Source organism: Rhinolophus sinicus, linkage group LG04 (assembly GCF_036562045.2).
Source record: "Rhinolophus sinicus isolate RSC01 linkage group LG04, ASM3656204v1, whole genome shotgun sequence".
Lineage (NCBI taxonomy): Eukaryota > Metazoa > Chordata > Mammalia > Chiroptera > Rhinolophidae > Rhinolophus > Rhinolophus sinicus.
Genome location: NC_133754.1, coordinates 59,419,647 through 59,480,594, shown reverse-complemented (window position 1 = coordinate 59,480,594; position 60,948 = coordinate 59,419,647). Strand labels below are relative to the sequence as shown.

The 60,948-nt window shown below is 36.2% G+C and overlaps 2 protein-coding genes and 3 pseudogenes across 5 annotated transcripts in view; 4 read left to right on the top strand and 1 right to left on the bottom strand.

The window, feature by feature from the left end:
* Positions 1–7,452: 7,452 nt before the first annotated feature.
* Positions 7,453–22,222, top strand: IDO1 (indoleamine 2,3-dioxygenase 1). The gene is made up of 10 exons (XM_019742016.2): positions 7,453–7,609; positions 10,894–10,989; positions 11,107–11,226; positions 14,256–14,374; positions 15,363–15,377; positions 17,873–17,972; positions 18,416–18,533; positions 19,605–19,656; positions 20,515–20,663; positions 21,600–22,222. The coding sequence occupies exons 1-10, from the start codon at positions 7,514–7,516 to the stop codon at positions 21,953–21,955; spliced, it is 1,221 nt and encodes a 406-aa protein (XP_019597575.2). The 5' UTR covers positions 7,453–7,513; the 3' UTR covers positions 21,956–22,222.
* A 1,401-nt stretch (positions 22,223–23,623) lies between these two features.
* Positions 23,624–34,317, bottom strand: LOC109452811 (structural maintenance of chromosomes flexible hinge domain-containing protein 1; annotated as a pseudogene).
* A 5,807-nt stretch (positions 34,318–40,124) lies between these two features.
* On the top strand, positions 40,125–40,887 carry LOC109452810 (serine/threonine-protein kinase PLK4; annotated as a pseudogene).
* LOC141566974 (serine/threonine-protein kinase PLK4-like) lies at positions 40,886–41,510 on the top strand (annotated as a pseudogene).
* Positions 41,511–49,805: 8,295 nt separating this feature from the next.
* Positions 49,806–60,948, top strand: part of IDO2 (indoleamine 2,3-dioxygenase 2) — a 42,500-nt gene continuing 31,357 nt past the window's right edge. For 2 of the 4 annotated variants that reach the window (XM_019742136.2, XM_019742138.2), the window contains exon 1: positions 49,809–50,281. In XM_019742136.2, the coding sequence (XP_019597695.2) occupies positions 50,183–50,281 (99 nt within the window). In that variant the 5' untranslated portion in view covers positions 49,809–50,182. Of the gene's footprint in view, positions 50,282–60,948 lie in introns of all 4 variants that reach the window. The other 2 variants (XM_074329607.1, XM_019742137.2) reach the window with 2 other exon arrangements.

Here is a 60,948-nt window from a genome sequence, read left to right as displayed (position 1 = left end):
AAACAGCCCTAAGAGGGTAATTCATAGCAATGCAATCCTACCTAAGAAACAGGAAAAATCACTAATCAACAATTTATCCTCACACATAAGGTATCTGGAAAAAGAACAGCAAAATAAGCCCAAAGGGAGTACAAGGGAGGATATAATAAAGATCAGAGCAGAAATAAATGAAATAGAGACCAGAAAAACAATACAAAAGACCAATGCATCCAAGAGTTGGTTTTTAGAAAAGATAAACAAAATTGACAAACCTGTACCAGACTCATCAAAAAAAAGCAAAACAGGACCCAAATTATAAAATCAGAAATGAAAGAGGAGAAGTGACAACAGACACCACAGAAATTTAAAAAAATAATAAAATTAAGAAATTACTATAAGCAACTATATGCCAACAAATTAGACAATCTGGAAGAAATGGACAATTTTCTAGAACCTTCCAAGGCTAACTCAAGAAGAAACAGAAAACCTGAATAGACTGATTAGCACCAGGGAAACTGAATCAGTAATCAACAAGCTCCCAACAAACAAAAGCTCCCAACAAACAAAACCCCTGGACCAGATGGCTATACAGGTGAATTCTACAAAACATTCAAAAAAGAATTGTCACCTATTCTCCTCAAGCTATTCCAAAAATTCCAGAAGGGGGAAAGGCTCCCAAATACTTTTTACAAGGCAACTATCACCCTGATCCAAAAATCAGACAGAGACATTACCAAAAAAGAAAACTACAGGCCGATATCCCTAATGAACATAGATGCAAAATCCTCAACAAAATATTAGTGAACAGAATTCAGCAATACATTAAAAAGATCATACACCATGATCAAGTGTGATTCATTCCTGGTATGCAAGGGTGGTTCAACATCTGCAAATCAATTAATGTGATACACCACATTAACAAAATGGAAAATAAAAATCATATGATCATATCAATAGATGCAGAAACAGCATTTGACAAAATCCAGCAGCCATTTATGATAAAAACTCTTAAGACAGTGGGAATAGAGGGACCATATCTCAACATAATAAAGGCCATATATGATAAACCCACAGCTAACATCATACTCAATGGGGAAAAGTTAGAACCATTCCCCTTAAGATCAGGAACAAGGCAAAGTTGCCCACTTTCTTCACTTCTATTAAACACAGTGCTGGAAGTTCTAGCCACAGCAATCAGACAAGAAAAATAAATAAAATGCATCCAAATTGGTAAGGAGAAGTAAAATTGTCATTATATGCAGATGACATGATACTATATATAGAGAAACCTAAAGACTCCACCAAAAAAACTATTAGAACTGATAAATGAATTTAGAAAAGTAGCAGGATACAAAATTAATCTTCAGAAATCAGTTGCATTTGTATATACCAATAATAAAATATTAGAAGGAGAAATTAAGAAAATAATCCCATTTACAATTGCTTCAAAGACTATAAAATACCTCGGAATAAATTTAACCAAAGAAGTAAAAGATCTATACTCAGAAAATTATAAGACACTGAAGAGAGAAATTAAAGAAGATACAAATAGATGGAAACACATACCATTTCATGAATAGGAAGAATTAATATCTTTAAAACATCCATACTGCCTAAGGCAATATACAGATTCAATGCATTCCTATCAAACTACCAAGGACATTTTTCACAGAAATAGAACATGTAATCCTAAAATTTATGTGGGACCATATAATATCCCGGATAGCCTTGGCAATCTTGAAAAATAAGAACAAAGTGGGAGGTATAATGATACCTGACATCAAATTATACTACAAGGCTACAGTAATCAAAATAGCACGGTACTGGCATAAAAACAGACACATAGATCAATGGAACAGAATAGAGAACCCAGAAATAAATCCATGCCTATATGGTCATTTAATCTATGACAATGGAAAGAGGAATTTATGGTGGGAAAAAGACAGTCTATTCAATAAATGGTGCTGGGAAACCTGGACAGACACATGCAAAAAAATGAAGCTGGACCACCTCCTTACATCACATACAAGAATAAATTCAAAATGGATTAAAGACTTAAATGTAAGTTCTGAAACCATAAAACTCCTAGAAGAAGCCCAAGGGGAAGGGAAGTAAGAGAAAAAATAAACAAGTGGGATTACATCAAACTAAAAAGTTTTTTCACAGCAAAGGAAACCATCAATAAAACAAAAAGGGATCCTACTGAATGGGAGAAGCTATTTCCCAATGATATATCTGATAAGGGGTTAATGTCCAAAATTTATTAAAAAACTCACTCAACACAACTCCAAACAAACAACCCAATTAAAAAATGGGCAGAGGACATGAAGAGACATTTTTCTAAAGAGGATATACAGATGGCAAACAGACATATGAAAAACTGCTCAACCTCACTAATCATTAGAGAAATGCAAATAACCACAATGAGATACCACCTCACCCCATTCAAAATGGCTATCATCAATAAATCAGCAAACAACAAGTGCTGGAGAGGATGTGGAGACAAGGGAACCCTTGTGCACTGTTGGTGGGATTGCAGATTGGTGCAGCCACTATGGAAAACAGTGTGGAGGTATCTCAAAAAACTGAAAATGGGAATACTTTATAACCCAGTAATTCCACTCCTAGGTATCTATCCGGAGAAATCCAAAACTCTAATTCAAAAAAATTTATGCACCCCGATGTATATTGCAGCACTATACACAATAGCCAAGACATGGAAACAACCAAAATGCCCATCAGTAGACGACTGGATTAAGAAACTGTGGTACATTTATACAATGGAGTATTATGCAGCCATAAAGAAGAATGAAATCGTAACCATTTGTAACAATATGGATGGACCTAGAGAACATTATGTTAAGCGAAATAAGTCAGACAGAGAAAGACAAATACCATATTATCTCACTTATATGTGGAATCTAAAGAAAAGAATAAATGAACTAATTAGAAACAGTCTCAGAGACACAGAGGAAAAACTGAGGGTTGCTAGATGGGAGGGGAGGGGAAGATAAGGGGGAAGGTGAGGGCATTAGAAACACAATCAGTAACCACAAGATTGCCACGGGGATATGAAAGTCAATTTGGGGAATGTAATAAATAATGTTGTAAAGATTTTGTAGGGTATCCAATGGACACTTGTCTCATTAGGGAGACCACCTCAGGGATAATGTAGATGCCTGATCACTGCACTGTACACCTGAAGCTGAAATTATTGTTCAGCTTCAGCTTCAGGTGTACAGTGCAGTGATCAGGCATCTACATCATCCCTGAGGTGGTCTCCCTATATATACAAGAATATATATATATATATATATATATATATATATATATATATATTCACAAGAAGTGGAGTTCAGCATTAGGAATAGAGACAGTGGAAATGTAATGGCTGTGTGCAATGTCAGAGGGACAGTAGATGGGGGAGGGGGTTATCACTGTGTGAGGATACAAATGATAAATGTCTATGACATTGTTTTGTACACCTGAAACTAAAAAAAAATAAACAATTAAGAAAAAGAAATAATGGCTGTAAACTCTCCAAATCTAGGGAGAGGTATGGACATCCAGGCTCATGAAGCTCCTTGAACTCCGAACAGATTCAATACAAAGAGGATTTCATGGAGACACATTAAAATAAAACCTTCAAAAATCAAAGACAAAGACAATTTGAAAGCAGTGAGAGAAAAGAATCTCATCACATCAAAGGGAACCCCCAAAAGCTACCAGTGTTTTTCTAGCAGAAAAATTACAGGACAGGAGTGAGTGGGATGATGCATTCAAAGTGCTGAAAGGACTTATAGTTGACATTCAGTATTATTCAACATGTATATTAAAGATGTAATATATATATATATATATATATATATATATATATATATATATATATATTAAATTATTGTTGACATTCAGTATTATTCAGCTTCAGCTTCAGGTGTACACTGGAGGAAACAAATAAAAAAAAGAATACCTGGCAAAGCTGTCCTTCAGATAAAAAAGCAGTAGATTGTCACAGAAAAACAAAAGCTGAGGGAGTTCATTACCACAAGACCTGCCTTTCAAGCTGATATGAAAGGATAATAACATGTTTATAGTAACATGAAAACATATGAAATTATAAAACTCACTGGGAACAGTAAGTATATAGTCAATTCAGAATATTCAACTACTGTAATGGTGGTGTGTAAATCACTTAATTGTATGATAAAAGTTAAAAGACAATTTGTTAATGTACAATATAAAAATATGTAAATTGTGACATCAAAAACATAAAATGCGGGGGTAGATTTTTGTACGTAATTGAAGTTATCAGGTTAAAATAGACCTTTATTACTATAAGGTATTCTGTGTAAGGCTTATGGCAACCATAAACCAAAAGTGTCTAGTATATACAAAAGATAAAAGAAAAAGGAATCAAAGCACACACTGCAAAAAACTATCAATGACAAAGGAAGACCACACAAGAGGAAGAAAGGAAAAAATGAACTACATAAGAGCCAGAAAAAAATTGATTAAAATTCTGACTCTATTTTTTCACCCCTCCTCTTTGAGAAAGGGAAAAAAGTAAACACATAAGTCAATATGGTAACTTAGTTAAAAAACAAAAACTAAATTTCCAGGGAATATCTTTGAGTCAGTACTTATTTAGTACAATATCCCATACCTTCTTTATATAAACCTATGATATAATCAAGCAATAATAAATTGTTAGTACTCGTATTCTGGTAGACTTGGTAAGGAGATCAAATGGGGACCTGTTCTGATCTTCGCTTTCAAAAAAGCTCATAAACTACCTCGATGGTAGATATAAATCAGAGCTTTTCAATAAAAAATTCAAGATTCTGAATTATTTAGAAAAAGCATTCTGCTTATTACACTATGTTAATTAAGGCAGAAAACTAGTTGCTAGAAAGACATTTTAAGCAACAATGGAAGCACTAGGCACTTTGGAGCTTAGCAGAAACTTGTTTGATTCATCATTGAAATGAGAGGTATTCCTTTTTAATTCTGTTCAGAAAGATGGTGTCATCTCCGAGTTTTCGCGTTCTGTACTATTGTGCAGTCCTGCATGACTGAAGAAAAATCCAGACGAATGAAGAGTGAGGCTCAGTTGAGGTTGTACTTCAGAAATATGAAAGGTGTTTAAGTTTAAAGGAGTTAGAAAGGGGGATAAAAGTAGGATAATAAAATATTGTTTTGGCAGTCAAATGTAGAATAGATTTAGTAAGTAGCTGGATAAGAAGAGCCAAGGAAAGTTTTATCAAGCCGTGCTTCTGAAAAAATTTAAAAAAATAAAAAATCAATTCTCAGAGATTTTTCCAAGGCAGAATTATCTAAAACTGCATTACATGCTTCTGTTTTGACTCACCCATAAAAAATTTCAGGTACAAAGAATAAAAAATCATAAGAATAACCACACATTTTTTAATCCTCAATATTTTGTTGGCATGTTTGGCTTCCGTGTAGATATGATAGGTCAACATTTGTGTGTGTGTGTGTTTGTTCATTTCTCCTTGGAACTGATATCAACAGTATCAGCCTTATGAATCATTCATTCTAAGGAAGTTGACTTATGGTGTGCTTTTTGCTATAAAATTTTGTTTCAGTTTTCCTTTGTTATGAAAAGAACATATTCTTGTAAAAGGACATCTTTAAAATAAAAGTCATAATGCAATCAAGAAGAATAGTGTGAGAACTATTCTAGAACATAGTAACAAAGTGACGGATTATTAAACTTTTTTGAAGTACCGATAAGCTGGATGACAAAACTGCATTGTCTCTTAATGTACTGAACACAAACTTCTCCTTTCTCCTTTTGATTTCTTTCACTTTAAGATTGAAACAATGCCTACAAGTGTCCTGCAAGTATTCACCCCGAAAACCTTTACCAAAGGCAGTCTTAATTTGCGTTTTGAAAGAAATATTTTCAAGGTATTTTTTCCTTTCTTTCAACTTTCAACATATTACAAAGTCTTCAAATGTGAAATACTGTTGCCGCATCAGTCCCTATCAGTCAGCTATAGTATAGATGCAGGAAAATCTTCCTAAAAATAACTTATTAGGGATATGGGGATGGAAAAACTGTATCATAGTGAAAAAAGATAAAAGACTGGGTAAGAGAATGGGGAGGTAGAGAGGTACTTCTTTTTAAATTTTTCATGTATTTGCATTATTTTCTACTTCAGAGTCACTGATTAATAGTTCAGTGTATCTCAGGTTGTATTTCATGGCTGCTCAAAAAAGACACTAATATGTTTAAAAACTCCGATAGGTTAAAAGAAACCCAATGACAGTAATAAGTAAGTGATAGTTTAAGACTTTAGCCTTGGCAATCTTACAAGTGAGGACAGAACTCAGGACACAGGATTAAGTGAGAGAAGAGCAGAACAGGCTGAGGGACCAGGAACATTGTGAGAGTACACTCTGTCTCTAAGCTTCCCTGACCAGTGTGTGCCACTGGTTGGATGAGACACTAATTTCTCAGCCCTCTGCTTAGCCAAGGAAGCCTGGAGTGGCAGAAACACAAGATCACACACAGCAGTCTTTTCCAGGGCTCCTTGAAGGGTGACCCAAGTGGGTCAGGTTTAACGGTGGACATATGGTTCTTCCAGGTGGAATCCAGAATAGTCACTTCTGGACCTCTACGTCAGCAGCCAGCTGCAAAGTTCTCAACTGCCCATCAGATCTAAAAAGGAACCCATAGGCCCACTAGAGTTCATATCCAAATTCCCACAATGCAGGGCTCACAGCCCAAGGTGCAACTTGTTGGGGTGAAGGTGATTAGGGACTTCTAGCTGGCACAGCTCCAGGCACTGTAACCCCTAATCTCTATTTTACATATATCAGATAAGTGTTGTTTCATGACTGAAGTGCTCTTACTAGCTACCCAGCTAGTTTTCTGTGACTGTTTTGCCATGCATGTTCTATAAATTAGAGCTTCATTTTTATTTTCAAATACTTGATATGCAAAAGATAGTTTGTACTTGAACTCTGTTTGCATTGTCATAAAATAAAATTTAACATACCACTTGTCAATAAAAGAAAAGAAAGCCTATTAAAATCTTTAAATGCAACTTTAACTCTTGCAAATACTGAATGGCCATTAAAAAAATGGTTTCAAAATTTAAAAAATTAAAAAAAAAAAGACTTTAACCTTGGGAAAAATTCATTGTTTTAATTCAAAGCTTAAAAAGTTCTCATAAAATAAAAATGTTCTCTTCTAGTCACCTATTTTCATGGTTTCTATTATTTCAGTCAGGTCTTTTCCTCATTTCTCTATGGCAGAAACAAAAGATGTTCTCAGTGATAAAGATTTGTTATGGCATATAAAGTTTGAGTTTCTTTATATGATGGACAATGATGCTTTTGTGGTTTATCAAATTACAAATAAAGAAAGTAGAAAATGAAACTATTCTAAAAGTGGAAGTAATTGCTTGCTACTTACGTGATGAGTTGGCAATGGCCAACTCTCTAATAAATAGATGCTGTGAAACTTCTCTCAGACTGAGGAGGGCCAGAGGAGAAGACTGCAAGAATGGCACATAAGGCATCTCCTGGGAAAGGTTCTTGGAAAATCGGCAAAGAATACCACATAGATGATGATATGGGCTTTGCTCTGCGAGATCCACTGGTAAGCGAGGGCACTGACTTACGGCAAAAATATTTTCTTATCATTGTTTAGCTGGATAAATTAACTTCCATTGAAAAACTGTGGTTCATTAATTTCTACGAACAAATGGGTAAAGCATGCCAAAATTTGAGACAGTTTTAATATTAGGTTGGTGCAAAAGTAATTGTGGTTTTTGCAATTATTATTATTTTTTTAACCTTTTAAACCGCAGTTACTTTTGCACCAACCTAATAAATGGGTCTTATTTGATTTTCTTAAAATTTTTGTACCTAGAAATTTAGTCTTAGATGCACTTCTTACTTTCTTACACAGATACAGAGGGTGATGAAATAAAGAAACTATGGATGTATTTTGGCTTAATACAATTACATTTTCAGAAGGCATTTTGAAAAAAACAAATAAATAAACTGTTAGTCAAAGGACTCCCCTTTCTTGGATGATTTTTAATTGTACAAAGTACATATTTGTAGTTTGATTAGCTTTTGATATGGGACATCTAGCAACTGTGTTATATTAATATTGTGTGTTGTTACTAAGCATAAGATTCAAGGGAGTCTGAACTACCTTTTATTTTTTCAGAAGTTTTGCCTACAAAGTACAAGGCAGGTAATGTTTGCCTCAACAACTACATTTCCTTAATTTGTCTTCCAAAGTATGCCATCACAACTATCTTATCATCAATATTTTAACTATCAAACCTTTATATAACATTTTTAAGCAAGTTACAACTGTTAACTTTTCCATCCTAAAACCTAATAACAAGGTATATATGTTATTAACCTGATTCTCCTGATGAGGAATGTAAACTAAGCAGAATTTAAGTAATTATCCAAACTCACACAACTAGCAATGGCAGAGATCAGATGTGAGCCTAACCAGTCTGGGTCCAGAGTCGGTGATCTTAAAGTCATTATACTATGCTGCCTGTCTTAAGAGATCACTAGGCATGTTTCCCTCCTGACCTGCCACTCTTGGGTTTAACAAGACACATGAGATGCCAGGAAAGTATTTCAAGGAACCAGTTACATGTTGTGGCAATAATGTATAACAATATATCTCTATTTGTTTGTGGCTCAACGTCCACCTCCAGAAAGCACTTCTAAATGCAGCAAATGTATATATTTTTAGTCAGAGATTCCAATCTTACTGTACTTACAAATAACATCCTGTGATACAGGCAAATGTAAAGCAAATGCTTCCTCCCAATCCACTTTTTTCTTTTTAAATAATGAAGCTAATTTAAAAATATGAAGTATAGGTTTTAATTTTATTGCCAAAAGTACCTAATTTACTTTATATTTGCAAATTAATAATAGTCAGACTTACTTTCCTTCCATACAAGCACACACAATTGCTAGGACAAGTTTGTGTCAGGGATGTACTTATCAATGGTAAAATTTTTTTAAAAAAACGTCTTTTTCAGAAAACACAAAATCTCATTTTGTGGTTTTTTTTTCCCCCGAAGGAGTTGGTTCTCTTAAAAAATAATTATGGTGATTCCAAGGGTTAAAGAAAAACCCTAAACAAAAGCAAAACAACACTCTTCCTGAGCTGCTTAAAAAATAATGCTGCTATCTGAGATGTTTGGGAAGTTAGATTTAGTGTCCTAAAACACACACACAACAATTAAGTGTTAATCATTTTCTTCATTGAAGTTCTTTCCTGCAAATTATAAGCTCAGAAAAGTCCACTCTGTCTCATATAATCTATCAGTTTGCCATTCCAAAGGAAAATAATACGTCTAGGAAAATAATACGTCTTCTGATTCCATATAGATACAAAATACATTCTCTAATTTAGTAGACGTTGAATAGCCCTCTTGTTAGTCTTTATTAATTTATATCATACCACTCAGGCAGCCCCTGAACCAAAAGTATATTATGGATTAAATTTTACATTTGTTGAAATTTCTGTCAAATAGGATACTAGTCATAATACATAACAAAAAAAAGCACTTTTGTTATTTTAGGAAAATGACAACCAGAAATTTGGTGTGCTACAACAAGAAACACACAACAAAAAATATATGAGAACTACTAAAAACACTAGAGCACAGCATTTGTGTGGTTAGTGGGAAGAATTCAAAGTAAACAAGAGAAGTGACTAGTGAATATCCTGCTTGGATCCTTTGTTGCTAAAAACCTGCTCTTACAGATTAAGACTGGACAATTATCTGCAGTCCCTGAAAATATTTGAGTTTTACAGTACATTTGTCTTCTTATTTTATAGCTTACTTATAATACTAACTTTGTTTTGCAGCTTAAAACATCACCCATGTTGATTTGAGTTAATCTCTTGATCCATACTCCATCCTCATAGGTCAGCATTGATGACGCCAAGGGCATGTCTGGAAGTAGCTGAATGAAGAAGGGATAAGATCAGGACAAATGGGGAGTTGTTCAGGGATCTGAATCTCATTTTAGGGTGTTTCCTAGGTCTTTTGTTTGTATGCTTTCCCTAGAGATAAGATTATAAATCTGATAAGATCCAGGGAGACCCTTTTATTTGGATTTTATTTGTACTTACTGATCAAACAATAAGCCTATAGTGGAACCAAAGTGGGTAATCAACATGTGTACATACAGCGTTTCCTGCATGTCCAGTTCTTGTGCCAGGTCCTGTAAGAAATGTAGGATTAACAGCATGATAAAATCCTTACCATCAGGTAATGAGACATAAAAAGAGCATGGGTTGTTGAAAGTTAGAAACATTTGAATTACACTAAACTGTATATACAAAACAGATTAGTAAACTGTCCAAGCCTTGTTTTCTTTCTTTATGACATGGAGATAACAATCAACTTTTGGGGTCATTACAATAATTAAATGAGAAATTATTGAGCAAAGTGCCTAGGCTACTACTGACATTTAATAAATCTCATTTTTCTTCCATTCAAAAAGACTTAAAATCTAACCAAAAAGAAAAAAAATAATAATAGCAGATAACAATATATTACTTAACAATGTGAAAAGGTATAACCTTAAGATTCATAACTGGAAATATGAGATAGACTGCAGCGGTCAGGAAGATTTTAGTGAGAGCTTTGAGGTGATTTTTGAAAAACAGGCAGGTGAGAGTGCTTGAGGAGCGAGGAAAAGGAAGAGTGCAGAGAAGGTGTTGAGCCCTGAGTGTGCAGGTGGCAGTGCCTGGGCTTGTGTTGCTAGACAGGTAAGTGTGTGTCAGGACAATATTGCACAGAACTGACTTAGAGGCAAGATGGAGGATCCAAACTATTTTACGGTAACATCCACTAGTACAAAAAAGTCCTATTTCGTTTTTTCAAGGAGGAACTACCTCACCCTTATGATGCCTGGATTTCCATTGCTAAAAATCTGCCTGCCCTGATTCAGAATGGTGAACTACGTGCAGAAGTTGAGAAGGTTTGCATAAGTATTACATTTGCTTTCGTCTATCATAACTTCTTAACATTTTAAATTTGGTTTTGAAGTTGTAATGTCACCACATTGATTTGAGTCAACCTCTCCTTTCATTCTCAGTTACCAATGCTCAGCATTGATGACCTCGAAGGACACAAGTCCCAGCGCCTTGCACATCTGGCCCTGGGGTATATCACCATGGCATATGTGTGGAATCGGGGTGATGGAGATGTCTGCAAGGTTTGGAGATTTTCTAATATTTCTTATGCTACATGACAGATTTACATCCAATTACATTTAATGTTTAAAAATCTAAAACTATTATAACTGCATTTTGTGAAACTTGGATAACAAGAAAAAAGGAAAAGAAAAAAATCATTCACTGATTTAATATGTCAGCTATGATCATTATTGGATTTTTAGGCTTTTACTAATATAATACAGTTGCTCCATTCTGTACATATACATGTATGTTCTGCTTCTTTCACTCAAATTATATCTTAAACATTTTTAGTTACTACACAATCATCCTAGTCATCATTTGAAATCACTTTATAATTTTGCATTGAGTTCCTGAACTTTATTTATTCATTCCACTATTGATAAATACTTTACTTGTTTTTAATGTTATACCATTGTAAATGGCACTACAATTAATATATCTAAATATGAAACACTTTTCTCTCTGACTTTTGGGAGATATGAACATTTTATGACTATTCTTAGTTAAAGCTAAAATGCTATTTTACATCTGTCAACATAGAAGAATACATCAGTGTCACTCTACTCTCAATAGCAGATAACTTTAGATTTAAAATAATATAATTTTGCATTTTACCTGGCAACCCTAATCACATGAGACCAATATAGACCATAATACCTAACCTTTAAATCACAAACAAAGGAATAAAATAGATTCCAGAAACACCTTCTGCCATTGAGTGAAAGTTTTTTCTTTTTTGACAATGGGAATTTGTATTTTATCTTTTTTTTTTCTTTCCATGCCCTTTTAAAGATAGAACAACATATGAGTCCACCTACGTGATGAGTCATCCATCCCCTGATACTTAGAGAAGAGGAAAAAGTTGTTCTGCATAATCACGGAAATACCTTATACATCTTTACAATCATCAAACTGCCATATCCAGGTTCTGTGATAATACACAAAAAAAAGTTTAAGAGTAGTTCCAGTCTTACTACCGAGCTTAAAATTTAGCTAAGCACAATGTCTCACTAGACTTGCTAGAATCTGAGTCTAGCTAAAAGCACAGGTATTGTATAGAAAAAGAACAACAATAATAATGCAGCATCAGTAATAAAGGGCAGCATATGCTAGGTACAGAGTTCAGACGAAATAAATAACAGTTGACTTGATCATGAAATACTTAAAAAAAGAAGTGGGACTTGAGTTAGTTCTTGAAAGATTGGTAGAGCTTATCTAAAGAGGAGGGAATCCAAAAAGAGAGAGAAGACAAGCAAAAAATGGTGTAGATTTTTTTTTTTTGTACATGGCATAATCAAAAGATAATAAATTTATCAGACTGTAGATCACAATTATAAAAGAAAACATAGAAATGTATTTTTTAAATTTATCTAGTATCTGTATGATTTTCATTTTGAAAAAGATCTTAGAAGCTGGCAGTGTAAAAATATATAAAAAGATAAAAAACATATTTAAGTGAGGAAATTGTAGGAAAGAGAAAATAAACAGATGAAAAATAAGATACATAGATGTGAGGCACATTTTGCTTGAGAATGGTTAAGAAATTAGCATCTGAGTTTCTTAGCAGCTGCAGGAGTGTATAATAGATTAAGCTGTGTTTGAATAGTTCCTTTCTTTTTCCTAAGTCATTACAAATTAATTATTTAATTCAATTTCTTCCCTTTTTGTTTCCCTTGACCTTTTCTCTAATTAAGAAAGGAACAAAAGTTATTTCCTTTAGAAATATGCGGAAATCATTTGCCAAACAGAATGTTTCAACCCCCAGTGGGATAAGGTCTGCAAAGGGAAGCACACATCGAAGTGTTACTTTAATAAACAATGATTCTATTCCAACACTTTTGTTCTCTTGGTTAAATCATCATCTCCAGGTATACTAAGCTAATCTGAAACCACTAATCATGGGAGTTATGTAGCTCCCGTGATTTTCTCAGAACTGTGGAGTGGACCCCCTAGTCACACCATCTCTAACATTGAAGTCCCACTACCCACTTACCCCAGATGGGCCATATATTCTTATCTTTTGCCTGGTTACATACACATATTCCAACCATAGGCTGCTGATGATAAGCATGACTTTAGCTATTATATGAGACTGACCATCTGTCTATAAACCAAATACAGTTAGATGAGAATCAAGCAGATAACTAAAATGTCAACTTTATGACTAATAGAGCAGTTGAAGAATGTAGTTGGAGTATGTGGCAACAATGGTCATCCTGAGTGCACTTAGTCATTAAGATTGCCCTGCGGGAGTATGTGGCCAAACAGAAAGCAGAATTCTATGAGTATGAGGCTCAGGAAAAGAACAATTGAGGAGAAAAGGAAACTGAGCTGTAGTTTCACTGCCAAATGCAATTAGCTAAGCCTCCATACCTCCTCTGAGGATGGGTGAGTGAAAGAGTTAAACCCAGAGTGTCACTCTAGTTGATATATTCTGCTTGGAAATGTAAAAGTGTTGGTAGGAGATTTCCCCTACCAACACAAGTAAGCCTTCAAGGCCAAGCACCAATGTCACTCTACGAAGAGAATTTCTAAAAAGTCATTCAGCAGAGAATTTCTGCCAGTACTGTGTTCCAAGAGCAGCAATCTTTTTATGCTTCTAGTATGTATCATATCCAAAATTCTTAGCTATAAACGGCTTCGAGCTTCTTTGAGACAATTGCTTTTATCTTTGTATTTACTGCTGGTAAATAATGAGTATCTTGCATAGAGGAGTTGCCTAATTAACCAATATTCATGGGATGGATGGATGAATGAATAGCTGTCAATGACTCACAGGTTATTAGACAGTCAGGAGTAAAGACTTTCTTCCCCTTACCCTCTATCTCTTCCCCCCCCCTATGATTAGATTAAGTCCACATCAATACAAATTCAAAACCTAAACATATAACAGTTACCAAACTAAATTATGAAATTAGGAAGAGAAAATTACATTAGTTTGTTTACAAAGTGCCATTCTATGCAGCATCTAATATTTTGGCACCCAGGAAGCAGAATGAAAGGTAAGATACTTCGAAGTTTAAACTAAATGTTGTGTTTTAATTAGGTCCTGCCAAGCAATATTGCCGTCCCTTACTGTAAACTCTCTGAGAAGCTGGGATTGCCTCCAATTCTGGTTTATGCAGACTGTGTCTTGGCAAATTGGAAGAAAAAGGATCCCCATGGGTAAGTAAACAGTGATTATAACAAAAGTGAAAGGACTGCATACTATTTAAATCAATAGGGAGTTAGTCATTTGTTTAATTTTTAGGTAGCACAGCTTCCTTCTATGTTTGGAGAGTATGGTTTCTTTGGTGTATCTGTAACTACAAATGTACATATATGAGAGAGGTGTACAATTAACAATGAAATGCACAATTCTTAAGAGTTCGGTTCTGTTAAGGAGTCTGACTGCTATGAGTCTGACATGTGTAACCCTAAGAAAGACAGAATATTTCTATCACCTCAGAAAACTCTCTCCTCTACCCCGGGCAAATACATTCTGATTTGTCATATCAAAAATTAGTTTTTTCTGTTCTTGGATTTCAACTTGATGAAATCATAGAGTATGTACTCTTTTGTGTTTGGCTTCTCTTGATTAACATGTTTATGGGATCCTACAAATGTATTTTTAACTATCCAGCTGAGTTTCAGAGTCAACACATCTTTAGCAGTAGAGATGGCAATGTCTGTGCTTTCAGAGCAGCTGCTCAGAATTTAGGCCCTTCCTAACCATGTAGTGATGGGGTTCTCTACAATAAAGGGATAAGAGAATCGTGGTGCCCCCTGGCTCTGGGTGTGTATCTGCAGAAGACTATTCTAGACATGGGAATAGTCCAAAATGAAAGAATTTTGTCTAGAAAAGTTTTTTGTTAGTTACCACCAACTAACCATGTGTGTTCCTTGCATATTTAATTTTTTATTTCACTCATAAAGTCCTAAGTTAAGTGTTTGCAATGACTACTTGAGAAATATATAAAAAAAAATTGTGTTTTTTTAATTCAACTGTATCTTACCTTTAATAGCAGTATTAAATCTAATAATAGTTTATAAGTAGTATTAAATTGAATAATAATAGTACTAAATCTAATAATAACTCAAAACCATTTGATCTTTAAATTGGTTTTCTTTCTCTCTTCCAACTGGCCCATTCCTTCACTGCTGCTTTCATAAGGCCCATGACTTATGAGTAAGTATTTGATTCTTATCTTAGTCTAAGAATTATTTGTTATTCAAAGTGAATACAGGTTTATCAATATCCCCAGAATTCATTTATTAAATGGTCAATTGAATTCAGGCAAAAATGTAACTCAAGGAATTGTGGAGGCTCCTACTTGATATGTCAAGAGTCTCCAGGCATTGGTTGGAGAAGGACCAAGAGAGAAACACTCAGGAATCTCCACAACCCCAGGCCAACATTAAGACGTGGAACTCCACTTTTTGTTTTCATAATGGACTTCTGCATGCTTTTATTTAAAGAAAACATTCAATACTAAAACATAATAATAACACAAATTTTAAAGTACACAACCCATAAAGAAAAAAGAAGAGTAAATAGTTCCAGCTCTTAATTATATCTATGACTATTTGATCTTTTAGACATATGCAAAAATAATACTTGCATATATATATATATATAAATGTAATTATACATATAAATACAAAATGCGCTTACATCAATGTATCTATGACTTAATGACCTGAGTGGCCAGAAACATAAATCTGCTCTTTTGGACCCAATCATTATATTTTTGATCTATGTAATAAGCAGAGGCTAAGAGCTAGGGAAACAAAGGTAAATATTATAGGTATAAGCTTGTCCTGGAATAGCTGGACTAATGGAGAGGAAAGGAGATATATATATATAAATTATGCAAATCACTACATGATTAAGAGAAGGTGTCAGAAGATAGAGGACTGGAAGCTCCAACCGAATACGAGATGAAGAAGAAATCCCTGTAAGAAGTTATTTGAGTCTTCAAGAGTGAATAGGAATTAGCTAGAAGAAAGAAAAACATGAGAGTCGTCATAGGGGAGTATAAAGTAAGAGAGAGCACCCTGAAGTGACAAAAATCTTGGTGCCTTATAAGAACTGAAGGAAGACTAGTGTTGTTGATAAATAATGAATGATGAAAGTAACAGTGTTGGAAAGGGATGAAGAAATAAACTTTAAAAAAGATTATGTAGGACTTTTGGCTATAGTAAGCAGTTTAAACAGTATCTTAAAATAAATGGGAAGCTACGGAAGGTTTTTAAATGAGAAGATGATATCATAAGTCCCATTTTATAATTGGGAACACTCAGGCAGAAAGAGATGAAATACCTTGCTCAGGCTAACACAGCAAGTAAGCTGTAGAAATGGTCTGGCTTCAGAGAACATGAATTTAACCACCATGAAACTCATGGATATACAGGTACTGAGCCCAGTTTGCACCAATGCAAAACTTCAATAAAAAAGAGAATAGGGTCTAATCAGTTATTTGCATTTCCCAGTCAATTCCTTTGTAAGGCAGATATACCACTGAGAAATTGAATCAGATTCACAGATAAAAAAGTTTATTTTTTGGCCACCATGAATAATACTATAATACAATGAACACAGGGGTACATATATCTTTACGGACAAATGTTTTAAGATATTTGGGGTAGATACCCAGAAGAGGGATTGCTGGAAACAACCTAAGTGTCCTTCAACAGCTGATTGGATTAAGACGATGTAGTACATACATAGGGTGCCAAAAAAATGTATGCACATTTTAAGGAAGAAAAAAACTGTATTAAAATTGTAATTCTCAATATATACCAATAACAAAAGATGAATACAAGTTATATATACACACTTTTTTAGCACCCCGGTATATACAATGAAATATTACTAGGCCATAAGAAAAGATGAAATACTGCCATTGTAACAACATGGCTGAATCTTGAGAGTCAGACAGAAAATGTAGAGAGCCACGTGATTTCACTCGTATGTGGGATATGAAACTGAAAGCAAAAATGAATAACAGAAACAAATAAAAACTCATAAACACAGACAATAGTTTAGTGGTTACCAGAGGGTAAAGGGGGAGGAGGCTGGTGGTAGAAGAGGGTAAAGAGGGTCAAATGGAAGGAGAGGGGGTTGATGAAATGAGAACTGACTCTGGGTAGTGAACATACAATGCAATATATAAATGATGTATTATAGAATTATACACTTGAAACCTACATAATTTTACTAACCAATGTCACCCCAATAAACAATAAAAATTAAAAAATATATACGTTTATTTAAGCAAAAAGATCACTTCTTAAAATTATATCTCATAGATATCTCTACAAACATTGAGTGTGTGTATATATGTATGTATATATGTAGATGCACATATATCTGTATGCATGTATGTGCATGTGAAAAATTAATGCAATGACAGAAATAATCTTGGAATTTCTAGTTACAAGTTTTGGAATGGAATTTCAAGTCTCAACTTAAGCTTCTATTAATTATATGATCTCAAACAATGGACCTAACATTAATATTCCCTACTATGTAATGGAGATAGTAAAACCTGTCATATTTATCTCACAAGACTATATTGAAAATAAAATAGGACAAGTAAAAATGCTTTAAAAATATAATGTACTCAACAAATATACTGATATTATTGCTCAATTCTTGACTTCCTTGACTGATTTTCTTAGAAACATGGACATTCTGTTTTCGTTTCCCGGTGGGGACTGCAGTAAAGGATTCTTCCTAGTTTCTCTGTTGGTGGAAATAGCCGCTGCTTCTGCAATAAAAGTACGTCTATTCACACTGGAAAATTTGCATCTTATTTCACATAAGCAGAACAATCACTTAGTAACTGAACTATATTATATATAAAATAAGTTTTTCCTGATTCTAGCATTTGATTGTTTAATTGGAGGTAAGGGATAATCTGGTAGAAACAAGTATTTTATTTATTGTTGTGAATTGCCTAAAATATAAGATCTAAGAGCCACAAACCTTCGAATCAAATTTGAAACCCCAATAAAAGAGAAATATTTTCAATGCAATTTGGCATTGGAACTATATTACATACTGACATAAATGTAATGGTTTTGACTATTAGAAGTAGAAATAGAAATATATAAAATTCTATAAACTTATCTCAAAATGATAAATGAAAAAAAAAACAAATTGAAGCTTAATTAAATATAAGAAAATTCATCAAACATTTGGGTGTGTGTGTGTTTTTAAAGGTAATTCCCACTATACTCAATGCTGTACAAGATCAGGAGCAAGATACTTTGCAGAAGGCATTGCTTGATGTAACTTCTTGTCTGCACAAAGCCCATGCAGTGTTTCGCCAAATTTATGGCAAGTATTATATGCCACACATCATTCTAGACCTCAGTCAAATGTTTATAATTATCTGAGATAAAGAGTTGTTGAGAAAATGGAAGCAAAAACAACTCTCATTTAGTACGTAGGTGTGTTTTCACTTTCTATTTTATCTCATTAAATTTTTATACTTTCCAAGTGCTAAATTTCACTACGTCCGTTTTATAGACAAGGGAATCTAAAGTTGGAGAAATAAGATAAATGACCTAAGATCACATAGGTAGTAAGTAGTGAAGCCAGTATTTCAAGCTAGATCTATTTAACTCTAAGGAACATCCTTGCTTCCCACTAAAAACCTTGGAGAAACTTGCCAACGGTACAGGCTGTTTCAAGGTCTAAAAGACTTAGCTTCTGATTGATAGGAGCTATGAGTTTGGCTTTTTCACAATTATCTAAGAAATAACATACAAAATCACTGAGCTCAAACATAATCATAAAATTAACAGCTACAAAACAACAATAACCACAAAAGTGCATAAACAGGATTTGCCAAAGGAAATTTGCCCTACTGGACAGACTTAACAAATATGTGATGATATCACTGGAATTTGAGTTAATGCTGATTGGTCCTTGGTGAGGAGATTGACCTTCAAATCCAAGACCTTACCAAGCTTTGGCGGCAGGGGAGACATGGGGATGTGGTCCATAGAGCTGGTGGGGTTTTTGTTTCTGTTTGTTTAGATTTTTTTTTTCCTTTTTTTACGGAAGTAATTTATCTGTTATGTTAGTAAGCACATGAAGTAGACTTCAATAAATATTGACAGTTTAATTGATCTAAGGATGAGTGGTAGGTGAGCCCAGGCTCTTGGACACAAGCTGTGTGTTAACCTCATGGTAGACCTTGTTGAGGAGACACAGTAGATGAGCGGGGCTCACCTGGGAGAGGGCAGTGGGTGAGATCTTGTCCTCAGGGGATTTTTCTGCACAGAGTGAGCTAATGCCTTTCTGGCAGCCTCTGCTGAAATGCACTACCAGTTATTTATAATGTCTTGATTTCTCCTGATTTCTCTGATGGTATTTAACTAAACACATCCCATCTTTTTACAGAATATGTGGACCCACACCTATTTTTCAATGTTCTTCGCATATACTTGACTGGGTATGTAGTCATATGTTTGAATTTTTTTTTTAAACAATTAACTTAAAGAATACACAAAGTTCCCACTTGTCATGAGGGGTCTCTGGTCTCACTCCCCACATAAGAACATGGGATATGGCGAGACCAAAAAGGAACACCAACAGAGCCATGGATAGGGGGTTCATACCACTATATTCTTGCTGGTGCCTGGGATGGAGACACAGGAAGCAGGAGCTGCAATCTGCCATCCTATTGTCTGCCAACCAACCCCAACTGCTAGCTGCAATCTGCACTTCTCTGCCTGCCAACCAACCAACGAATCAACCTACCAACACCCTAGCATAGCCACGGCAGTCATATCGGTGGCTAATAGCCACCTAATTACAGCTGATGGCCATCTGATCACAGCTGATGGCCATCTACTACCTGAGCCAGCCCTTCCCACGTGAGGTGGAGAGCCTGGAAACTGCTCTCTGGGACTCTGTCCCCACACCACTGATGGCCCCCACTATCCATCAGGTTTGGAAAACAATTTATATCCTAAAATACATGTTGTAGAAAAAGAATAAACTATTCTCTGTTATTGCCTGGCGGGGCATGGGATGGAGTATGGACAGAAAAGTTAATCATTTTAAAGAGAGAGGAATGGTTTTTGCTAATGCAAAAGTAGCTTCCATTCATGGAATACTTCAGCCAAATTTGCTCAGAACGATGTTATTTATTATTCTTATGCATGCACATGAGTGGAAAAGGGACTGTGGAAGAAGAATAATGAAATGTATCTTGCATCACGTCCTATTCATCCTCTACTGCAAGATTTTACATCTGAAAATTTGGCAATGAATCCAAAAAATGATTTTTCTTTCCTTCCTGGCCTAGCTGGAAAAACAACGCCCAGTTGCCAGAGGGTCTGCTGTATGAAGGCGTCTGGGACACCCCCAAGAAGTTTGCTGGGGGTAGTGCAGCCCAAAGCAGCATCTTTCAGTGCTTTGATGTTCTGCTGGGCATCAAGCAGAGTGCTGGTGCAGGTGAGTAGAAAATGACAAATAATAATCAACTCTTATGTTAACACAATAGTATTTTAATATCTAAAAAATACTTCCTCATCAGCATCTTATATATATAGGTGAAGAAGCAAAAACTTAAAATGGATAAGTGACTGGCTCCCTATTAACCAGTTAGAAAGCAATGAAGTCAGAACGCAAACCCAAGTTCATCACCCTCTCAACCTTTACATTTAAACCTGTACATAAGACCTGATTGACTGTGGTGAAGGCAATATCACATGTTCTGAAAATGTATGATCAAATTCAGAAAGTCACTTGCAAATGAGATAGGACTGTGAGTATAAGTTGGGGAGGGAGAAACTTCAGTGACCAGAAGAGAATTGACCCTGCGCTTGTTCAACCATCCTGCTGCCCTGGCAACCCAGGGGCAATGCCTGTATCAAAGTTTGAAGATGAGCCACATTCATTATAAGGGCTTACAGGAAGAACTTCTTTCTACTTTTCCCCTTTTTCCTAAACTGTTTAATAGTCAAAGGGGAAAGCACTGTGCTGGGTAAAAATCTGCTTTTTTCTTAGTTCATTCACTTATTTCAAAATGATCCCTTAAACTCTCTTGGACTCTGTGTACAGATTATATATAGCCTATCTATATCATCTACTTCTTAGAAGGATCAAATGCAGTAGGAAAGTGGGAAAGGAAGCACACAAACAAAACTCTTTATTGTGAAAGAATGTGTTTAGCTCATCTGGTTTTCAGACTTAAATATATTTTACAATAATTACCATTACTAGTAACAAGACTAATGGCTTTCTAATAAGTTGGTTGTAAACTCACTGCCTCCTGCTGTGATGCTGGCCTGTGATCTTCCACCCACTCTGACTTCACTCTGCCTTTCTCCCTTGGATTGGGGTATGCTTCAGGCTCTCTACTAAATCATCTTTCTCTTTTTCTTTCAGCATCAGCTGCTGAATTCCTCCAGGAAATGAGAACATATATGCCACCAGCTCACCAGAACTTTCTTCATTCACTAGAATCAGGTCCCTCAGTTCGTGAGTTTGTACGTTCAAAAGGTGATGCTAGCCTACAGAAAACTTATAATGAGTGTGTGAAAGGTATGGTCTCCTTGAGAAGCTTCCATTTGCAAATAGTAACTAAGTACATTGTGATGCCTGCCAACCAGAAGCCCAAGAAAAAACAAACATCTGAAGAGTCATCAGACCTAGGAAATAAAGGAACTGGAGGCACTGATCTCATGAAGTTTCTAAAGTCTGTAAGAGGCACAACTGAGGAGGCCTTGTTGAAGGAAGGTTAACATAATCCAAGCAAGGGTACATTTTGTCAGGACAAAGGTGTCTGTATATATTAATGCCACTCATTGTATCACACCTATAATTTAATATGTAACAACTTCTTAAGAGTACATTATAAAAGATTTCAAAATAATTTTTCTGATATCTGTGCATTCCTTTTACGAAAACTAGAAAAGCAATTATACTAGCAGTGTTGTGATCTATATATTATAATTAGAATGTAATGATGAAATTTAATAAAAACTGATATAATAAATGTCTAAAAGTTGCTTTATTCTTAACTATAATTAAATATTGCTCCTAATGAGACCTACTTCACACTACTACCTTGCAAGCAGGGCTAACAGCTTCCTGTGCTTTCCTTATAGTAATATCACACTTTTTCATAATTACCTGTTTACTTGTCTATATTCTCATAACATAATAAGCTTCATGATATCAGGGACACTATTGTTTATCAGACGTATGCATCCCCAGTTCTTAATAGATACTTAACAAATATCTGTTGCATGAATATTGAAAAGATTGAGTGAATTTATGGATAATATAATCTGGGTTAACAAGAACTCACATTTGAAATAGAATTTCTCCTAGGAGGTCAGAGTTACCAGGTACTCTCATTCTGGCATGAATTTATTTACTAATGGAATCTAAGAAAGTTAAGGCTGAAGAAGAACTTAAAAATCATATAAGCCAAAGTCATTTTAAAGATGACAGTGTTAAGGTTCAGAAGAGTGAAGCAACTTAATTTGAGTCACACAATTTGTTATAAATGGGAGAAGAACTTAAATTTTTTGACCACTCTCATCTTTTTTCACTTGGAGTAAACTAGGTTAAAAAAGAAGGGTATTTTGGAAGGGTAGGTGAGAAACGAGATGACTTAGTAGGATCTCATGAGGTAGTAGATGGTTAGCCAGAAATTGGGTATGCCATTAAAGATGAGAAGAGAAAAAAGGCACAATGGTTGTATGGGTGCGAGATTAGCAAGCACTTTCAAATTACGAAAAGCCCAGCTCTTGAGGAGGTGGGTTGACTAAGCCCCAGTAAATTTGAGGAAGGAAATATTGTCACACATTTCTAAAGTCAAACATCTGGAAACTGTTTTTACATCGTTTCTCAAGCAAACCCTAACCCAAGGAAATCAAGTGGAATCTTCCTGCTCATAGCAAACTTTCACCTGATTCCCTAGAAAATACATCAAATGTCAATGATAATATTATTTAGGTGATGGTACACATTTTCTTCTTTATTTTCCAACCAATGTTTCTTCAATGACCATATATAAGTTTATAATGCAAAAAGTATGCATGCATGTATACATACATACAGAATACATATATGTGTGTGCACATGTGTTCAGTTTTTTTTTTAAGATTTTATTGGGGAAGGGGAACAGGACTTTATTGGGGAACAGTGTGTATTTTTCCAGGATTTTTTCCAAGTTGTTGTCCTTTCAATGTTAGTTGTGGAGGGTGCCGTTCAGCTTCAAGTTGTTGTCCTTTCAGTCTTAGTTGTAGGGGGTGAAGCCCACCATCCCTTGCGGGAAATCGAACTGGCAACCTGTGGTTGAGAGCCCACTGGCCCATGTGGGAATCGAACCGGCAGCCTTTGGAGTTAGGAACACGGAGCTCCAACCGCCTGAGCCACCGGCCCGGCCCAGTAAAGACTTCTTAAGGACACAGAAAGCTGAAATAGCAGCAGCCATCTTCCTTGTCATTATCTTTTATTTTAGTACAACTAAATATTTCTGCATTTGCTGGTGGTCGGTTCCCATTGTTAGAGAGCTTCCACATTTTCATGGAAATACATGCTGGACTAATATTTTTAATGATACTAATCTTCAGAAACAACAATAATCATAAAATCAGTGAAAGTACCCCCTGGTAAAAAGGAAGTATCTTTGTCATATTTAACATCCAGATGAATGGGTTTTTAGGTCCTTCTATGGTATTCTTGTTATAGATGGCTTTAACCTGAATAGTATGTTCTCCTCTAGGGGCCTGAACACCGAACACTCCCAAATTAGCCCTGCCGCTTTCATCTGTTTCATGCTGTTGGTTTGAAGGAGTAAGCTTTAAACTGTTAGCTTTTATTAGATTTATTTTAACCTGTGGTATGCGTGTTGGATTGCCCCACTAATCACAAAGTTGAACAATGAGAGGATTCTGTAATTCTCTTCCATTAATCACTGTAATGGACTCCTTTAATTCTGGCCAGTCTACCAGAAGTAGTTTAGCTGGTGGTCCAGAAATTAGCTGCACTCGAATAAAGTCAGAAAACTCACGCCAAGTAAAACAAAGATCCTTATTTCCAGGAGGACCTGGAATAAATTTGATGCCTCTTACACTTTGTGTATTTTCCTGAAAAGTAGTTTTCAACTGTGAGCTATCAAGTCCAGTTCCAGCAATTCCCAAGGCAGATAAAGAACTTGATGAAAATGCTTGAATCTGATTTCCATACTGATCTGTAACTATTATAACTATTCCTCCTTGAAGCTCTTGGCCCATCTGTACTGCTCTTTCTCCTTTTAACTCACACTTTAGATGTTCAGGTTCATCAGTAAGGGGTCTTACTGTAAATGCACTTTCCAAAGACATCTTGAAATGAAACCTGACAATAGCGCATATCTTTTACAGATGTTGGTACTTGTACATCAGGAAGCAGACCCTGTAGCAAGTGTTCTTTGTTAATTTCAGGAGTTCAATTAACTTTAATTTTCTCTGCTAAAGCTGATGTTACATGGATTTCTCTTTCTCCTTCATCATACATTTGAAAAATAATATTATGCATAATATCGCCTGATATCCAATTAACCTCATCCTGATGTTTGATCTGGATTGCCTTTTGTCCTTCCACACTGAATATCTGTAATCTTGCAACATGGCTACTGGGAAGCAACTTAATAGTCTTCTCCACAGGTGCCACATCCTTACAACTAGGTATTTCGATTTTAGCTTTAAGCATCTGGTCTTTTTTAATATTCTGAACTTGAGTTGCAGATCCTGATAAAATACTCGTTCCAGAACTACTGCAATCCACAGTGTAGACTGGAAGGTTAGGAGCACCTAAAAACTTACAATGAACAATTAATTTTGGTTGTGCTATTATATTGTCTGATTCATCCAAAACTTCCACCTGAAATGGGAAAGCTGTTCCATTTTCTATAACTAAAATTTCAGAATCAGGTTTCACTTTCAATCGATGAGGGGGACCTGGTAGTAATCTGATTTTCAAAATCTGTGAGTCTTCTTTTAAACCTGGCAGAATAACCTTCAGATTAAAATTCTTGCCTTGACAAGAATTTACAGGGCCCTGAGCTATAACACCTTGAATTACACAATTTGGTCCCTTGGTTATTTCTTCATATTGTAAAGATAAATCACTTCCTTCAAGAACTGGCTGAATATCATTTATTAGTTGACTAGTATGACCAAATTCATCCTGAAACTCCAGAGGGATATTGAATGAAACTCCAACACGAATAGGGGGATCCAGGAGACCAAATGAGAATTTCTCCGGCTTACCCTCTTTAGCAGAAAATTTAATTGCTTTAGATGGTAAAGGTCTTCCAGCATAAGTGTCCGCATTACTTTCATTCAATACAACTTGCAATTTCAATGTATAATTCCCCAACTTTTGAATATTTTCCATTTTTTTAAACCAGTAAGGCCATTTTCCTCCATGTTGACTAATACGTGAAATGATTTCTTTATTTCCACTTGAAGAGTGTAGTATAACTTTGAGCTCAATGAGGAGTTTCTGTGACCCTCCATGACTTGTTCCTGGAAGCTTTTGCATTGTCTCCCCCTTTTTGTTCAGTATTTCAATTCTTAATGCACCAATGGGGGTTGCAGCAGGCCAAATCTCATTTGGCAATAATTCATCTCCTTCAGGCCAAGTTACTGACAATCTATCAGGGAGCCTTGCCATTTCATCTTCTATGTATTTTTTTACAGCTTTTTCAGCAACTGTTCTATCCAGCTTTGCAATGGGCACAGTTTTTATTTCATCATACAGTGCTCGAGGTTCCATTGCAACTTGAACTTCTCCTCCTGTAGCATATACTTCTCCATCATGATCACCATAAAGAAAAAAATTTTCTATGCTTCCATAAAAGAGAGGAAGTGTCTTGACTGTCTTGACCAGCTGTCCTGCTTTGCATACTTTTCCATCCCATTCTATTGCTGAGTATGTGGCCCGGGGCCCTGCTTTTTAGAAGGAAGATCAGAACGTGTAATTATTCCTTTAAAAATGTAAACTTGTATCTGTCACACTTTTCATGACAGTCCTTCAGCCATAAAGCAAATTCTCTGTCAATTTTCATTCGCTGCTCCTGTCCATTTAAAATCCTTGTAAAAAGCGTGTTCTTATCTTTCAATTTTAGTTCAAGATCCATAAAAGTCAGTTTATTTGTGCTGACCTGGAATCTGTCATTAGTGAATAATGCCCCAATTCTATTGTAGCACTCAATTGGTGCAAGCCCTCTTTTCTCAGGTGGAGTACACCAGTCAAAGTCTTCAACAGATGTATATGGTATTAGTTGTCCATTCCAAAAACATTCAAAAATAGGCCTTTTCCCTCTTGCTTTCTCAAGTATAAAACAATCGTCATCATTGTCTTCATCTTTTTTTGATGGAAAGCATGGATCATCAGGGTAAGTTTCTCTATCATATAAGAAAGGGTGATATCAGATAATCCCTTCCACTACACCGTCTCCTTCAACATGAGTTTTGAACTCAAAACTATCAGTTGCTGTGTTTATATACAACGTCTGCATGTCATCTTGTATTTCCCTTAGGTTGACAATCTTAGGTGCCTTACCCTTTTCAAACACAGAAATTTCAATATCAGTGTTGCTGAAAGGTCCAACTTCTTTTGATGTACGTTTTTCATTTCCTTTTGGGCCATGAATATAGTAATGATAAATATGCGCTAACTGTCTTGTCCAAAGATGGAAATGATTTTTCAAGTACTGTATGTGTTCTGATTGTACTCCTGTGATAACCACAGCAGTAAAGCCATCTTTTTCCTTCTCCTCTGAGATAAGATAATGTAGAAATCTTTTACCAACATTTGTAATGTGAACAGAATCAGATGACTTTCTGTTCCTAATATATCCACTAGATATTGACTCTTTATTTTTCTCCTTCTTCTCAAAATCTTCTTTAGAAAGCACAAGCTCATGAACATCTTGGGAATCTGCAGGTTTGCTTATGATTCCGGCTTATTGTCCGACAAAGAAAACAGCCTGCTTGCCCCCAACACCAAAATAGGAAATATCACTATTTAAACTGCGTGGCACAGGTACTGGTGGAACAACACTGAATGGTCACTTTCAAAGTCACGTTGCCTTGAAATTTTTTTCCTTTTTTTAAAATTTATTGGGGTGACAATAGTTAATAAAATTACATAGATTTCAGGTGTACAATTCTGTATTACATCATCTGTAAATCCCATTGTGTGTTCACCACACAGAGTCAGTTCTCCTTCCATCACCATATATTTGATCCCCTTTACCTTCATCTACCACCCTCTCCCCGCTCACCCTCTGATAGCCACTAAACTACTGTCTGTGTCTATGATTTTTTGTTTCTCATTTGTTTATCTTATTCTTTTGTTGTTTTTGGTTTATATACCACATATCAGTGAAATCATATGGTTCTTTGCTTTTTCTGTCTGACTTATTTTGCTTAGCATTATACTCTCAAGATCCATCCATGTTCTCACAAATGTTCCTATATCATCTTCTCTTACCGTCGAATAGTATTCCATTGTGTATATATACCACAACTTCTTTATCCATTCATCTATCGAAGAACATTTTGGTTGTTTCCAATGTCTTGGCCACTGTAAACAAAGCTGCAATGAACACTGGAACACACGTGTCTTTATGTATAAATGTTTTCAGATTTTTTGGGTAGATACCCAGGAGAGGGATTGCTGGGTCATATGGTAATTCTATTCGTAATTTTTTGAGGAACCTCCACACTGCCTTCCATAACGGCTGCACCAGTCTGCATTCCCACCAACAGTGTATGAGGGTTCCTTTTTCTCCACAGCCTCTCCAACACTTGTTACTATTTGTCTTGTTGATGATAGCCATTCTGACTGGGGTGAGGTGATATCTCATTGTGGTTTTTATTTGCATTTCTCTGATGATTAGTGATGTTGAGCATTTTTTCATATGTCTATTTGCCATTTGTATGTCCTCTTTGGAGAAATGTCTCTTCAGGTCGTCTGCCCATTTTTCAATTGGGTTGTTTGTTTTTTCGTTGAGTTGCATGAGATCCTTGTATATTTTGGATATTAGCCCCTTATCGGAGGCACTGTTTGCAAAAATCTTCTCCCAATTGTTGGTTGCCTCTTCATTTTGTCGATGGTTTCTTTTGCCGTGCAGAAGCTTTTAAGTTTCATATAGTCCCATTTGTTTATTTTAGCTTTTACTTCCATTGCCTTTGGAGTCAAATTCATAAAATGCTCTTTGAACCCATGGTCCATAAGTTTAGTACCTAAGTTTTCTTCTATGCAGTTTATTGTGTCAGGTCTTATGCTTAAGTCTTTGATCCATTTTGAATTAATTTAGGTACATGGTGACAGATAGCAGTCCAGTTACATTCTTCTGCATGTGGCTATCCAATTCTCCCAGCACCATTTAGTGAAGAGGCTGTCTTTTCCCATTGCATGTTTTTTACTCATTTGTCAAAAATTATCTGTCCATATTGATATGGTTTTATTTCTGGGTTCTCAATTCTATTCCATTGGTCTATGTGTCTGTTTTTCTGCCAATACCATGCTGTTTGATTATTGTAGCACTGTAGTACAAGCTAAAGTCAGGGAGTGTGATACCTCCAATACTGTTCTTTTTTCTTAAGATTGCTTTGGCTATTCGGGGTCTTTTGTGGTTCCAAACAAATCTGATGATTTTTTGTTCTATTTCTTTAAAAAATGCCGTTGGGATTTTGATGGGGATTGCATTAAATCTGTATATTGCTTTGGGTAATATGGCCATTTTAACTATGTTGATTCTTCCAATCCATGAGCAGGCATGGACTGTCTTTCCACTTCTTTGTGTCTTCTTCAATTTCTTTCAAAAATGTCTTATAGTTTTCAGCATATAGTTCCTTCACATCCTTGGTTAAGTTTATTCCTAGGTATTTTATTCATTTTGCTGCAATTGCAAAATGAATTGTGTTTTGTATTTCTTTTTCTGAGATTTCATTGTTAGTATATAGGAATGCAATGGACTTTTGTATGTTGATTTTGTAGCCAGCAACTTTACTGTATTCATTGATTGTTTCTAATAGCTTTTTGGTGGAGTCTTTAGGGTTTTCTATATATAGCATGATGTCATCTGCAAAGAGTGATAATTTAACTTCTTCATCCCAATTTGGATGCCTTTTCTTTCTTTCTCTTGCCTGATTGCTCTGGCAAGGACTTCCAACACTATGTTGAAAAGCAGACGTGCTAGGGGACAGCCCTGTCGTGTTCCTGAACGTAGAGCAAAGGACTTCATTTTTTCACCATTAATTATGAGATTAGCTGAGGGCTAGTCATATATGGCCTTTATTATGTTAAAGTATTTTCCTTCTATACCTATTTTGTTAAGTGTTTTAATCATAAATGGATGTTGTATCTTGTCAAATGCTTTTTCTGCATCAATTGATATAATCATATGATTTTTGTCCTTTATTTTGTTTATGTGATGTATCACATTGATAGATTTGCGGATGTTGAACCATCCTTGTGCCCCAGGGATGAACCCCACTTGGTCGTGATGAATAATCTTTTTAATGCATTGTTGTATTCGATTTGCTAGAATTTTGTTTAGGATTTTTGCATCTGTATTCATCAGAGATATTGGTCTGTAGTTCTCTTTTTTTGTGTTGTCCTTACCAGGTTTTGGTATCAGGGTAATGTTGGCCTCATAAAATGAGTTAGGGAGTACTGTCTCTTCTTCAATTTTTTGGAAGAGTTTGAGCAGGATTGGTATTAGATCCTCTTTGAAGGTTTGGTAGAATTCACTAGTGAAGCCATCTGGTCCCGGACTTTTGCTTTTGGGAAGGTTTTGGATGACTGATTCAATTTCATTACTGGTGATCGGTCTGTTTAGATTTTCCAGTTCTTCATGGTTCAGCCTTGGAAGGCTATATGTTTCTAAGAACTTGTCCATTTCTTCTAGGTTATTGAATTTGGTGGCATATAGTCCTTCATAGTATTCTTGGATGATCCTTTGTATTTCTGTGGTGTCCGTGATAACTTCCCCTTTTTCATTTCTGATTTTGTTAATTAGTGTCTTCTCTCTTTTTATCTTAGTGAGTCTAGCCAAGGGTTTGTCAATTTTGTTAATCTTTTCAAAGAACCAGCTCTTTGTCACTTTAATTTTTTCTATTGTCTTTTTGTTCTCTATTTCATTTAGTTCTGCTCTGATTTTTGTTATTTCCTTTCTTCTGCTGACGTTGGGTTTCAACTTGTTCTTCTTTTTCTAGTTCTTTACGGTGTAACATGAGGTTATTTATTTGGGATTTTTCTTATTTCTTGAGATAGGCCTGTAATGAGATAAATTTCCTGCTTAAAACTGCTTTTGATGCATCCCCAAAATTTTGGTAGGATGTATTTTCATTGTCATTTGTTTCTATGTATCTTTTGATCTCTCCTCTAATTTCTTCTTTGACCCAGTCGTTCTTTAAAAGTATGTTGTTTAATCTCCATGTATTTGTGTTTTTTCCTGCTTTCTTTTTGCAGTTGATATCCAATTTCAAAGTCTTGTGATCAGAGAATATGCTTGGTATGATTTCAATCTTCTTAAATTTGCTGAGGCTGATTTTATGTCCCCACATATGGTCTATCCTTGAGAATGTTCCATGTACACTAGAACAGAATGTATAGTCTGATGTTTTAGGATGAAGTGCTCTATATATGTCAATTATGTCCATTTCATCTAATGTGTCATTTAGGGCTGATATTTCATGATTTATTTTCTGTTTGGAAGATCTATCCATAGCTGTCAATGATGTATTTAAGTCCCCTAGTATAATTGTGTTTTGGTCAATTTCTCCCTTTAGTTCTGTTAGTCGTTGCTTGGTATATTTTGGTGCTCCATGATTGGGGGCATAAATATTGATAACTGTTATGTCTTCTTGTTGTATAGTCCCCTTTACCATTATGAAATGTCCATCTTTGTCTCTTGTTACCTTTTTCACCCTGAAGTCTGTTTCCTCTGATATCAGTATAGCTACACCTGATTTTCTCTGGATACCATTTGTTTGGAGTGTCAATTTCCACCCTTTCACTTTGAGTCTGTGCTTGTCCTTGTAGCTGAGATGCGTCTCTTAGAGACAGCATATGGTTGGGTTTAGTTTTTTGATCCAATCTGCTACTCTGTTCCTTTTTATTGGTGAGTTCAGTCCATTTACATTTAGGGTGATTATTGATATATGAGGATTTCCTATCATTCCATCTTTGGTTTTCTGGTAAGGCTGTGTCTCCATTGTTTCTTTGCCATTTTGTTTTTGTCTATTATTTCTGTGTGGTGGTATTCTATGATGTTTCCCTCTGTTTCTTCTTCTTTTATTACAGTATATATTTCAGTTCTGAATTTTTTTTTTAGTTGTTACCCTTAAGTTTATGTAAAAGAAAGTTTGATATTTAGAGTATTCCATTTTCTTCATCATGCTTACTTTCTCCATTCCCATATTCCGGTTCAGGCCTTTACTCTCCCCCTTTTTATGTTTTGGTTGCCACAAATTGTCCCTGTTGATAGTGGTTGAACAGCCTCCTTTAGTATTTCTTGTAGTGCAGGTCGTATATTAGAAAATTCCCTCAGCTTCTGTATGTCTGGAAAGGTCTTTATTCCTCATTCATATCTAAAGGATATCTTTGCTGGATATATTATTCTTGGCTCATAATTTCTCTCTTTCAGTAGTTTGAATATTTGATTCCACTCCCTCCTGGCTTGTAGAGTTTCTGCTGAAAAATCTGATGATAATCTAATGGGCTTTCCTTTGTAGGTTACCGTCTTCTTTTCCCTGGCTGCCTTGAGGATTCTTTCTTTGTCGTTGTTTTTAGACAGCTTCAATACAATGTGCCTTGGAGAAGACCTGTTGGGATTGAGGGAATTAGGTGTTCTATTTGCTTCTTGGATTCGAGGATCCAGTTCTTTCCACAAGTTTGGGAAGTTCTCATCGGCAATTTATTTGAATATATTCTCTGTTCCCTTCTCTGTTTCTTCTCCTTCTGGTATGCCCATTATTCTTATATTGTTCTTTCTGATGGAGTCAGAGAGTTCTTGTAGAGTTCTTTCATTTCTTTTAAGTCTCAAGTCTCTTTCTTCTTCCGTCCATATCATTTCCAAGTTTCTATCTTCAATATCACTGATTCTTTCCTCCATCTGGTCAACTCTACTACCTAAGCTGGCTATTTCATTCTTAATTTCTTCTATTGTGTTCTTAATCTCCAGAAATTCTATTTTGTTCTTTTTTAAAATTTCAATCTCTTTGGTAAAATGTTCATTTTGTTCTTTGATTGTGTTTCTGAGTTCATTAAACTGACTTTCTGTGTTTTCTTGCATCTCGTTGAGTTTTTTAAGAACTGCAATCTTGAATTCTCTGTCATTTAAGTCACATATTTCCATATCTTTAAGTTCTTTTTCTGGAGACTTTTCACTTTCTTTCTGAGCTGTCTTGTTGCCTTGGTTATTCATGGCAATTACTGATTTATTATTTCTCTTCCTAGACATCTACAGGAGTGGCTTCTGCAACAGGTTGATAGGAAGAGGTCTTTCTTTTGTTTTCCAGTACTTGTTGGTAGAATGTTTTATTTTCTCTCCTACTGCAGCATTTTTTTTTCTCTCTCACACTGTAGTGCTATGTTTTCTCTGCACTATTCCAGCTTCTCACATAATGGGGGGATTCCCTGGGAGATGGGTTTCTCCTCTGTTAACAGTTCACCTGGGTATGCGGAGAGCTTTTGAAGTTCCAATGCTCTTCTTGCACCAGATTCAGAGCCCATTGGTTTCAGCAGTTCTGTTTACTACTGCAGGGATCCGCCCAGATAGGTGGGGACAGGGGTGGGGTGAGTTGTGAGAGGTGGCCGAGAGCAATGCTGGGGCCAACCACCACAGCCAGTCCTGCTTCCACATCTCTCTCCCCTTTGCTGGAACTAGTTTGGCTGCAAATCTGTGTCTGTGGCCCACAGTTCTCAGAACAGCAAATATTCTGTTCTTTTAATCTGACACTGCTACTGTTCCACTTCTAGCACCAGGCAGGTGAGGGCAGGGCGAGCTCATGGAGGGTAGAGAGGGGGCAGCTAGTCTCAGTGCCTAAGGCTTCCGTTCTCTGCTTGGCAGTGAGGGCTTAAACCACTGTTTTCAGTCTTCTTCTCTCAGTCTTTTCTCTGAGGTCTCTGCTGTGAGCGTTGGGTTCAGCCGTGTTATATGCTGTCCCCTCAGCCCTGTGGGCCATAAGCAGAGCCCTAGCAGTCCGAGTTCTTCCCTCTCCTGCAGGTGCGGTAGTTGCGGGATGCAGCGAGCTCGAAGCACTGAGCTAGGTTTGTGTCCTGCGCATGCTTAGCTCCATCTCCGCACTTCTCCCTTCCCTCCTCCCCCTCCCCTCCCCCACGTGATTCTCCCACCTTTAGGTGAATTCAGTAGTGGACCTCTTCGTCTTGCCTGTCTGATGTGCAGGAAGTCCTTTGTGGAGTTAGAGTTGTTCGATTAGTTGTAAATTCCAGGGGGGATTTACAGAGGCTCACCTCACGCTGCCATTTTGATGACGCCTTATAAATTTTGACAACCTATACACGGCTCAGTTGTTAAGGTGTTTAGAGGTCATTCCTCTTCCATTATCTATCACTGCAATGGCAGGTTTTCCTTGTGTTTCATCAAAATGCAATTTGATCTGTATTCTTCTAATTCCAGTGTTACAAGAAGTAGCAGACAATGAATTGTCAATTAATTCTGCAAGAGCAAATGGCAAAGGATTTTTGTCCTTCACTTTCATAATATTCATACATGACACTTTTAACTAGTGTATCATAGTGAGGTAGGAATTCAATTCATTCTTTTGTAGCTGTTAATAATAACTGATCCACTGACTGTAGCAGGTATAGAGTAACTCCATCTGTAACAGTTTCATCAAATTTATCACAGGTAATTTCTTTCCTACTTGTTGTTGTAATAACAAATTTCTTTTCAGGTGACATGCCAAGCGTCTGACACACAGAAGCACGGAATCCTGCATAGTCCCAGCACTCTCCGACCCGCACGACCCGGTCGCCGAGCTCCGACTCCTTCTCGCGCCGGTCAGCCGTCGCCTCTGCCGCCCTCTCCAGTCCCCACCGAGGGCCCGCCGCCGCCCACCGCTGCCATACTGGGGGAAAGGAGAAAAAAACAGCACCGCCAGTGCCCACCGCTGCTGTGCTCAGGGCCCAAGTGCTGCCCCACGCTGTGCCTTCAGTTCCAGTCCCCCGGCCGCGGGAGGCCTCAACCCTGGCGCGCTGCGGAGGCCGTGGCTGAGCAGCAGCAGCAAGCGCAAGGATCACCCGGGAACCGATTCAAACCCCTACACCACGTCACTTCCGCGGCCCACAGCTGCCAGGGAGGAGTGGGCAAGCGGTGCGCTCCTCTTAGCGCTCAGACCCGCGCCCGCTGCGGTCCACGCACGTCTAGCTGCGTGACCTGAGACCAGCGCTGCCGCCCTGGACTGAGACGCGGGAGGAAGGGCATGAGTTCAGTTTTTAAGAGACGACCAGAAAGATCACCATGTCTTAGAGGTTGATGCGGTTCAGAAAGCACTAAACTGAAAGTCAGGAAGCCAAGACATGGGTTCCATGTTGGACATCTATCAGCTTTGTGACCTTAGGCAATTACTTTGTATTTCTGTAAAATGAACATGATAATCGCCCTGCCTCATTCACAAGGTAACTGTGAGAACTGAATGAAGCGTCATGCAAATGTGTTAGAAAACTATACAGTACTACTAGGACATAAATAAGACATCGCTAAGGATCATTTATTGGCTTCAAGCCAAGGTTTTTTTCCTGTCCTGTCTGCTACGCTGATCACTCTGGCTCCACAGCTACCATCACAGGGCTATACATCAGGAGTTTCTCCTCCAGAGTTAATTCTGCCTAATTAGTATTCAATCACCTTGAGATGCAGAGCATCTTCGGTTTTCTTAGCACTGCCCTGCATCATATCTTCTTCATTAGATCATCACATCTGTCTCACCTTGGAGGTAGAAGGAGGGGGAAGCAAGGGGCGTTGTCCCTGAACTGCACTGTCTTTATGTACGTGATGCACAGACTGAAACCCGGCTTCAAGTTCTCCACAGTGTGACACTTATTCCTCAGAGTCTGTTCTCTTCTATCTGTCCGAAGAATGGAGACCAAGATTCCTGATTTTCCTCTAACTCATCTCTGGACTGGGAGAGGTACAACAAAATAATGGATATGTTTCTAAAGAAGTCCTGCTATTCCTTCATCACATGTCATGTGGTCTTTGCTCTTCACAGTGAGTGCTCCTCTGTGGGGAGAAGGGTTGCCAGGGGATGAAAGTAATCTCCTCCCATAAGAGAAGGTTTTAGCTAGACATAATGAATTCTTTAAACATGGATCCTATTTGAATAGAATTAATGATAATTAATTTCATCCCTGTGTGTGTCCTAGTAAAATCACAAGTTTGTAGTGGTATATTCATCCACATGTTGTTTTCCACAAAGTGAGGAGAATTCATCTGAAAATTCTGACAATTAAATTCACAAACTTGTTGCAACAATGTTGCTAACTCCTTTTGATATCAGAAGGATTATTCTTTATGAATTTGCACCAACTGGACAAACAGTTAACCAAGTTTACTATTTGGAAGTGCTGAAAAGGCTGCATGAAAAAGTTAGATAGCCTGAACTTTTCTCCAATAATTCATGGCTCTTGCATCACAACAATGCACCAGCTCACACAGCACTGTCTGTGAGGGAGTTTTAGCCAGTAAACAAGTAACTGTATTGGAACACCCTCCCTACTCACCTGATCTGGCCTCCAATGACTTATTTCTTTATCTGAAGATAAAGGAAATATTGAAAGGGAGACACTTAGATGACATTCAGAACATCAAGGGTAATATGACGACAGCTCTGATGGTCATTCCAGAAAAAGAGTTCCAAAATTGCTTTGAACGGTGGACTAGGTGCTGGTGTTGGTGCATAGCTTCCCAAGGGGAGTACTTCAAAGGTGACCATAGTGATATTCAGCAATGAGGTATGTAGCATTTTTTCTAGGATGAGTTCATGAACTTAACTGTCCTTTGCATACAAGAAATTCAGAAAAATAATTATTCTTCATCTCCTTTTTTCTATAATTAAATGTTATACAATAAATAATTGAAGTTTCTAATGCGTAATTTGCCTCCTATTTTTCCTTACTCTAATGTATTAAATGTAATATTACATGGTGCAGAGAAAATATTTTTCAGTTCGTATGGCACTGAACTCCTCATACCCTATCTAAGAGCTAGTGCAGAAAGTTATGCAGTTAATTGGTCATCCATGAGCTAAAGTAGGAATTTAGTCATTTCCATCAAATTGTTTTATATGACAATAAACAATTGAAAAGCTGGAAGTTCACAGAGGCTAAAAATTTGGCATATAAACAGTCTCTTGATTGTCTGTAAAGTTCTTGTCAACTCTGAGACACAAAGGTTCATACAATGCAGAACTTCCCCTCTAGAACCTCTAGCAATTTATCAAACTCTTGTTTAGATCTTTCTCTACTGATAACTGCTCTAACTGATCTTTATACATTAACTCATTTTTTCTTCAGAGCAACTCTATGTAGTAAGTAGTATTATCCTCCCCATTTTACAGACAAGGAAACTGAGATGCAAAGAGGTTAAGATATTTGTTCAAAAAACACAGGAGGCAAAGCCAGTGTGTAAACTCAAATACTCTGGCTCCAAAGATTGAGCTCTTAATCACCATAAGAAGAAATATACCCAGCTTCTGTGGGAATACTTCTAGAGAAGAAGAACTCATTAACACACAGACAGCTTGACTCATTTTCACATAGATACTCTTCTAGTCACTTGGGATTTAGAAATTAATAAAACACATTCACTACTCCTAATCAGCTTATAGTCTAACACACAAAACATCATATTGTATTTCCATTGGTTTATTACTTTTCTAATTGTTAGACTAAGAAGAAAAATAATATTACTAGACTGACTGGGAGGGATCACTTTGTAAATTATATAAATATCTAGTCATTATGCTGTACACTGGAAACTAATATTGAATGTAAACTGCAATTAAAAAAATAAAATAAATAACGTGTGATCTTTATAGAGGCACAGAATAGGAGATTTATTCTACTTAAAAGAATGGTGGAAAGTTTCTTACAGGAGGTTACAGTTGATGCTTACCTTTAAAGTTTAATTAATTGCTACAGTTTAATTGCAAAATGTCTCCTGGATTTCCAGCATAAAATAAACAAGCAAACATGTTACTTTGCTTGTCAACCCAGGCTTATACAATACATGAAGTAAATATAAACAATATGAATTCTGCAAATGAACATCAGACTTATCTAACATATGGAACCTTCTCATAGAGCAACTTTTCAATATATAAATAATATGGCTAATAACTAATTAATATTTATATGTACTTCTTACTATTCTAAATGTTTCACATATATCAATTCACTTAATTTTTCCAATGCACCTGAGATGAGTACTAGTTAATTTTAAGGAAATTGAGACCTGATGGAGTTCAGTAGCTTTCAAAAGCCACAGTGCTAGTCTACGTATGGCAAAGTAAAAGACTAAACCCAAGCAATCCGTCTCTAGAACACTTGTATCTCAAACCACTACACAGTACAAGCTCTGCTGAAGGAAAATTTTTCCTCACGAGTGAACCTCCTCCTTTTTACCTTAACAATCAAAGTATTCAATACTCGATTACAAAGTTGAGCATTTTTTCATGTATCTGTTGGCCATTTGTATGTCTTCTTGGGAGAAGTGTTTGTTCAGGTCCTCTGCCCATTTCTTAATTGGAGTGTTCATTTTTGTTGTTGAGTTGTGTGAGTTCTCGGTGTATTTTGGATATTAGCCCCTTAATGGAGGTGTTGTTTATATCTTCTCCCATTTGGTTGGTTGCCTTCCTGTTTTGTTGATGATTTATTTTGCTGTGCAGAAGCTTTTTAGTTTGACATAGTTCCATTCATTTATTTTTGCTTTTACTTCCCTTGACTTTGAGGTCAAATTCATAAAATCCTCTTTAAACCCAAGGTCCATAAGTTTAGTATACATGGTTTCATCTATGCAGTTTATTTTCTTAGGTCTTATGTTTAGGTCTGTGATCCATTTTGAGTTTGTTTTGGTGTACAAAGACAGATAGCAGTCTAGTTTTATGGAGAAAAGAAATCCTCTTCAATAAATGGTGCTGAGAAAATTGGAAAACCACATGCCCATATTTATGTGGATTTATTTCTGGGTTCTCAATTCTATTCCATTGGTCTGTGTGTCTGTTCTTCTGCCAATACCATGCTGTTTTGATTATCGTTGCTCTGTAGTACAAGCTGAAGTCAGAGAGTGTGATACCTCCGGTCTTGTTCTTTTTTCTCAGGATCGCTTTGGGTATTCAGGTCTTTTGTGATTCCATACAAATCTGATGATGTTTTTGTTTTATTTCTTTTTAAAATGCCATTGAGATTTTGATGGGGATTGCATTAAATCTGTGTATTGCTTTGGGTAATATGGTCATTTTAACTTTGTTAATTCTTCCAATCCATGAACATGGAAAATCTTTCTATTTCTTTGTGTCTCCTTCAATTTCTTTTAATAATGCCTTGTACTTTTCAGTGTATAGGTCCTTCACATCGTTTGTTAAGTTTATTCTTAGGTAGGTATTTTATTCTTTTTGTTGTAATTGTAAAAGAAATTGTTTTCACTTCTTTTTCATTGTTAGCCGATAGGAACACAATGGATTTTTGTACATTGATTTTGTATCCTGCAACTGTACTTGTTTATTGTTTGTAATAGTTTTTGGGTGAAGTTTTAGGGTTTTCTATACAAAAAAATGTCATCTTCAAAAAGTGACAATTTGACTTTTTCCTTCCTCATTTGGATGCCTTTTATTTCTTTCTCTTCCTTGATTGCTCTGGCTTAGACTTCCAATACTATGTTGAATAACAGTGGTGAGAAGGGGTCTTCTTGTCTTGTTTCTTACATTAGAAGACAGCTTTCAGTTTTCACCATCAAGAATGATATTACTTAAGGGTTTGGCATATGTGGTTTTTATTATGTTGAGGTACTTTCCTTCTATATCCATTTTATTAATTTTTTAATGATAAATGGAGGTTGTATCTTGTCAAATTCTTTTTCTGCATCCATTGATATGATCATATGATTTTTATCCTTTATGCTGTTTATGTGGTGTACCTCAATAGATGATTGGATAAAGAAGATGTGAATATTTCACGTATAATGAAATATTACTCAGTCATAAGAAAAGATGAAATACTGCCATTTGCATCAACATGGATGGGTCTTGAGATTATTATACTAAGCAAAATAAGTCTGACAGAAAAAGCTGAGAACCACATGATTTCACTCATATGTGGAATATAAAACTGACAGCTACAAATGAACAAGACAAAACAATAAAAAACTGATAGACACAGACAACAGTTTAGTGGTTACCAGAGGCTAAGTGGGCAAGAGGGTGGTAGAAGAAGGTAAAGGGAGTCAAACATATGGTGATGGAAGGAGAATTGACTTTGGGTGATGAATACACAATAAAATATATAGATGATGTATTCTAGAACTGTACACTTGAAACCTATATAATTTTACTAACCAATGTCACCCCAATAAATATAATAAAATTTTAAAAAAGTAAAATAAAAATAATACTTGATTACATGCATTTCCAAGTCATGAATGGCTTTTTATTATGTTCTAGTAATAAGAAAGCAGTGGAGGTGGGGTGGTAATAAGACCTGTATTTGTTCCCATTACTACTATGTGGGGCAACCAGCCCAACCATTTCAAAATGTTTCTGACTTGGAAGATGACTTGGAGACCTATTACTGGCTGTGCTTTTGCCATACCACCTGCAGCCATGGGAGCTGAAACTAATGGGAGCGGAACCTGATAGGAACAGAGCTGGTACCTAAAATATGGTGATCAGTATGGGAGAGAAGATGGGCAATTTGAAGGTTGGAAATTTGCTCAGTAAACAATAATTTGCTGGTGTCTACAGAGCTGAGTCTACTCACACTGGTTTAGAAGTTGCATTCAAAATAAGAGATAAGAATGTTGGAATGGTAAAGGGTGTCTAACATGAGATGAAAATACATTTCCCATTGGAATATCCTTCTACTTTGGAACTTTATAACTATTTTGAAGATAGCAATTATGCATGCCTAGTATTAGAAATGTATTAGGTTGGTGCAAAAGTAATTGCAGTTTACAAGATTAAAAATATTGCAAAAACCACAGTTACTTTTGCAACAACCTAATACCATAACAGGAAAAGGAACAAGTAGCTAAAGAACAGAATGAAAGCCTTCTCAATAAACAAAGCTAAGACTTCATGCACCAGATCATCACAAAAATGTTGTATCATTGTTTTCATGATACAAGCGCACTAGCAACTCACTTCTTACTTGTATATAATGTGAACTTCAAGATTGCCAGTTTTGAGCTAGCAACGCAATTGAAATGCTACATAAGAAAGCATTATACATTATGTGGAACTCTTAATTACATATCCCCCAGAAAGTGCACGTGGACTTGGATAGTATTTGGTCTATGAGCTCTACACTTTATACATTACATATTGGATAAAGGTCACCTTTGGACATTGGCACAGTCAAAAACACATTTAATAAAATGGTATTGGCAGATTATGAAACGCTAACCTTTGTTTTTTCTGAATAAAGGAGATGTGGAGCCAGCACAGGGCTATCAGAAATGCATAGTGTGAACCATTACTTCTTCTTTACCTGTTCACAGGTTAAAATCAATCAGACTGAAAACCAAAAGGGCAGTGGTGAACAAATTTTATTCAGAGAACGTTTGTGCAAAGTATCTAAAGGAGTTGTTTATATATCTAGTGATGAATATATGATTACTATTTATTATCCAAATGATTATTATCTCTTGCTTACAGAATGTGGTGAGCTCCTGGCAACATCAGTAGGTTCAGACTTGACAATTTACAAGACAAATACCGGAGGAAATAGATTTGTTCAGCTTGTAAGATCTAAGTCTCTAAAAACACATCTATTTTTACAAGACACGGTAAATGTGTTTTGATGAAAAATTACCCTAGTGTTGATTTTGAGGTTTGATTTTATGATGGGGCAAAAATATCCAAAAGAGAAGATATAAGTCATGGCTGAAAAACTAAGAAATCTTACTCCTTGATAAGAGAAAGTAAAGTTCATAGCTTGAAAGAGGGCACAAAAATATATGTGGTCCATGCTGACAAGAGTCATTGCATTTGTTTAGCACTGGAATCCATAATTTGAAGAGAGAAAAATAAAACTATGTCTGCATAGAAACCTGTGTTGGATGTTTATTGCAACTCTATTCATGATTGCCAAAACTGGAAACCAACTAAGATGCCCTTCAGTAGGCGAATGGATAAACTTAGGTACATCTTGACAATAGAATATTACTTAGTGCTAAAAAGAAATGAGCAATCACGCATAAAGAGACCATGGAGACACCTAGTGTGCATATTACTAAGCGAAAGAAGTCAATCTGAAAAGTCTACATATTGTATGATTTCAACTATATGACATTCTGGAAAAGGTAAAACCAGAGAGACAGTAAAAGGATCAGTGATTGCCAGGAGTTAGGGGGCAGGGAGAGATGAATAGGTGAAACACAGATGATTTCCCCCCACTTCTGTTAAGAAACAGCACCACATTTTAGGAGGGTTCTGCACCTCCTTCATTGCAAATTGTCCCGTGACATTTACTTTTTTTGTAGTTATAGCCATTTTTATTTTTTAAATAAATTTGTATTAAATGTATTGGGGTGACATTGGTTAGTAAAATTATATAGGTTTCAGGTGTATAATTCTATAATACAGCACCTATATATTGTGTGTTCAGTACTCAGAATCAGTTCTCTTTCAATCACCACATATTTAACCCCCTTTGCCCTCGTCTACCATTGCCCACCCCCCTTACTTTCTGGTAATCATTAAACTGTTGTCTGTGTCTATGAGTTTTTATTTGTTTATTTGTCTTGTTTGTTTGTTGCTTTTGGTTTTATTTATTTATTATTATTAGTTTCAGGTGTACAAAACAATGTAATAGTTACATATTTACACTCCTCAGAAAGTGATATCCTCCTCCCCTAATCTACTATCCCTCTGATATCGTATATAGCTGTTACAAATTCCATTGACTCTATTCCCTATGTTGTACTCCACATCCCATGACTACATATACATATGTTAAATTACAGCTGACATTCAACATTATTCAGCTTCTACTTCAGGTGTACAGTGCAGTGGTCAGGCATCTACACTGTCCATAACGTGGTTTCCCTAATAAGACAAGTGCCCATCTGACACCCTACACAATCTTTACAACATTATTGATTATATTGCCCAAACTCTCTTTCATATCCCCATGGCAATATTGTGACTACCAATTTGTACTGTCTAATCCCCTCACCTTCTCCCCCATCCCTACCCCCTCTCATCAAGCAATCATCAGTTTTTCTCTATATCTCTGAGACTATTTCTGTTTAGTTTGTCCATTTAGTCTGTGCTTTAGATTCCACATACAAGTGAGATCATATGATATTTGTCTTTCTCTGTCTGACTTATTTCACTTAGCATAATATTCTCTAGGCCCATTCATATTGTTGCAAGAGGTTAAGATTTCATTCTTCTTTATAACTGAGTAATACTCCACTGTATAAATGAACCACTGTTTCTTAATCCAGTTGTCTACCGATGGGCATTTCAGTTGTTTCCCCGTCTAGGCTACTGTGAATAGCACTGCAATAAACATGGGTGTGCACGTATTTTTTTTGAATTAGCGTTTTGGAATTCACTAATTCAAGAGAAATGTTGCTTTCAGTTTTATGTACCACATATGAGTGAAGTCATATGGTTCTTGACTTTTTCTGTCGGACTTATTTCACATAGCATGATAATCTCAAGATCCATCCATGTTGTCGCAGATGGCAGTATTTCATCTTTTCTTATGGCCAAGTAATATTCCACTGTATATATATATGTACCACATCTGTATCCAATCATCTATCGAAGGGCAGTGAAACTGTTCTGTATGACAGTTTAAGGGTGGGTACATGTCATTATACATTTTTCAAAACCCATAGACTGTATAACACCTGGAGTAAACTCTAATATAAATTAGGGACTTAGGATGATAATGATATGTCCATGTAGGTTCATTGATTGTAACATGTGCACCACTCTGGCGTGGGAAGCTATGCTTGTATGGGGCAGGAGATTTATGGAAACTCTCTGTACTTTCTGCTCAATTTTGATGTGAACTTAAAACTGTTTCAAAAAATAGTCTATTAAAAATAAAACTGCTATGTGACCTTAGATAATTCAATTAACCTCTCTTGTGTGTTTTTGCACATCTAAAATGATCAAAAATAAATAGATGATACTGAAGGTGATTTCCAACTCTATGATTCAATCACATATATGATATGCAAATTTATCCATAAAAATCAATTCATAGGCTAAGTTAATCTAATGGAAATTATAAACAATAAGTCAACATGTGTTTAAAAGTAGAATAGTTTTACATTACTTTCATATCATATTACATCATTTGCTGTAATACTATTTTATATATTTATATATTTTAAAAGCTTACAAAGTGTTTTCACTCAATGGCATTGTTTCCAATCTATTACCGTGTTAAAAAGTCAAAACAGGAACTATTTTTCTTATTTTGTGGTGATTTTCAAAAGTATCGGAAGCAGGGTGAACACACAATGTGATATGTAAATGATGTATTACAGAATTGTACTCTTGAAACCTATTTAATTTTGCTAACCATTGTCACCCCAATAAATTTTAATAAAAAAATTAAGAAAACAAAAAGAAGTAGGCAATACCAGAATAACCTGTCTTTTGAAGACAGTGTCTTTTAAAGAATATACGTACAAAACCTTTCAATTCTCCATCAATAGTCAAAGCCTCATGGAAGAGCTCCAATGATCATGCTGATACAACTCCTTTCCACCTATCCATTTCTATTTGAGAACCACTATTTTAGGTCCTTGTGCAAACCCAACTGAGGGAGTACCTTGTAGGGAATTCTTTCTCAATTCTGTTCCCATAGATTTATTTTACTCTTTTAGTATAGTTTATTTTGCTCTTATGTAGTGATTATGAGTGTGTGTGTGTGTATTATTTTACTTCCTAATTTGTTAGTTCCCTATTTCATTTTTACATCATAGCACTTAACAATGTATTTAAAATATTGGCTATTAAAAGCATATATGAATACCATGTTGACTCAGAATATTGTTTCATTAATGGGGTTAGACCTAATCCAATAAGCGTCAGAATATCAACCCTAATTACCCATTTGTTCAGTAACCATTAATAGGCATACATATTATGCAAGTTCCTTAGTTAGATAATAGAGTTAAAAAGACTAAAGGCACCAACCCTACTTTCAAGGAGCTCACTAGTAAGCAATTAGACAAATGAATTACTTCAACACAATAGAATAAGGGCTATATAAACATAAACGGAGTATAGGAGTAAAGAGCAGTAGTCCCTAGATCAGACTAAAGGGCAGCAGAGGGAGGTGGGACTTAACATGCACAAACCAGCAGGGAAGGAGAGGGTGGTACTAGAAAGGGTTGTGGTAATAATAGACTTTCCTAGCTAAAGTAATATAAGAAGTAAGTTTTAAATGTGATTAGTATATATGCAACTGAAAGAAAGTTTAGAAAATTCCAGGGGGAAAAAGAAGGGTGTGCAAAGAACTGTGGTATACGCATGATCTATTTGAGGAAGCACACATAGTTCAATACAACTGAAGCATAAAAAAACTAAGAGTGATAGATTGGTGAAGTTAAACCATATGTGAGTATTGGCTTCAAGGGCCATGCATTGAAGTAGTTTCAAATTATCCTAAAAACAAAGGGAAAGATTTTAAGCAGAGAAATGACTTTATTATATTTGCATATTTGAAAAATATTTAAATAAGGGCTGCCCATTGTAAATAAATATTTAAATGACTCGGGCAGGGATGGAATAAAATAGGGTGTAATAATAAAGGCAGGACAGTGAGTCTGAAGGTTGTAAAGGTAATCCATGTCTAAAATGATTGCCGAGTATTATGGGATTAGATCTGAGGCAGAGATGAGTTAGGGATTTCTTATGATATAATATTCCAATAGTAAATAGCAAGAGATTGAAAAGAATGGCACTGGGATTGAGGATAAAGGGAAACATGAGAAATATTCAGGCAGTAGAACTGGCAAGATTGGTGTTCTGATGGCTGTGATGGAGAGATGATTAGGTCTCTAATTGGTCAACTGTGGCAGCAGAGGTGCTAGGGCCAGCTTCATGGACATTCAGCCTGTGCAGTGGCATAGGGTCTTGCATGAAAAAAGGCCTCACTCTACTGTCAGTGTCTTGAAATACTTAATAATTTTGAGAAAGGATAGTTATATTGTCATTCTTCACTAGACCCCTCAAATTACGTTGCCAGTTCTGATACTAATTCAACAAGACATGGAATAGATGAAGAAAAGGAGCTTTGTTCTTATTGTGAGAAAACAAGTGACAAATACAGCTTGGATCTGTCACTAGGCAGTGGGCTCTCTGCTCAAGACCTTGAGCTAGTTGCTGGAGGTCTTAAAGTCTTCACCTCTGCCTTAAAGGAAGATATCTAGTATATGTTTGATGTGTTAGATTTTTCACATGAAGCTTCTATAAAGCAGTCAAGTAAAGAAGACAGGAGAGATTCAAGTAGAAACAATGTTAGGAGTTATCAGTCTAGAGATGATGGCTGACATCTTGAAATAGATGAGATCTCCCAGGGATAAAGAACCAAGTGAGAAGGGAGGGAAGTAAGGACTGAGCTATGGAGATCACCAACAGTAAACTGTAACCAAAACAATAAGAGATAATAAACAAAGAAGGGAAGTCATGCCTCTAGTGGTTAAGAGTGATGAGTTTAAAATCAGATTGTCTGTGCTCCAGGCCTGACCCCACCACTTACAAAAAATATGACCTTCGGCTTTTACTTACCTTGTCCAAACTGCAGTTTCCTCTACTGAATTATGGGAATAACAATGGTACCTAATTCACAGGGCTACTGTGAAGATTAAATGAGATATTCTGTGGAAGATGATTACCTAGGACTCAGCACAGAAGAAAAATCAGTGAATGTTAACTATTAGCTTTTTCCTTATTATTTTTAAGTACGATCAAACAAGAAGTACTAGACACCATAGGAGAAGTCAAAAGAGGAAGAGAGTTTTAAAAACAAAAAGAAGAAGAAGAAGAAGTAAGCAAACCCCAGATGCCTGAGTAGCTAATCAAGGAAATAATCAGGAAGTCCCATTGGATTTATGAAGTAATGAATGAGCTGCACAAGCATAGGCTCAGTGCACAAGCACAGTTTGTGCTGATTGCTTTGGATAACTCAGATTTTGGACTCCATCATTTTGAAACTGATGATAGATGATGTTGCCAACAGTAAACCAAAATGATTTGCTAATATTTCAATTGTGAATGTCTTTCTTTGTTTTCTGAATACTCTTTCGTTCATTTCCAAAAGGTCCTAATACCTAGTCTAAGAGAAATAGAACCCTTATTGTGTACTTATATTATTGTGATTCATGGGAAAGCTAATTTAGGACCCAGAACTCTGAAACTCAAAATCCCACTGTTAAGAGAGAAAGTTGCTGAGCACAATTATGTTTAACCATTTCCTCTTGATAAATAAGAAACATGCAAAGCAGAGCTTCATGGAGGATGTGGCCACTATGTTCCTCACTGCAGGGGCAGGGCCTAAAGCAGAACACAGAGACTAGCAGAAACTTCTACCTCGCATTGACACCAAGTTCTAGAATTATAGGATCCACAATAAGACTCCGAGAGATGATTCATTTAACAAACATTATTGAGCTCCAGACACTGGACATGCTGCTAAAGAAAAATACAAAGTCGAGTTAGATAGGGGTTCTTCAAGGAGCTTACAATCCAACAGATAAGATGAGACAAATACATTAATAACAATTCACCAGGTAGAATTTGAAGTGATGTGAAAGCGGTCCAAGGTAATTGTAGAATTTTGCACAGCTAGAAAGGTGCTGGGGGTCAAGTGCTGGACATCCTTGAATGTCAGGCCAAGGAAATGTGAATTTTATGAAATATGAGGTCAGACAATTAAATTTATGCACTCATTCTACAAAAAGTGCTACATACCTCATTGCTGACTATTACTACAGTCACCTTTGAAGTACTGCCCTTGGGAAGCTATGCACCAACACCAGCACCTAGTCCACCCTTCAAAGCAATTTTGGAACTTTTTTTCTGGAATGGTCATCAGAGCTGTCATCGTATTAACTTTGATGTCCTGAATGTCATCAAAATGTCTCCCTTTCAGTATTTCCTTTATCTTTGGGTAAAAAAAGAAGTCATTGGGGGCCAGATCAGGTGAGTAAGAAGTTATTTGTTTACTGGCTAAAAACTCCCTCACAGACAGTGCCATATGAGCTGGTGCATTGTCGTGATACAAGAGCCATGAATTATTGGTGAAAAGTTCAGGTCGTCTAACTTTTCCACGCAGCCTTTTCAGCACTTCCAAATAGTAAACTTGGTTAATTGTTTGTCCAGTTGGTACAAATTCATAATGAATAATCCCTCTGATGTCAAAAAAGGTTAGCAACATCATTGTAATAACTTCACGAACTTAACTGTCAAATCTTGTATACAGTGAAGAGCTCTTGAAAGGCTTTATGGCAGGACCTGAGGTGTACACTGACCCACAAGTACTGTGGCATCAAATCTTGGGAAGTAAAAAGGTCAAGATTGAATATGCAGACTTGGAAACCTGGGCATAAAATTAATGGATAAGATCAGATAGAAATATTTAAGAACACTGAGGGAGAGAAATGGTTATAATTACACTGCAAATATTTACATGTTCAGGGCTGAAATAGAAAAAAGTCAGCAACTGAAACAGAAACGATATAGTCAGAATGGTAGGAAATCAAATCAGAAAAACGCAACATTAAAAAAGGATTTCCAGAATGAGGGGGAAAGAACATGAGAAAAATAGGTTTTACTATTATCTATGAAGTGTTTCACTTACAGTTTCTCATGCATTCATAACAAAATGTCTTAGATAAACATTACTATTTCCTACAGATGTGGAAACAGAGGCTCAGAATTAAAATTCTCACTTTTTTCTCCCATTTGTTAAAAAATGATAGAGCTAATAGGCGATTAGAGTAGAGCTTCATACTTAGGTTGGCCTGGCTGAGTTAACATTGGGAAAGTTCTGGGCTCAGAGACAGCAAGTCAGAATTCTAGTACAATTCTGATGCAAACTCACAGAATAACATTTGGTAAGTCATTTCACTCCCATAAATCTCAGGTTTTTCGTATGTTAAATAAGGATTGAACTAGATCATTCATAACGTTCCTTTCCATTCTGATATTTTATGATTTTAGGTTTTTATATTGTTACCATAAATTCTTGAGAGGGTACAGGAGGAATGGATGAAAAACAGCATGACTAACATAAACAAAAAAAAAAAACGGGGTCATCTTTTTATTTGAGATTGAAGGAAAGAAGAAGATGATTACACATATAAAGTTTGAGAAATTGCATTTAGGACGCATAAGACACTGAACTGGTTGGATATTGGGCTGAGGGAAAGTAAATAATAGAGCATGGCTGTTTAGGTGTCTGATGAACCATAAATCAATTAGGCTACTTTTGACATATAAACTTCAAAGCTGAAATGTTCATGAGAACTGTGAATGATCAAAGCACTCCCTGCTCTTAACTTTCATATTTAACACTGAAGATGGGAGGAAGAAGAACATGTGGATAGATAATCAACTCCCAAATAAATTTGTTTACAACTTTATCACCTAAGTTCAGGGTCCACTGGGCAAAAAGCAGTCTTCAAAATTCTCACAGTGCAAATCTATGGCCTGAAACATATCACTGTGTATTGAAGTGAATTCAAACTGTGATGGCACCTTTGACAGACAGCCTGGCAACCTGATCTAGTGAACAAAGCAAAAGCTTGGAAATCAAGATACCTTAGTTCTAGTCCTCCCTGTACTATTAATTAGTGAGGTGACAGTGGACAGAGTTATGCACATGGTTGTGTCTCAGTTTACTAATCTGTAAAATGGATCTGGTAGTACCTACTTCATAGGTTAAAATCACCCATCTCATTGATAGGTTCTCAAAAGATGTTTGATAAAAGTAGAAGGTTAAATCAAATGCTCTGTTAGGCTCTTCTCAAGTTTGTTAGTATCCCCTACCTCATTTGTTAAACTTAAAAATATATATATGTCCTCTTTTAATGTGATCGAATATTTTTTTAATTATGAAATATTATTTCTTAAAATAAATCGAAGCAGTTATAATCTTAGAATATATTGTTCAAATGATGTACGGAACATTTCTGAAGTTCCAATATGCATTTAGAGTCCTCCTCCGTACCCTACTCACCACCAATCACTTATATATCTCTCTACATGTAACTAACTTCTGGTTTAAATAGTTTGCTTCTTTGGGATAAATACCCAGTTGTCAAAGGTCATCCTGGATCAGATTACCTTGTCAGAGTATTTGGGATAAGCCATGACAAAAGTTCTGGTTCATTTCCCTCCTTTCCAAAGTAGAACAAATTTGTCTCTGGGTTTAAAACCAATCTTTTCATATTGCATATCTATGGGGAAAAAAAAGGAGGGATTTTTTTTTTTTTTTTTTTCCTGAGGTGAGTTTGTTTGCCTGTTTGTTTTAATCAGCAGTCTTTAATTGTTTACTCAGCCTTGTGTCAGAGAAAGTCCATGGCACTCTGGAATTCAACCTCAGGACAACATTCTCCCGTGCCGCTGAGACACTGCGCAACTACCTGCATGTGAGTCTGAAGCTTCCTTAACCTGGATTTTTTATCTATTCGGAGCAGTTGTCTCTTCAGGAGCAGCTTCAGTGCAGATACTTCAAACAAAGCCATGGAACTGCGAAGTCGGAATTTAAAGACAACACCGTCACTATCTTTAGGAAGATTTCACATTTCTGAAGATTATGGCTTTCTTCTTCCTAATCCTCTGGTAAGGACAGAGACTTTGATCAGGTCAGAATAGGTTTCTTGAGATGCTAGTTTGTTTGTTTGTTGTTTCTTTAATTTATATAGTCGTTAAGAGAGATGCAATGCAAATACCAAACCCTCGACTTGGGAAAGATACTAGAAATAACACAAAGCATAATTACCAACAAAAGAGAAGTGAGAGCCACAGCAGAAAACAGCTCAAATGGAATGTTTTAATGCCAGTTTTTTGTAATAGACTGTTAGTTCAGTAAACTTATGAGAAAATCTGTAGTTATGAAGAAACAGACCAGGGACCTTGGGCGCTTTCAGTGATGGTAGGAGGGATTGCATATTCATAGAGAAGAGGAAGGAACTTTTGAGAAAGAACAGTACCTATTTCTTAATTCTCCTTAAGGTTCAAACTGTAATGTAATTCGATTTTATTAATTAACTATTATCAACACTGTTTCTTTTTCAAATGTATCTGAGTCCTATGATGTTAAAACTGCAAGAATTCATAGAAGCATCTAGTCCCAACCCCCACCTTTTACATTTGAAGTCCAGAGGAAGTGGCTTGCCCAAAGTCATATCAGTGGCAAAAGCAGAACTAGTACTCGGGACTCTTGACATTTTTTTTTTACTACATCATAAATAAAGGCCAAGACCACTCAATTAAAACCTCGGGATCTAATGTTGCCATCATTGCAATAATTTACTAGATCAATTTTTTTCCTCCGATAGGCCTAATTTGCCTTTTAACTGTGATTAAGCAATGGTCTGGAATTCAATGAGCATTTATTGAATACCTACTCTGATCCTTATTTACTTCTGAGTGTTACTAGAAGAATACAGATGACAATAGGACCCATTCTCTGGTCCCAAAGCTCCCTTGTAGAGCTGTTAGTTGTGAGACCAAGTCAAAAATCTGCAAGTAACTTGAGCATTACAAGTAATAACTTCAGGGTGTTGGGCAGAGTAGGATTGTAGCCCAGAGTACGAGACTATATTCTCTGACACTGCAATTAGGGTGACCAAGATTCTCCATTTACTAGGAACTGAAGGGGCTCCCACATGTGGGACTTTCAGGGCTAAACCAGAAAAATGCTGGAAAAACTAGAACACAACAGTCAACCTAACCTGCACTTAATAACTCTTGGGACCTTGAGTGAATCACAAGTATTACCTGACCCTTAGTTTTCACATCTACTGGATGGAGATCTAGTGCCACTCTCATCCACTGGATTGCTATGGAGAATGAAAATGTTTTGATAAATGTAATGTAAGTACTAAGAAGTCAATTCTCCTGACCTTCAGTTCAGTGCTTGTTAAAAGCTTCATTCTGTGTGTGTAACTTGATTCAGGAATATTCCCGTCATCCCTAGTTCACAAGGAGGAAAAGGCCAATAGGCCAACATGCTCTTATTGGGATTAAATACATACACTGAGCTGAGGAAAAATAATATTATAAAGTATATAAACATTTGGGAGAGCCACAGTGATTGAGTCCCCCTCTTTGCTGTTTCTTTTTTTATAAATGAAAAATCATAACAACATCAAGTGCTGGTGCCATACTGAGTCAGACCATATTTGTCCTGTGATTTGGTCAGTGGATACTCCAAGAAGAAATTTCTATTCCTGGGCTCATATAAAAAATTCCTTGGCAAACTTGTTCTATGTTTCATAGTCATGCCAGATGTCTGAAAACAATTCTGTTTCAGTTTTAGTTTTGTCTCATCTGTGTAAAAAGTTTAAACAGCTCCATTTCTGGGAAAAGGTGAGGAAGTAAGTTTCCATCAGAATCGTTACTGGTATCATGAGATGCTATCACAGCATCACCAGGCGCCAGCTGTGTTACAGCTGATCGGAAGGGGAAATTTCGGTCATTGACTTTGCTAAGGGCACGGATAGGTTTTGCTTTCCTTTAGTTTAAAGCAAGTGATGGAAGGGCTGTTCCTTCATGTCAATAGCCCAAAGATGCTCTTTCTTCAAGCTTAGCTGCTTCTTGTAAATATTTACTTCAAAGTCTCTCCACAGAAAACAATGTCAAGCTAATAAATAAGCAAACATTCTGCTCTGGAGAAGGGGTTGACTTGGTTTCAAATGCTTTACCGTGCTCTTATTATAAACTCCCAAACATTTCCTGGAGCCAATGTTTCAGTGTGGAAAATGTATACCTCTAAGACTCATGTCCCTAAATATCCTACAAAAAAATTTGCCAGATTATGTGAGTGTATGCATGTGTGCGAGCATTTGGGTGGTGGGGTGAGGTAAGTTTTCTTTAGACATAAAGAATATAGGGAAATTAGCTTATCAGGAAGGAAGGGACCATAGTAGGAGATTAGATTGGAGTAGAACTGAGAGACCTTGAAAGTTAGGCTCAGGAACTCAAATTTCAACATGTCCTGGAAATGACATGATGAAATTGTCATTTAAATATTTTCCTAGCAGAATGTTAAGTGCAGGGTCGATGAGAGCAGTGGTTCTTGAACTGCACACCACAGTGATTTGGGGAGCTTTAAAAAATACTGACACCAGAGCCTCATCCTGAACAGTTAATTCAGAATCTCTAGCCTAAGTGGCTCAGTATTTTAAAAACACAGAATACATGCAGGACAGTGCAGCTCCAGATCAGAGGTTGGGGGCAGAGGCTCCACTTAAGAGGCTGGCTGTAGAAATAAAGAGGCCATGGCTATGAGAAACTTGAAGTGCTTGAAAGTAGTTCAGATATAAAAACAAAGGAAAGGGGAAATGTTAAATGTACCGTGGAGCAGCAGGAAAGGACTGGTACAAATAGTCATGGGGATGTGAGGAACTTTATTCTTTATAGTGATCAAGCAACCATTTAGGAAAAAAATAAATACATATATACTCTTCTGTAGAAATTCAAAGCATTTGATAGAAGCAGTGGACTCCAGCTGCACAGAAGAAAGAATAGCAAAATAATTGCCGTGGAGAAAGGTGAGACGACAGATCCTCAGAAAGGATGAAAAAATTGGGCATAGGAAAATACATATCTGCTACTTTCAGTCAAAATGAGGCTCAAGAAGTATATTAGTTTCCTCAGGCTAGTGTAAGAAATTACCACCATTTTGATGGCTTGAAACAGCAGAAATTTATTCTCTCAGCGTTCTAGAAGTCAAAAGTCTGAAACCAGGCTGCTGGCAGGCCCACTCTCGCTCCAAAGGCTCTAGGGGAGAATCCTTCTGAGTCATCTTCTCATGGCTCATGTCGTAGAATGACTCCACTCTCTGCCTCCATATGCACATGACCTTCCCTGTGACTGTGTTTGCTCCCCTCTTGTCTATGTCTTTTCTCATAAGAACCCTTTTCTTTGGATCCACTCTAATCCAAGATGATCTCGTCTTGTGATCATTAATTAAATTGCATCAGCAAAGACACTTTTTCCAGATAAGGTTACATTCACAGTTTCCAAGTAGACATATCTATTTTTTTTTTTTTTTGAGGGGGTGGCAGGGGCAGCGGGGGGAGTGTGGTATGGAACAGCACCATTCAACCCACTACATGGAGTGAAGTAAAAAGATAAAGGGTTACGGGGAGGGAGGTACCTGGGCAGTGAAAGCTAAAACATTGTCTTGTCCTGAAATTACCAAACCTGACCAAGGGAGGGTGAAGGACAATGAAAAGTGAGGATGCAAAATATAAAATGGTCAATGAGACACATGACACAGTTCAATATAATTCACGAGTTTTGTCAGCATAATGTTAACTCATGTTCACCAATATGACATCAATGTTTTGAAGACAAATCACTTCCTATGCTGTTAAATTGTAGCTTTAAAGTCAGAGGAAAGCTAGAATATGAGACACAGTATGGGCAAAGGTTAGGCAACTAAGTTAGTGCACTTGAACTCAGGCTCCAGCCTTGTTTTTCATATGCGCCAACAGTAATTATGAAACCACAGTTAAGAGGGAAAGGAGTCTTTATCTTCTGTATACATTTAAATGGATGAACTAGAATCATTATTTTGAAACTATGGACTGTGGAGTGGGGACAGGGAAGAATAGCAAAGACATATTCTTGAGAGTGCATAAGTACTAAGAAATACAAAAATCTGACTAGATAGAAAAACAAATATCGTATGTTTCAGTGATAACTTGGTAATTGAAAGACACTTCCATACAATTTTAGTTATTTTTTCTTCATTTTTTTTTTCAACGATGGTCTTTAGATCCTTGGGAAATTATTCTCTGAGACTCATGAGAATCTTTCCTTTAAGACAATTTTATACATTAATTTAGCTGAGAAATATATAGTAAATAGTCAATATAACAAATCCTGATTAATGGCATAGGCAGGCTCTATAATAGTCATGCTGATTTGAGTTTGAGTTCCAGCTGAATCTCTTGTCAGTTTTAAAACTAACAGGCCATATTTAATCTCTTTGAACCTTATTTTTCTTGTGTGAGGACTATACTTCAGGGACATGCTATGAGTATCAAAGTAAGAAATCAGTGAAAGGGAGATATAATGACTACCTAAAGCTGCTTAGAATTCTGACACTCTAGTTTGAGTCTAGAACTAAACACTAGGACAGCCCCAGCACTGGATCTTATCGACGACAGGATAAGTGAGGACCGTACCGACCAGTTTTTCTAAATCATGACCAATTTGGAATAGAATATTTTATTCCATTTCATACCATAAGTATGCTAATATTTATCACACTATGTGTCTTTTTTTAAATTTTGAGATATATGATTATCATAAATATCACCCAACTGCCTTTAATAAACCTTATGGCCCTATTATTGATAAAAAATCTTTCAACTATATGTAATCTCAAGGATGAATGAGTCACATAAATCGATAATCCAATGTTTGAAACCTTACTTCACATTTTTCTTTACTGATTATTTAGTTTATTATTAATTTTTAGAAATTAGAAGACTACTGAGGAATGGTGGCTAATCATTAGCCACAAAATTTTTATGAAAAAGTATTATAACAGTGGTTATTTCATTACTAAATTACTAAGTATATTTAATAAAAATTGGAAATGTTTAAAAATGTGAAATTCATTATTCATAACTCCACCACTAAATCAAAATACCTTTGGTGTTTGGAGACAATTGAACTAAGAGTGTGTATAAGACTGTATGCCTGGGTGTGTGTGTGTGTGTGTGTGTGTGTGTGTGTGTGTGTTTGCAAAGTTGTAAGATTGCAATTCTATTGAATATCCAAACCTATATTCTACATTTTTAGCTCAATACTATAAAATAAACCTTTGCCTGAAATTAATTAGCCTTAATAAAACAATTCTAATGGTTGCATTAAATCCCACTTATATGATATAACACTGAAATTTAAATGGCATTAAACATTTTGGTTAATTTCAATTTCCTCTCTTTGTAAATAAAACTGATGTATAAAACTTCTGTGACTATTCTACCCTCAGTGTTTTAATTCAAACTAAGTGATTTGCACAAAAATTCCCTATCTTGTCCTAAAAATAACTAGTAATTGCTAGCTAATTTTGAGAACAATTGTTTAAAACTGTTTCCCATCTTTCATTCTAATCTCCAACCATTTGCTCTATTTCTCTAGAGTCAAACTACCCTCACCTGATTTACTAGTTTCTCAATTTTTCGGGCATTCTATTCTTTCTTTCTCTTTTCTTTTCTTTTAATTAAAGTTACTTGGGGTGATAATTTTTAGTAAAGTTACATAGATTTCAGGTACGTTAATTTTCTCTATTGTCTTTTTGTTCTCTCTTTCTTTTAGTTCTGCTCTGATTTTTATAATTTCCTTCCTTCTGCTGACTTTGGGTTCATTTATTCTTCTTTTTTGAGTTCTTCAGGGTGTAATGTGAGGTTATTTATCTGGGATTTTTCTTCTTTCTTGAGACAGGCCTGTAATGTATAAATTTCCCTCTTAATACTGCTTTTGTTGCATCCCAATAATTTGGTAGGCTGTATTTTCATTCTCATTTGTTTCAATGTATCTTTTGATCTCTCCTCTTACTTCTTTTTTGAGCCAGTCATTCTTTAAAAGCGTGTTGTTTAATCTCCACACATTTATGTTTTTTCCTGACTTTTTTTTTTTCAGTTGATATCCAATTTCAAAGCCTTGTGATCAGAGAAAATGTTTGGTATGATTTCAATATTCTTAAATTTGGTGAGGCTAGTTTTATGTCCCGGTATATGGTCTACCCTTGAGAATGTTCCATATACACTAGAAAAGAATGTATAGTCTGATGTTCTAGGATGAAGTGCTCTATAAATATCAATAATGTCCATTTCCTCTAATGCATCATTTAAGGCTGATATTTCTTTATTTATTTACTGTTTGGATGATATATCCATAGCTGTCAATGATATATTTAGGTATCCTGCTATAATTGTGTTTTGGTCAATTTCTTCCTTTAGTTCTGTTAGTAGTTGCTTGGTATATTTCACTGCTCCCTGATTGGGGGCATAAATATTGATGACTGTTATGTCTTCCTGTTGTATAGTCCCCTTTATCATTATGAAATGTCCATCTTTGTCTCTTGTTATCTTTTTGTGTCCTGAAGTCTGTTTCATCTGATATAAGTATAGCTACACCTGGTTTTCTCTGAATACCATTTGCTTGGAGTGTCAATTTCCACCTTTCACTTTGAGTCTGTGTTTTTCCTTGCAGCTGAGATGCGTCTCTTGGAGACAGCATACGGTTGGGTTTAGTTTTTTTATCCAATCTGCTACTCTGTGCCTTCATATTGGTGAATTCAATCCATTTACATTTAGGGTGATTATTGATATATGAGGATTTCCTATCATTCCATCTTTGGTTTTCTGGTAGGACGGTGTTTCCACTGTTTCTTTGCCTTTTTGTTGCTGTCTGTTATTTCAGTGTGGTGTATTCTACGATTTTCTCCTCTATTTCTTCTTTTTTTGTGTTATATATTTCAGTTCTGGATTGTTTTTTATTTTTATTTTTTTTGAGTGGTTACCATTAAGTTTATGTAAGAGAAAGTTTCATATTTAGTATTTAGAGTATTCCATTTTCTTCAGCATGCTGCCTTTCTCCATTCCCCTTTGCCAGTTCAGACCTTTAGTCTCTCACCTTTTATGTTTGTTGTCACAAGTTATCCCTATTTGTGCTGTGAGTTGATTTCTGCACTGCAGTAGCAAGTGGTCTTTTGGTCTTTTACCTCTTTTTTTTTTTTTTAGTGTTTTTCTTTTTCTTTACCCTGCATGGTATGTTTAAGTGTATAGTGTCCTATTTGGTTTAAGGCTTTCATTTCCTGCTTCTGCCTGTCTGTTCATAATACTACTCATTGTTTTCTATTCGTTTGCTTTTTTATTTCAGGTCAAATTGCATTCTTCAGTATTTCTTGTAGTGCAGGTTGTGTATTAGAAAATTCCCTCAGTTTCTGTATGTCTGGAAAGGTCTTTATTCTGTCTTCATATCTAAACGGTATCTTTGCTGAATATATTATTCTTGGCTCATAATTTCTCTTTCAATAGTTTGAATATTTGAGTCCATTCCCTCCTGGCTTGTAGAGTTTCTGCTGAAAAATCTGATGATAATCTAATGGGTTTTCCTTTGTAGGTTACCATCTTCTTTTCCCTGGCTGCCTTGAGGATTCTTTCTTTGTCGTTGATTTTTGACAGCTTCAATACAATGTGCCTTGGAGAAGGTCTGTTGTGGTTGTGGTAATTAGGTATTCTACTTGCTTCTTGGATTTGAGGATCCAGTTCTTTCCCAAATTTGGGAAGTTCTCGTCGACTATTTGTTTGAATATACTCTCTGTTCCCTTCTCCCTTTCTTCTCCTTCTTGTATGACCATTATCCTTATGTTGCTCTTTCTAATGAAGTCAGAAAGTTCTTGTAGAGTTCTTTTATTTCTTTTAACTCTCAAGTCTCTCTCTTCTTCCATCTGTCATTTCCAGATTTCTGTCTTCAATGTCACTGATTCTTTCCTCCATCTCATCAGCTCTATTACCTAAGCTGGCTATTTCACTCTTCATTTTCTTTTATTGAGTAAATCTCCAGAAATTCTGTTAGGTTCTTTTTTAAAATTTCAATCTCTTTGGTAAAATGTTCATTTTGTTCTTTGATTGTATTTCTGAATTCATTAAACTGCCTATCTGTGTTTTCTTGCATATCATTGAGATTTTTTTTTTCAGAACTTCAACCTTGAATTGTCTGTCATTGAAGTCACATATTTCCATGTCTCTAAATTCATTTTCTGGAGACTTTTCATTTTCTTCCTGAGCTGCCTTATTACCTTGGTTATTCATGGCAATTAATGAATTATGATTTCTCTTCCTAGGCCACTATAGGAGTGTGTTCTGCATTGGGTTGATAGGAAGAGGTCTTTCTTTTGCTTTCCAGTAGGTGTTGATGGAATGTTTTGTTGTTGTTGTTGTTGTTTTCTCTCCAATTGCAGCCTTTTATTCTCTTTAATGCTGTAGTGTTATATTTTTCTCTTGCACCATTCTAGCTTCTCACATGATGGGGAAGTTCCCTGGAAGGTGGGCTTTTCCTCTGAGAGCAGATCACCTGGGTTTCAGGGCACTGCCTCCATGGGGGTACGTGGAAAGCTTCTGCGTCCCAAAGCTCTTCCTGCAACCAGATTCAGAGCCTGTGTGCTTCTGGGACTCTGTTTATCCCTGCAGGCATCCACCCAGATAGGTGGCGGCAGAGGTGGGGTGGGTTGTGAGAGGTAGTTCTGAGCAAAGGGGGCAACTACCAGCACAGTTATTCTTGAACCTAAGGTTCCTTCTCTTGTACCAGAATTAGTTGGGCTGTGAGTCTGTGTATGCGGGGCTGTAGTTCTCAGAACTATAAATATTTTGTCTTTTTGGTCTCACACTGCTACCATTCTGCTTCTAGAACAGGGAGCGGTTGGCCAGGCTCTGTGCCTGTCTTCTGTCCTCTGCTTGACAGTGAGGGCTTAAAGCACTGTTCTGACCCTTCTTCCCTCAGTCTTTGCTCTGGGATCTCTGCTGTGAACGTTGGGTTCAGCCGTGTTATATACTGATCCCTCAGGAGGGACTGTGGACCATAAGAGGAGTGTTAGCAGTCTGGATTCTTCTCTCTCCCATGACTGCTGTAGCTCTGGAATGCGGGGAGCTTGGAGCTTGGAGCTTGGAGCTCTGAGCTCCGGCCTGTGTCCTGCAGCCCACGAGCAGCCCACGTCTCAACACTTTCCCCTACCCTCCTACCCCAGCCACCCCATTCACCCAATTTGCCCACCTTTAAATGATTTCAGTTGTGCATCCCTTAGTTTTGCCTGTGTGCTGTGCAGGGAGTCCTTTGTAGAATTATAGCTGTTCAATTTGTTGTAAATTCCAGGCAAGATTTCAAGAGGCTCACCTCACCCCGCCATTTCTGTGATGTAATCCACAGACCCCGTATGTCTTTAACCTAGAAATTTGATTTCAACATTCTTTTTTCAAAATTCTGTAAACATTCAGTTTATCAAGTCCTTTTGAAACAGCTTTACCATCCTGCTGATTTCCTCATTAATGAGCTAAATATATTTTGCACATATGTTTTATATTGGCATGAGTAATTTTTAAAAAACCTTTTTGATAATTATATTTTGACAGATAAAAAGTGTAGAAAAAATAATATAAAATGGAAAGTTGGTTTTTATAAAGAAAAGAAAACCAAATATTTTATTATTTTTGTCCATCCCACTTCTGGGCCTTCTGATTATTGGAATGAGTGGAAGAAAAGTATGTAAATGTCTTTCAATTTCCTATCCTCTTGTACCAACCCTCTATCTGCCCTGGCCCCACGCTCACCATTCTCTGTGTGTTTATTCCGAAGAGGTTTTGGAAAGTACACTGAACTTTCAGTCAGAAGACATTTGACCTGGACACTGACCAGATGTGTATTATCAGAAAAGTCATCCAACTTCTCTGAGCTTTAACTTCCTCTATTTCAAAAGGGAAATAATGAGATAATATGTGCTAAGTCATAACATGTACAATACAAATGCAAGCATCAACAATAAAATGAGAAGTACTCTAAGAGAAATAATGTTGGGATGGGAATAACTTCCCCAATATTTTAAAACCCAGAAGTGTAAGTGAAAATATTGGTTTATTTAGCTACCCTATTACAAATGGCTGTTTCACACAGGCACATAAAACGCAAAGAACAAAACATACGAAAGACATTCAAACTCACTGATAACCATAGAAATGTCAATTTAAACAATAGAATGATAACATAAAAATTTTTAAAAACCGCACACGAAACTTTCAACATTGTTAAGTGGGAAGGTGGGAATTAGGTTACTTTTACTTTCCATCTTGCAAATTTTGTGCTTTTTGACTCTCTGGCCACAGATATTGATTGCATTATTTTAATCATCATTTCTGAGAAAGGCATATTTCTTGGATGGTGATTTTCATATTTGTTAAATATTATTAATTATAAATTCTGTAATTACTAATAATTACATAATTTTAATCCAAATAATACCTTACATATCAAATCTTTAAAAATGACCAAACAAAAAAACTTGGTAATTTTCAGTGTTGCTAGAATCATAGATAAACTGATACTCCCTTTATATATAAAACACATTATAAATGCAATTATAAATTCATGTAATTTTTCTGTAAGAAGATCAAGAAGTAGTGTTTAAACTTTTCATGTGCAGAATTTTTAGTGCAGCAAATCTATTTTGAGAAATTTATCTTAGTAATGAGAAAACATCTAAAAATACA

Bases quoted from the DNA above. Each gene is read 5' to 3' on its own strand.
- IDO1 (XM_019742016.2), top strand. From the start codon at position 7,514: ATGGCACATAAGGCATCTCCTGGGAAAGGTTCTTGGAAAATCGGCAAA. The intron at 18,534-19,604 runs GCAAGTATTATA...ATCTTTTTACAG, and splicing joins AGTGTTTCGCCAAATTTATG to AATATGTGGACCCACACCTA. The intron at 20,664-21,599 runs GTGAGTAGAAAA...TTTTTCTTTCAG, and splicing joins CAAGCAGAGTGCTGGTGCAG to CATCAGCTGCTGAATTCCTC.